Source organism: Lissotriton helveticus, chromosome 12 (assembly GCF_964261635.1).
Source record: "Lissotriton helveticus chromosome 12, aLisHel1.1, whole genome shotgun sequence".
Lineage (NCBI taxonomy): Eukaryota > Metazoa > Chordata > Amphibia > Caudata > Salamandridae > Lissotriton > Lissotriton helveticus.
In genome coordinates, this window is record NC_136073.1 from 243,421,179 (window position 1) to 243,493,267 (window position 72,089).

Sequence of the window (72,089 nt, forward strand, 5' to 3'; positions counted from 1 at the left end):
TTATTGAAGGCCCGACCCAACACTCCAGTTTCAATAGAATCTGTTACTTTTTTGTTAGGTCGGACCTGAGCAAAATCACAATGGAAAAGCGCTGGAAATTGCGACAATTCATAGATCTAAGTGGCCAAACTTTCCTGCAAGCACCAGCTCAGCTAAAAGTATTTAAGAGTGGCCACACATACTTTTTTACAGATGAAAATGAAGGTGAATGATCAGTAGCCAAGTGGCAAGGAGGACTAGAGAGAAGTAGAGAAATAGTCACCTATAATAATCATGGACTATGATTAAACAATATAGGGTGTCTGAAGGGGTTTCAGTGAAATTAAATGAAAGGAAACAACGGGGATGTCAGTGAGCTTCTGTATATTTCACATATTTTATGTTCTTGAGTATGACTAATGTATGTTAGTTTATATTAAGCGTTATTTTTCAAGGTGATATTGAAAAAGGTGTGGGGTAGACCACCACAGCTGCGACTCTGTATGGCTGCCCAGACAACGGCAGCTGGTTAAAGAGAGGAGTCCTCCTCTATGGGACAGGGAGAGTAGGGTGGGGAAGGGTGGGATGGAAGTGGCTGGGGCTGGGTGGTATGGGTGGATCTGCGAGGGAAGAAAAAACTATTAAAAACAACATGAGGATAATGTGCATTAAAAACATTAATGACAAGATGACAAGAAACATTAAGGACAAGATTATTTTGGTTGCAATGAATAAGGAAGGGAGGGGGAAAATCACAGGGATGAATCGATTGAGATGTTTAGACTGGAATATTGAGGAATTCAATAGTAGCAACAAGCGCAGGCTAGTTTTTGAAGAATTAAGGATGTACAATCCGAAACACACATCTCCTATAAAGACCGGAGTTTATTAAGGCTACTAGGCTACGATGTAGTCGTTAGCTCAGAGCTAAATGCCTCAATACGAGGTGTTGCAATCTTAAATCATAAGCAATTTAGAGCCGAGATCAGTAAAATAGCTTCAGATAAAAGTGGCAGATAGGCTATAGGACAAATTATTGTGGAAGGTTGTAAATATACGTTCTGTGTCTTGTACGGCCCAAACATAGATGACTCCACTGTCCTTGATAGGGTAAATATTGAACTGCTGGGTTGGGAGGGAGAACGGGTGGTAATGGGTGATTTTAATTGTGTTATAAATTACGATATTGATACTACTAGACGAGGGGCTTTTCAGAGGATGCGTAAAATACACACTGCAATCAGAGAAATTGGCCGAATACATGCCATAAAGGATGCTTGGCGCTTACTATATCCAGATGTGGCTGGTTATACTTACTATTCAGCTGCGCATAAACTATGCTCAAGTATAGACATGGCCTGGGTATCTGACAGGATTCTAGAAACAAGCAATATGGAGATTTGACCAAGGGTCACCTCGGACCATAATCCCATTCTTTTCCCTTTTAAAATCACAGCAAAGAGGCAGAGACCTCGGCCTTTCTCATTTCCTAGGTATTTATTCTCAAATACGGGTTTTATATTACAACTTAAAGCGAATTTAAAAGAATTTTGGGAAATTAATATAGGTTCAGCCCCATATATTGTGGTATGGGATGCCTGTAAGGCTAGCATAAGGGGGTCCACTCAACAATTTATACTGAGACAAAATTATGAGCGCAAAAGGAAATGGAAAAACTATTGCAAGCATACTGATAGTAGAGAATCAATTGGCCGAGGCACTATTACAGGGCTCTACAGGGGCACAGGACCTGGGATATACTTTGGTTGATCTTAAATCTGCCTTAAAAAATACACTCAGGGAAAAAAGTCTTACCAAACTTAATAAATATCATTTATCTCAGTATGAGAGGGGAGAGAAAATAGGGAGAATTCTAGTATATAAAGTGGCAGACGACAAAGCGAAAACTCTTATTAAGGTTAACAAAGGGCCTAACAATATGGTCTATGAACGTCCCTATCAGATATTGGAACAATTTGTTAATTACTATAGAGAACTTTATACCCAGGAATACCTGCCTATGCCAGAGGACATTCATACATATCTGCAAACTAGTCTACTGAATCATATTGAGGATGAACAATTCGATTAATTAATTGGAGATATCACAGTAGCAGAAATTAAACTGGCAATCTTAGCCTTACCGTCAGGCAAAGCATCGGGAGAGGATTCAATCCCTCTGGAGCTATATAAAGTATTCATGGACGAGCTAGCCCCACTGTTCAGTCAGGTAGCTAGACATATTGGAGCTGAAGGAAAGGCCCCTAACTTGTGGAATATTACACAGATCGTGTTTTTAAAAATAAATAAATAAAAAAACAGCCGATGAATGTGGGTCATATAGACCCATATCACTCATAAACACTGATGCAAAAATATTCTCAAAAATGATGGCGACTCGTCTGGCACCAATAATGCCTGGCCTAGTGTCCCCACAACAACATGGGTTCATCTTAGGAAGGAATACCACGACCCATATAAACACGGCTGTGACAGCATTTGATGTTGCCAAGTTCAAGTTCAAGAATTTATATAGCGCACTACTCACCCATAGGGTCTCAAGGCGCTTGGGGAGGGGGGTCATTATGTATCAAATATCCAGGTTTTAAGTTCTTTTCTGAAGGAGATGTGGTTCTGTGTAAGGCGGAGGTGAGTGGGGAGAGAGTTCCAGGTCTTGGCTGCCAGGTAAGGGAAGGATCTACCTCCCATGGTGGATCTTTGGATACGCGGAACTGCTGCGAGGCCTTGACTGGAGGATCTTAGTTGGCGGGTGGGTGTGTAGAAGGTTAGACGAGTGTTGAGGCATTCGGGCCCTAGTTTGTAGAGGGCCTTGTGTGCGTGGGTGAGGAGACGGAATGTAATTATTTTGTTGACGGGAAGCCAGTGGAGGTCTTTCAGGTGTCCGGTAATGTGATCTTGGCGAGGGATGTTCAAAATGAGTCTCGCTGATGCGTTTTGGATGCGTTGGAGTTTTTTCTGTAATTTGGCTGTCATTCCTGCGTAGAGGGTGTTTCCGTAGTCTAGTCGACTCGTAACCAGTGCGTGGGTGACGGTCTTTCTTGTCTCGGTGGGGATCCAGCGGAAGATTTTTTTGAGCATACGGAGTACGTTGAAGCAGGAGGATGATACGGCGTTGACTTGTCTGGTCATCGAGAGTGAGGAGTCGAGGATAAAGCCAAGGTTGCGTGCGTGGTCTGTGGGTGTGGGTGCTGAGCCCAGATCCGAGGGCCACCATGAGTCGTCCCAGGCAGAGGGGGATGATCCTAGGATGAGCACTTCCGTTTTGTCTCAGTTAAGTTTTAGGCGGCTGTGTTTCATCCATATGGCTACCTCTTTCATGCCTTCGTGAAGATTGGTTTTGGCGGTCTTGGGGTCTTTGGTGAGGGAGAGGATCAACTGTGTGTCGTCAGCGTAGGAGATGATGTTAAGGTTGTGTTGACGCGCGATGGAGGCGAGTGGACTCATGTAAACGTTGAAGAGGGTGGGACTGAGTGATGAACCTTGTGGTACACCGCAGATGACTTCGGTGGCCTCTGATTTGAAAGGGGGAAGTCGGACTCTCTGAGTTCTTCCAGCTAGGAACGAGATGATCGAGTCCAAGGCTTTTCCTTTTATGCCGATGTTGCTGAGTCGTTGTATGAGGGTGTTGTGGCAGACAGTGTCAAAGGCGGCGGAGAGGTCGAGTAGAATGAGGGCCACTGTTTCTCCGTTGTCCAGTAGTGTACGGATGTCGTCTGTTGCTGTGATGAGGGCGGTCTCGGTGCTGTGTTTGGCTTAAAATCCGGACTGTGAGGGATCGAGGGAATTGTTGGATTCGAGGAAGGCGGCGAGTTGGCTATTAACGGCTTTCTCGATGACTTTTTGCCAGGGTTAAGTCAACCCCACTCGGTTTGATATTATTAGATGCTGAGAAAGCCTTCGACCGAGTGGGGTGAGACTTTCTCTGGGCCACATTATTAACATTCGGGATTAAAGGCCAATTCCTACAATGGATACAAGCTTTGTATGATCATCCAAGCACTAAAATTAGTAATGCGGGCTTGCAATCATCTAAGTTTTTAATACTGCATTGTACTCGGCAAGGGTGCCCTCTGTCACCTTTATTATTTGCCCTATAAATGGAGTCATTCTTGGTGGCCCTTTATCTCTGGCTCGACTTCTCTTAAAATTACTGTATATGCAGATGACATCGCAGTATACTCAGCAGATTTGGGGGAAGCGATGAAGGGAATAACTTTGGAGGCAAGGAGATTTGGGGCTATTTCAGGCTACAGATTGAACACCAACAAAACTCAAATAGTGATAAATTATAAGCATCCGGCTTTAATACAAGGAGTTTGTAATGCTGCCACTTACCTAGGGATCAGAATCTCTGCAAGATTAGATGAGATAGTTACGTTAAATTATAAGCTATCACTGAAGGAAACAGTCATCTCTTTAAATAAGTGGCATAAGGTGCCCCTAGGTATAAGCGGGCGGATAATTGTAATAAAAATGAAGATTCTTCCCAAATTTCTTGTTTCGGTCCATCCCCCTGCGTATCAACAATTTGTTTTTTAAACGTCTAGATGGAATATTTATTAGGTTTTTTTGGGGCTATAAAAAAGCGCGATGCACAAGTGAGCTACTAAATCTTCCATTTAATCAGCGGTACCTTGATTTTCCAGATTTCAAATTATATTTCTGGTCAGCTTCTCTTGGACGTATACATAGTTTACTAAGCCCTTGCAATAATTTATTTTACCATGTGTTTATATTGGGAGAAGAATCTGGTATGTTTTTGTACAGAACTAACAACCCAAATCACGATAAACGTGTCAAATTTAAGACTGCACGGGATAGCGTAATTATCTAGCGGGCTATCCTCAATAAATGTAAAACATCATTTTATCACCCCAAACTTCCCTTGTGATATAATGCAGGTCTTCCGGTAATTTTTCATGATGAGTGGGGGAAGCAATGGTTTAACTAAGGCAATTAAAAATGTGAGGGATTCGTATGATTTTAGTGGGTTTCCTGACATTTGATAAACTAAGGATTTCACACAACTTCTCAGAGAATATGCGGTTTAAGTACTATCAAATCCGCGATTATTTTACACGAGTATCAAACTTGCATCTGTATTAGATTCTGACATATGGAATTGCATTATTAAGGCTACTGATAAATCGTTGATTAGCACTGGATATAAAAGATTTAACTCATATAAGGAGGATGACTGTGTGAGATTAGCGGAGTGATGGAGTAAAAAATGGGGACCAATATTACAGCTAATACTATCTCGCTAGCACTCAGTGGTATTTGTAGGTCAGTACACTCTTCTAACCTGAGACTACAGCAGTACAGAACTATATGTACACTATACTATACTCCTGAAAGGATAGCAATGTGGTCTCCAAATACTTCTACTACTGATCGGACTTAGGCCCAGATGTATCAAGCTAATTTTTTGTCAAAAAAATAGAAATGCATGATGTATGTAACTTTTCGCATCTCAAATCAAGAATTCGCACTTTTTGCGTTTTCTTATTTGCGATTTTTACATTTATGCGATTTTTTTATGCGAATCTTTAATTAGCACGTTTCCGAGTTTGCGATTTTCGCTATTTAGAAATCGCAACTTAAGAAGTCGCCTAAAGATGTATTAAAAAATCGCAAATTGCGAATTGTTGAAAATCGCAAAATAAGAAATCGCTAATAACACTAACATCAAGCAGGTGGTAATCAATTTGAAAGTATAAAAGAAAGTTTGAACTATTTTTTACAAAGCATAATGGCTGAACTTTACCTGATAGCTAGGAGGCTGCACATTCAAGCTCTTGCACACAGGAGACAGAGGCAGGAGAGGATTTTCAGACTGAGGATAACTTTGTTCCAACAAACTGAAGAAGACATTTTTGAAAAATATAGACTGCATCCACACACCATTTTGGACCTAATTGATGAATTGAAGCCTTTTTTGGAACATAAAACAGACAGAACCCATTCAATACCTACACATGTACAGGTACTGTGCTCCTTGCATCTTCTGGCATCTGGATCATTTCAAAGGGTCATTGCAGAGGTTGGTGGAGTGTCACAGAGTGCTTTTTCTCGTTTCGTCAGAGTATTTCTTGATGCAATGATGAGTAGGCTGAACCATCTTATTCACCTCTCTAGCAATTCACAAGATATTCATATTTCAAAATTGGATTTTTATCAAACTGCACATTTTCCCCATGTGATTGGATGCATAGATGGAACACATATTGCCATCACTCCTCCTGCTGATACTGAATATGTTTATAGAAATAGGAAATGCTACCATTCTCTGAATATTCAAATGGTGTGTAATGCCAAATACATAATCACTGATATAGTGGCAAAGTACCCTGGAAGCACTACATTTTCAGGCACAGTGGATTGTATGGACGTTTGAGTGCTGACCAATTTGGTGAAGCTTTTTTACTTGGTAAGTGCATATTTCATTTACAATTCCCTCATTATGTAAGGTCAACACTAATATTCCTAAGAGTAACCCCTATTTCATCTTTTGATGCAGGTGACAGTGCATATGCTGTACGTGATTTCATTTTGACCCCTTACTTAAATCCTACAAATGTACATGAAAGGAGATATAATGAGGCACACCGCTCTACACGAGGAGTCATAGAGAGAACTTTTGGAATATTAAAAAGCAGGTTTCGTAGGATTCACAAAAGTGGAGGTTTTTTATAGTACAAACCATCCTTGAGCTGCAAAATTATAACACGCTGTGCAATGTTACATAACATGGCCATGAGAAAAGGAACACAATGTGAAGCAAGTGAGCCTGAATCTTCAGACAATGATGACTTACTTACCAGCACCTAGAAGAGGTGCTGCAGGAGTAGGAGCTGCAGCTGGACGTGCAAGACGTGCAGAAATCACACACAATTACTTTTAGGTATGAATGAGAGGCATGCCAATTGATTATCAATATCCAATGTTTTATTTTATGTAATGAAACACTATGAAGACAGGGTTATTTTGCATAGTAAAACCTGTTACTGCACAGGACATTACAAGTATATAACTGTTAGTGAAAACATTGAAATGAAGAAATCAAAGGCATTTTCTAAAGTTTAACTATTTACTTGCGGCGCTGTCTAATGCTGGAGCGCTGCCCAGCCTCACTGCTCCTACCAGCTGTTTGTGGGGTGGCATGTCTCTCACTCCTGCGTACACTGATGTCAGGAGTTGGAGTGGGGTTGCTGCTGCTTCTACTAGTAGTGTCCTCCGTTTCTAAAGGTTCAAAGAATGCACGTGCCCCTGAGTTAGAGGTCTACATCAAATCAACAGCAGTTGTTAGTTTATCAAGCCCTTTTGCCACATTCCGGGAGCATTCACTAACCATGCGCTGCATGGAAATACTGCTCCTACTGAACTGTGCAGTGACACTAGACAGTCCATTTATTGCAGTGCAGTACCTAAGCATTCTGGTGTTTTGTCTACGTGCTACCCTGACCCTATTTTCCTCTGACTTTTCCATTACCAAACAAAGTCTATCTACAGAGCCTGCTATTTGCCTCAAACCATCCCCCATGCCTGCATTGCTTTTGTTTAACTGAAGGAGCTGTCTATTAATGGATCTCAATGCTTTATGTTGTTTTTTCTGAACTTCCAACATGTTTTGCTCTAAACCTTCAAAAACTGAAGTATTTTCTGATACAACACCCCTGTTGGGCCTGGCACAATCTAGGGTATAGGCTCTTCTTCTGGCAGCATTTGTTGGCTCAACATGTTCAGCATTGATCAATGTCTCATTTGCTCTTTCATTTGCCCCTTCAGGTTCTTCATCATCGTCCAGAAATGGTGGCAAAGGGCACACGTGTCTTCTTTTGGACCTGATGATTGTATTTAAATCCACTTCCTCATTTGTATTTTCTTCATCCAATGAAAAGTCATGGGCATGTGAAGAGTGTTTTTGAATTTTCTCACTTTGCTCTTCTACATGTGCTGTGAATGTAGATAAACATTTGTCAGATTGTTGTGTGCCTATCTGTACATTCTTAATAAATTCTCCATGATTTTGAAACCAAACTGTCCTCCTTTTTTGGTGTATATCACAGTTTCATTTTTAAAAGTTTTAAAAAAACAATTTATTTTTGAGTAACACTAGAAAGTAAAATGTTGTACATGAAGATTTGAAAAATAAACATGTTAAAAGCAACAGCACTACATTGAATAAAGTATGTAAAGCCTTTCCTAACATACAATACATGCATGACCCTGAAAAAAGCTAACAAACATGCATCCCTCTTACCTTCTTCTCCATGTCTTGGCTCCGAACTGTCAAAGTCTGTGACTCCACTGACACTCTCATGCAAGAGTGTTGCCTCAACCAGCCCTTCATGTGGAGTAGGTTGCTCCTTAGTTGAGGTTCCCCCACCAGTCTTACTTGCTTCTTTGATTCTTCAATTTTTTTTTCAAAGAAGTGGCCCTCGGAGGTAACCGCTCTTCACCGTTCTCAGAATCTTGAAACGTGTAGCCGCAGCCGCGGTCTCTTGTTCGGAAGATGCACGCTTAGCGTATATGAAGAAGCGTGCATCTTCCGAACAAGAGACCGCGGCTGCGGCTACACTTTTCAAGATTCTGAGAACGGTGAAGAGCGGTTACCTCCGAGGGCCACTTCTTTGAAAAAAAATTTGAAATCCGTGGCGACCGCTTGATTAATCGGCGGTCTAGAAGAGAGTTACTCCGGCCTTCTACTTGCAGTGACCACCTCCAGTCCCAAAGTAAAAGATTTGTCTCAAATTCAAGTACACCTGACCATTCGGAAGGTGACCCCTCAGTCTCCTGACACTCGGAGCCGGCTGGCCCGAGCAACCATGAATTGCCTTGCCCCATTACTACACTTCCTGTCCTGATGAAGACCCCGTTTAAGGTCTCAAGTAAACCTCCCATGTAGGGGTCGAAACGTCGACGGCTCTACCTATTACATCATCCGGCACTATCCATAACTTAAACATTGATGATTGTGACCGTAGAATGATTTGTGTACTGTTTGCAATTCAGGCTTGAATAGTTTACAGCCCTTTCTTAATTAATAATTAAAGTTTTATATTGAAAATGAAACTTTGTTTTTCCTTTTGAATCACCTTAACCTTTTCTATTTTCACACCCTACACTTTCTTCCCTCCTTATGCTTGGGGCTATAACCTTTTTTAATAAAACAAATTGTATTGATTGAATAGCACATTGTGATTTAATGACAGTGTTGGCTTTATTAAATGTGATAAATTCTACGTGGAGAAGATTGTACCTGGAGCTACCATGACATCTGGCCAACCAGCGATGCATCTTGGGCAGATCGGCAAGCAGGTAGGTTCCAGTCTCCTCTTAGTTATCGGGGTACGTTTTGGCCAAACATTTTCCAAGTTCTAAGTTTTGTATTTGGGCTATATGGGCACCTTTAGCACGACCTTTAAGAGTCCAGGACTGGAGGACCACCATTTAGAGGGCAGGACTCACTCAGGCTGGATCCATGTGCTGGTTCAAGATGGTTGGAGCTTTTTCTGGGCCTGAAGCTCTGATCAGGAGGTCAGCTAACTAGCTCTTGGAGTCACTCTTGAAGTTCTGAGTTCAAGCAGAAGTTCAGGTCTCAAGCAGCAGGCAGTTGGATGGCACTGGGCAGGCTCAGGCAGCAAAGCACACCTCTTGGCGCAGCAGGGCAGTCTTCTGACATCTGCAGCAGGGCACACGCAGCATGACAGTCCTCTGAGAGTCCTTATGCACCCCCTACCTCCCTCCTTGCTATCTCCCACCTAGGTGAGCCCAGATGCTAGGCAAAACTGTCACCCCAACAATTAATCATAGAAGTATGAATAAGTCTCAGGTCCCAAATTCAAATGTGCAATCAGTTCATTCCTTTGGTTGAGTTCTTTCCCTGGTGAAAGTGCTGAATTTACAAAAGTATGGGTGATGGCGCTCAAAGACCTGCTCAGAAACAGCAGCCAGGGCACTTAAAGGTCTGTGGGCTGACTACCATCCTGCGTAGTCCTAAATTCATCCCATGCCATGCTAATACACTACCAGACACTCCTCCCCTTTAACACACTATTGCAGGTTCCTACTTTCTCCCTCAGCGACGTTTTTTATGTTTTTCTCTTTCTCCATCTTTCAGCTTTCTACATTTTTCCCTCTCTTGCACTTGGTAAATATCTGATGAGGACAAATAAGTGCCGGTCACAAACGAGTGCTGGTGACCTCCGCAAGCTCAAATTAGTCACTGCCTGAGGATATAGCGGGTAGGAATTCAGTTTCTTAATCCTTCCGGCTCAATTAGCATGAACTCAGCAGCTTCATCACACTGCCCGCATAGGCCCGCAGTGATCAGGTGCAGTGCCTTGGAGGCTGCTGAGAATGTCAAGTGCGGCCCCTGTCTGTCCCCATGCCATCACCCTGATTGGATGTATGACATTACAACGCATGCTTTTACCACGCATGCTGTTACGACGCAGTTTTTACAACACATGCTGTTACAACGCATAGCGCTTTGGGGTGCTGGATAGTGAATAGTTTAATTTACTATTCCAACTCCAGTACCCGTGGATAGTAGGGAAGGTGTTGGATAGTAAGTTAAATCTATTCCCTATCCTAGAGCGCCCCGCAGCGTAATGCGTTGTAATGGTTGCGTCGTAAAGGCACTTCGTGGTAAAAGTTGCGTTGTAAAGGATGTTTCCCCCCTGATTAGTTCTGTGTCAGTTGGTGGCTCCAGCACCGCCATACAAGGGCTGGTTTAGCAGTGGCTGCCCCATCCCCACTGGTGAACTTGGCAAGGCATATGCGCCACTGACCGGACTGATGCATACACTACAGCAGTTGCAGGCATAACCAGGTAAATGCGAACACAACAGTTGCAGCCCCAACTGGGGTGATGCAAACATAAGGGCAATTGGAGCACAAATAGGGCTGATGTGAACACAAAGGTAGTGACAGCTATTGCTGAGTCAATATGAAAACAAAGGCTGATGTAGCCACCACTGAGCAGGTACAAACATTAAGGGAGTTATAGCTCCAACTGAGTTGATGCAAACATCAAGGCAGTTACAGACCTGACTTGGCTGATGTGCAAGAAGCACACAAACTTTTCACAGTTCTTGCCGGGAACTGAGGAGAGACAGGAAGATTCTCTGCAGCACAGGTCACCGCTGGCTTAACTCTCAGGCAGTCTGCTTTCTCATAGGGCTCTTATAACCAGGAACACACTAGTCTTCTTCTGCTTTGTCAGGCAGAATCATTCCTTCTCTAGGGAATCTGCTATACACTAGGAAGACCCGCATCTCCTCCATCACAAACTGCAGACTTCTGTTGATGTTCCTTTACCTCTGGGAGATCGCCAGTCAGGCTGACAAGAGCCCTGGTTACATGGAAGTTCTTCAAGTAATTCTTCAAGTAATCTATTAAGTATTTCTTTCCTTGGTCATGGAGAACTTGCAACTGGAACAATGTGGGACAACCCCGTCAGTTTGAGAAGTCTTCTTTATTCATCTTTTTTCCAGCCATGATGCAGAGGAGTGACATCCTGGAAAGGAACAAGGAGACATTTAACTCCCTATGATATAATGCTGGGGTGACGCTTTCCCTCTTAGTCAGTCACATTAGACAGACTGGCCCAGGGTCTTTACACTGGGTCTGAAGGTGTTGCCAGACTCTCAACATGCCACTTACAGGAGTCTTATCTAGCTTCATTGAATAGGAGGCCTATCCCCGCCAGCCCACAGGGAGTGCGATGCTCCACTGGTCAGGTCCTTTCCAGCCACATCAGCCTCCAGAGGTGTCCCTGTAAGCCTCACCTCCAGTTAAGCTATGGTCATATATCTCTGTGAATCAGCTCTAACATCCTGTAAGTCAGACTAGATTCAAGGTTCCTATGACTGCCTCCAGCCCTGTCTCACACTTATCAGAAGACTGCCACTGTTGGCTCCATCTGGATTAAAACTAATCGCATCTCCAATAGTAGGCCCAACAAGGAGAGAAGCTGTGTGTGGCATGCCCAGCATTCGTCTTCTGTGTGAAATGCACTCCACAATCAGTTCCCTGTTCCATGGGTACGAGCAGGCCTGGTGGTGCCCCACGGACCGCAGTCTAGGTGAAAAACCAGAATGTATTTGAGAGCCCGACAGATGTAAGGCTATCTTGGTTTACCGCCCCTACATTTGGATAATTTGGAGTTGTGTTTTAAAGTAGTGATGTTCTGAGTAACTGTGGGAGAGTTGTATTGTGAGTGCTGCCAAAGGAAATTTTGTGAGTGGATGTGAGTGAATGGTGTTTCAAGTGAGTGGTGTTTCAAACAGTTGTAGGCTGGGTGACACTACATTTGCACCCAGATGTCTATAGCGAGTGGTGATGCATGTGATAGGTTAGGAGTACAGCAACTGGTGTTTTCAATGAGGAGTGTTGCAAGTGGCTTTAGGTTCATGAATGGCTGTAGTCAAGTGTTTCAGTGCATGAGTAGCTGCGTACTAGTGTTATTGCATGCAAGTGACAGTGGGGAAGAGGTGTATAAAGTAGATGGATCAGGATGACTGGGATTTGTAATAAAAAAGGTACTGTGGTGAATGATGACTAAAGAAGGTGACTGAGGGTGAGTAGTGTTGCGAGGAGTGTTTTAGGCCAGTGTTGCACTTGAATTGTGTTTTGGTTAGAAGAGTGGGCTGGGAGTTCTGGAGGCAAATAGTGTTGCTGGCGAACAGTGTTTTAGTAAATAGTTTAGCAAGCTTGTATCTTTCCTGATGGAAACCTAGACACGATCAACATCGCCCAACACAATGCATGCACAGGTCATCAATGTTAACATCCAAGCTGGGTAGGAGCCCTTAACTTTCTCCACAGGATTAGCAATGGAGAACTGTGGAAAATGTGGTGATGGGACCATAACAGTCTTCTATGATACCACTATTAGGGATCTAAAAATATTGAAATTGCTAACAAAATTCTGTCCTGCATAAACCATGCACGGCTCATAAGAAGCATTCTCCGCAATGTTCCCCTTATGATCTTTCTACAATGTGTGCTTAATGCTGGTGGATGTCTCAAGCAAAAGGCAAGAAATAGCCCTACATTGGTTAGAATAGAATACTCATTGTGCATGCAGTCGCCTAAATATGTAATTGCAACTGTCTTGACCATATGAAAGCTAATTATAGGGGGCTTGGCCAAGGGCATAAAACAAGGTGACTACCTCCTTCCAGGTAATTATGGACACTTTTTTCAGTTGTGAACTTTTGCGTGATCGCCCAGTGCATCATGGATGCTGTAGTCTTGACTTACTTCCATCCAATTAATTAGAATAGCATATTTGAAATTACATTTACAGGTAAAACATCTAGGATGGGAGACAGTGTCTGTAATGACCTGGTGTGAGATGGTCATCCTTCCATGACATGAAGTACATATTCCCACCCCTTTGGACCACAGTAACAATCAAAATAACACCTGCATTTTCCTGTGATTCAAATCACATTTCAATAAATAAGAAAAGATCATTCTTGTTATTGACAGGCTGACTTGTTTTTTCTTTCTGTGGCTCAAGGCGCTCTGGGAGGGTATTTTAGTATCTTTATCAATGCCTGTGCGGGCACCCATACAAAACAAAAACAACTATGCACCACAAATATGCTCACACCAATGGTAGTAACTGTAGAGGTGCAAACAGCAAAAACTGCAGTGAAACAAAACACCTGCTTTATGTTCCATTACTAAAGACCTATTGTGAAGTGTTGAAAACAGAAATTGGAAGGTGCACTCTTTCTCGGAGACAAAAAAGCAGCGGAAAGATTAATTCCATAATTCAGTCCTTTTATTCAGTAATTTTCTTAAAACTGGCACACAGCCATCGCATTTCGTTCCCGAAACTTTGCCAGTGGGAACTTCATCAGGGCTCCTATATTGCAAGTATCCAATCACAAATGGCGTATATTAGACCTCAAGGATTAGAATGTAAAGTAAAAATTTCTCAAAGGCACTTTCATTCGTAATATGCTTTATATAGCACTGCAGTAAACCTCCCTCGTTCTAATATACGCCATTTGTGATTGGATACTTGCAGTATAGGAGCCCTGACGAAGTTCCCACTGGCAAAGTTCCCACGGTCATTCATTTGATACCCCTGGATGGCGGGTGTTGGGAAGAGATTGCACCACCATCTGAATTGGTAGTACTTATGGACTGGATGTGCTTGTCCTGGTTCTGCCGTTTGTGTTTTTCCTAACTATTGTGAAGTGTTGAACACAGCCCATTTTTAAGGGTTATCCTCAAACTTTTTGCTTTCCGCCTGTATTTCTCTGCATTTCGTTTTTGCTGGTGTTATGACTCTGGGCACTTTACCACTGCTGCCAATTCTACAGTGCAAGTGCACCCTGCGGTTATGGAAATTGGTTTGTCCACGATTGTCATATTTAATTCACTAGTAAGTCCCTAGTAAAGTGCACTATCCATGTACAGGGCCTGTACAATTAATGCTAGTAGTGGGCCTGCAGCACTGATTGTGTCACCCACATGAATCTAAACATGTTCTAGGCCTGCCACTGCAGTGTTTGTGGGAGCAGTTTTAAACTGGAATTTCTACCTGGCAAGTGCATCCACATTATAGGCCCAAACCTTCCCTTTTATTACATACTAGCAGCCCGACCCGATGTTGTCCGGGTATGAATTGCTGCTGGCCAGTAGTATATTGTTTTGTAGGATTTCGTTTTGATAGCATTTCTTATCTATGACAGGCCTGTGAAACGCTCCGATTCACAGTGCACTGCTGATGCACTTAAGAGTGCGCGTTCAGTAGTGTGTGAACTCGAGTTTCCCTACTTTATTTTTCCTTGCACTATTATATAGCGCGAACTCGACAACATGGCATGAGCACAATTTACATTACAGAAGAACACATTCATTTGTGGTAGGCACGAGGAGACAAAGCGATTTGCCTGGAATCACAGGATGCTGAGCTGATGTCGAGATTCGAACGTAGCTCCCCAGCTCTAAACTTTGCAATTCTAGAACTTGTGGCGGGAGGTGTGTCTAAAAGTGTATGTTGGTGCTGGCCATCAATGAGAGAGACCTGTGCATTTTTCAAATCGGTGGTGAAAAAATATGAGTATGTTGCTGGAGATGTGGGCCGCCGTGCCACCAATGTACTTACCGGGGGAGGGTAAACACCCATTATTCCGCAACTTTCTTTCCGCATACCATCACTTCGCATACTTTCATTACGAAAGAACCATGACCCCGCAATGCCTTTATAACGCATGGCATTACATTTTATATGCTTTTACCACGCATACATTTACAACGAAATTCGTTGTAAATGCATGAATGGTAAAAGCATGTGTTTTTTTTTAATGTTTGGATAAGGTAAGTATGGGTATAGGTTTGGGTTTTGGGGTATAGGGGTATTTTTAGGGTTCAGGGTAGGTTTGGGTTTTGCGGTACAGGGTTTTTTATGGTCCAGGGCTAGGATTGAGTTTTGGGGTACAGGGGTATTTTTAGGGTTCAGAGGTAGGTTTGGGTTTTGATGTACAGGGGTATTTTAAGGGTTCAGGGCTAGGTTTGGGTTTTGGGGTACAGGGGTATTTTAGGGTTCAGGGGTAGGTTTGGGTTTTGGGGTACAGGGTATTTTTAGGGTTTAGGGATAGGTTTGGGTTTTGGGGTACAGGGTGTATTTATAGGGTTAAGATGGGTTAGTGTTTAAGGGTGTTGGGGTATTTTAAGGAGTAAGGGTGGGTTATGAATATGAATATTATGAATATGGGGTGCAGGGGTATTTAAACGGAGCAGGAATGTACAGAACCTGGGAAGAAAAAACTGTGAAATATTGGGCACAACGCTCGCTTTTTTTTTCCGTAATCCCGTGCCAGGCACACGCCCACGCCCCCAGCACACGCCCACAGCACACGATATGAGACATGGCATGAAGGGCGGAACGTACCACACGCCCCCATCATTTGTCACGCCTCCAGCACATGCCCACAGCACAACGCAGACACGCCCACAAGGGACTACTTTGCTGGCACAGTTCTTTTACCTTTTAAATGTATATGGTGGGCGTCTGCATAGCCTATGTCCTTCTGCTGCAACTGCCCTTTCCAACGCTGTATTGGGTGTTGTTATTGGTGCTGTGGTTCCTGAGATTACCTGCCTCAAAGGTTTGGGCTCTCTCTTTATTATATTAGTATAGATAGGTCACACCTAAGGTAGGCCCAAGACAGCCCCATGGGCAGATTGCAGGTGTATTTAAAAGGTAAGTATGTGTTTAACATGTCCTAATAGTGAAATACTGCTGAATTCATATTTCACTAATGCAAGGCCTAGCTCCCCCATAGGGTACCATGGTGATTACCTTAAAATCTTTCTAAGTGCAATTTCAACTGGGAGCAGATTGAGATATGGAGTTTGAGATCTCTGAATTCACAATTTAAAAATGCATCTTTTTTTTAGTTGGTTTTTAAATTGCCTGTAAGAAAATGTCACTTTTAGAAAGTGACCATTTTCTTTCTCAACCATTCTGTGCCTCTGCCTGTCTGTGGATCCATGTCTGGGTTGGTTGACAATTGAGCTCTTGTGCATTCAATCTAGACAGTCACAGATAGGGAGCTGAGGTGTGTCTTTCATTTCCTTATGGCCCATCACCATCACCAAGCTGATGGGCTTTCCTGACATAAAATGGTGGGAGGAGTTGTCACTGACACCTGAATAGGGCTGTGCCTGTCCTCAGACAAAGCTGTCTCTAACCCTGTAGTGTGTCTGGAGCCAGGTCAAGGAATAGCAGGGTCTTGTGCACTACAAAGTCTGCCCTTTGAAGTTTGCCTACTTCAAAGGCAGAAACTGGAATAAGTACTGGAGATGTGACTCCATAACTTCAGAGCACTTCTGCACTAAAAGACATTCAGCCAGGAAGAAGAGCTGGATGCTGTAAGAGGAACTGACAATGCCTGTTGCTTTGTTGTGCTGGCCTGCTGCTTGCAGCTTCTGTCCTGGGAGTGAAAGGACTGGACTTTGCTTTCTGTATCCGGCTTCCAAGGTTCTCCAAGGGTTTCTGTGTGCTGTCCTCCTGTTAAAGTCTCAGGGCCATCAAAGGCTTCACCTACCAGTGCCTGGACTCTTCTGCTGAGAGTCTTGACTTGCTAAGTGGTGCCAAATCCAGTTCCTGGGCACTTGGAAGTAGAATCTTGTGATCTAAGAAGAAAATCTAACCATCGGCTTACAGCGCTTGTTTTTCATGCACCCCGGCCCAAGATCGATGCATCCCTGCTGTTCGGCAGAAGAATCAATGCTGGGATTGCAGTGTGGCCAAAAAATCTCTGCAATGTGAGTCCTGAGCCCAATGTCATCAACGTCCATGGCACCTGCTCCAACGCATTCCCTTTTTGCGGTTGTGGAAACGACTCAGCGCCTGCTTCACTGCTGCCACATTTATGTAGCGCATCCAGATTTCTGACGCATTTTCACTTGGCGGCGATTCTTCATCGACACCCCACCTCAGTAAGGAATGAAGGCTGCATGTCCGGACCCTGATGCATCACCTCCTCTACCAACAAAGAATTGGCGCATCACCTCCCCTGTCAGCAAGGAATCTACGCATCACTGCCCCTGCCTAGCAGTAAGGAAGCAACACATCACCTTCTCTGCAGTAAGAAACCGATGCATCAGCTCCTCTGCCAGTACGGAATCGACACATCACTTACTATGTATAGTAAGAAACCAACGCACCACTATATTTTCTGGTGCCTCTCCTCTCCCTCGACACGCGTCGGCTTTGTTTTTGATGCATCCTAGGTACTTCGTGTTAAAACACCTGCATCCACTGATTTCTATGGATTAAGACTTATTGAACCTTTCAAAAGTGATTTTAAAAGTCTATGAGTAGGTTTTTTGAGTGTTCAGAAATTTTGGCGCTCAACTTCTCACGGTAAAGTATTGGGTTGTCGTAGTATCAGGGTAGGTGCTACTTGGACAGAGGAAAACCTTAACCTCTGTGAAGAGAAGAGGTACACAAACCTCCTTCTTATTATGATTGGGCAAGGATCCAGAGCACACTATACGTATGTAGTTGATATTCTTATGTTTCAAGCATTCATTCCTTCGGGATAGATCAAACCAAACGTAATTTTCTTTTTCAAGATATTTATTCATCAACAGTGTTCACCCATTAGGAATCACTGTGCTTGTCACTTAAGCCTACACGTGTTTCATCACAGCATGTGGCTGTGACTCTTCAGGGCTGATCCTAATGATCGAGGCGCGTGGTCGGGGAACCGGTGATAATTCCAACCCGGTCCTTATCGGGTGGTTTAGTCTTTAATAAGGTCGCGGCACCAGTCGGTATGTCCGGTTGCCGTCAGCAAATTGTTTGACTGCGGAGTTTGAAACGGAAAGTTTTCATTTAGCGGTAATCAGGCCGTGTTCAGCCCGTGATGAAGCTTGGTACAGCTTCGGTCTCCAAATGCGGGAACGCATTTGGAGACCTTACCTGCAGCAGCATCTCGACTCCGCAGACTCCACAGACTTTGCAGGGGCGGATTCTCCAGCTGGCGGCTTACGCTGGTTTGACGCTGCTGAGCTCCCGCAATCTTCGGAAGATATTCTTGGCGTTTTTGGGACACTTGGTGGTTTCTGCCTCCGAGCCTCGGGGCCAGTCTGGTGGCAGCAGTAGTGGAGGAAGTGGCGAGGCGGTTTTCTGTTTTGCAGCGAGTCCTGCAGATCCAGCGTCGGCAACGCCGGTACAGACGGAACCAGCAAAAGAGGAGGACGAGGCTGCCATCTGCTCGGCAGTGACAGCGGAATCGGAGGCAGTCATTCTGAGTGTGGAAATGCCCCCAAAATCAGCGGCAGTAACAGCAAAGGCAAAAGCAAGACTCGCCCTATGGAACCCTGCTGTGGCGAGATCACCGGTGGCAGTAGAAGAATCACATGTGGCAGTCACACCAACACGGGCACAAAAAGGAGAAGGTACCGGGGCAAGTGCAGGACCCAAGCCATTGTCTGAGAAAAGGAAGGGAGGAGCAACGATAAGGCCAACTGGTCCCACTGTGGTGGACCTCCTGAGAGGTAATGGCAGCAAACCACCGGAGGCAGTAGCAGGAGTAGCCGCTACACAGGTACAAGTACTGGACACACAGGCATGTAAAAGGGTCTCTGAGTCTGATATACACAACGTACATGTGTCCCTTGCTAAAAAGATGAGGGTGGACATGAAATACTACTAAGGTATATTGAGGCTAGGGCTCACCCCTCTGATGCCGTCATAAATGAAAACAACATCAATATGAGAACAGTCGATGCAGTAGATGCTGTAGATAATATTGGCAACACCGTTACTGTTACGGGCCCCCACATCTGATGGAGGAGAGTGGTCTGCGGAGGTTACTGAGAGTTTTAACCCTGAGGCAAGTGACAGTGATCTGGAATTAGCCCCCTAGACGGCAGAAAATCCGGGTCAGTCCAGAGGAGAAGGAAAACACGTGAGAAAGAGCTCTCATGGGACTATACTCCCTCGGTTTAGCTTCCAGGCACCCCAGAGATGGGAGTAAAAGAAGGGGAGACTTCTGCGGCGGCAACGACCTTAGAGACTATCACGCAGGCGATATCTGCTCACCGTGAGGAGACCCAACAGGATGGCCGCAAGACTCAAGCGGCAAAGAGGAAACTACAAGGAGTAGTGTGAAAGCTGTCCAAAACATGTAGCACTTTCGGGGAGCGGATGACTGATTTGGAAACGCGGTTGTGTACTGCAGAGACAGATTTGGTTTGCACACAGGAAATGGCAAAATCACAGGAAGCACAGATAACGGATATCCAGTGGAAACTGGAAGAACATGAGAACCGCCAACAGCGAAATAACTTATGAGTTCTTGGTGTTCCTGAGGAGGTGGAGGGGGAGGATGCCCGCTGATATGTCATTGAGTTATTTAGAGGATTACTTCCTTAACTCACGGACTGGAATTGGTCACTAGAAATCCAGCGGGGCATAGGGCACCCTTGGTACATAAGCAACCAGTCAGTGCAGGGTCACTCCCACAAGTTATTTTGGTATACTTTGGTAGCTTTTTGCTACGACAAGCAGTATTAGAGAAGGCAAGGCCCGAGGCAAAACGTACTAGGAATGGGGTGTCATATTTAGTCCGCCCTGACTTCTGCCATACCACTGTCGAAAGACGGTGGAGGCTGAGGCAGATGATTAAACCATTCCAAGATAAAAAGGCACAGGCTTTTCTGAACAACCCTGCAAAACTGAAAGTTATCTGGAGCGAGCAAACACGTTTTTTCCTGTCTGAGATAAAAGCCAAAGAATACCTGGACAGCCTAACACCCTGAGTAGGGCCGCAAAATATTTAAAATAGAACTAGATGCCTTCTTCTGTACTTTGTTTCTGGGAGGGGTTGTTTGGCGTTTTTCTATTCCGTCGCTCCGCGGCTTCCTTTCTCCTTTTTTCTCTCTGTCTTCAAAGATAATGTAAGGTAGTGAGTTAGACCACTTATTGTAGCTACATAGCATAACTGTAATAAAAATGATGGTTTATTTACGGGCAATCGGGCTGGTGCGTTGCACTCATCAAACACAGACAATGTCTAAGAGTCTCTTGGAGGGGATGTGGGGGTGGGGGAGTGGGGAGGTGGGCAGTAGGGGGCTGGAGGGGGGCAGGGAGTAAAGTTAAGGAAAAACACATACAGAGAAGAATTGGGTAAAGGTGTGCAGTTGAGAGGCAGATATATAATTAACAAAAGTGGCTTAAAAGGGAAAATGTTACAGAAAATTAGTGGGAAAAGAGGACCAGTAAGAGTACTAGAGACAGTTGGAATTGTTAGAACTATTTTAAGATGGGGAGAATAAATATTTGTTCAATAAATGTGGCAGGACTCAACAATGCAGCCAAAAGGAGTAAACTGGGGTAGTTGGGAAAATTAAATACATTCGACGTTATCTCTCTCCAAGAGAACCATCTCCCCTGGGACAAAAGGCATCTTATGGTATTACAGGGGTATAATTTATTGGTTGCCACATCACAAACCTCAAATATTCGAGAGGTAGCCATTCTGGCCAAAACATCGTTGGGCCCAGTCAAACGTAAGGCAGCAGATAAGCTTGGCAGGTGGGCTATAGCCGAGCTAGGACTGGGTCTCACAATATGTTCAATTTATGACTCGAATTATGATGATCCCTAAATTTTCGACTAAATTTAACCAGTACTTCACACCGGCGAAGCTCTTTTCATGAGGGAAAAGAGAGGATGATCGGTGCCCTAGGTGTGGGGTGGGCCCGGCCACAATGATACATATGTTTTCTGAATGTGATGAATTGATCCTTTTAAAATCAGCGATTTCGGGTTTTAGGAGATCCTTATTTGGTAGCAATCTGGAGCTAACTACTACATTGGCAGTTTTGGGGTATGGCAGCACTATCAGCTGCAATAAGGAACAAGAATACTGCGCTTGTAGAAAGGGTCGGGGGTCATGGAGCAAGCATATGGTCAACTTGCAGCAAAGGTAGTCTCTAATCAGATATGAATCACTAAACTACAAAAGAATGAGCAAGAATTAAGAGACAAGATTGAATTTCTTGAAAATAATGCGAGACGCAACAATATCAGAATATTAAATGTTCCTGAAGGGGCAAAAGGGGGCGATATTAAAGCTTTTTTAGTTACGCTCATTTTAGAGCAGAATAGCGATCTTGACCAAGCCTCAGTAGAAGAGGATATACAGAGAGTCCACTGTGACCCCTTTGTTGCTAGTACCGGCAGAAAAACAGCTAGAGGATACTAGTGAACTTTAGAACATACACGCTGAAGGAAATGATACTCTCAGGTGCACTGAAAGCAGGATCGTATAAAAAAACGATTGGTCATACCGTATCAGGTCGGATCTATTGCGCACCACGCTTGATTGTCAATGGGAACTTGGTAAATACATTTCACAATTAAAGGATCTAGGTGCAACAGCAACAATTAGATTTCCTGCATCTTTGAGAGTGATGCTGAATAATAAAATGCACAACTTTCAAGACCCTTGTGAAGTAAGAGCTTTTATAGACGAAGCTAAAGGACAGCCACATTAGAAAGAAAATTGTTCTCAGAAGCCCACTGAGATAGAGAAAAGCTCAAATAGAGGTGTAATATTATACCTCAAGAAGAATGGGTTCCCCAGGGAGGGCGGGGTGGGATCACAGATAAAAAGATAAAATGTGAAAAAAATTATTTGCAGAAGTATAATCCCAAATGGTGGGGGAGCATTTGGGAGAAAAAAAAAGTCCTCAATTGTTATAGCCTTAGTTTAGGTTTTTTAAGCTACCAAGAAAGATGTAGATTGTTTTATTTCACGGAATGGTTCCATAAACAAGATTTAGTGGCCTGAAGATTATGACATGGAATGTCAATGGTTAAAGGGTCTTATCTAGACGACAAAGAATTTTAGAATACCTGAAGCTTTGCGACTCAGATATTATTATTATTCAGGAATCACATCTTGCAAAAGAGGAATGGCCAGAAATACTAAAATATCAGGTATGGTTAGATCATTGTATTTTTACCTCTCAATCGGTTACAACAAAAGGGGTGGCAATATTGATTAAAAAATCCTGCCACAGTGTATTATGGGAAACACAGGTTGACCCTTTAAGGAGGTGGGTCACAGTAAAGGTAAAGGTGCAGGGGTCTTGGATAGCTTTAGTGGGCTACTATGGCCCCAACATAGATGACATAGCACCCTTAAAAACATTCTTTTTACATCTACTGGAGGTGAATGTTCCTATTGTCATGGGAGGCGATTTTAATATTCCTCTGGACCCAATTCAGGATTCTACATCTAAGAGGTCAGCAGGGGCAGTCCCAAAATGAGGGCAGTAGTAAAGCAACTAATGCAAGACTTAGGTCTGATAGATATTTGGATTAAAAAGGGTGTTAGAACTCGACAAGAAACAGGGAAATATACCTTTCATAACAAAAAAAACATGGCCACAGATCGAGAATAGATTTTTTTTTAGTTTCGTCCTCGATTAGCCAACAAATAAGCAAGGTATCGCATATACCAGAACACCTGTCCGACTATTCCGCAGTTTCTCTATATCTCGAGATAAGAACCAACACAGAAGAAAGGAGATGGACGCTGAATAGATCATTACTGTTAGACTTAACAATAATAGTCAAACTGAAGCACTCAATGAGTGAATTCTTCAGTATCAATCTTGGATCTGCACCTCTAGATAAAGTTTGGGATGCGTTTAAGGCATATCTCAGAGGCACATTAACAAGCATCAGCACATTCTATAAGAGAAAGGAAAAGAAAGAACTTCAGGTATTAGAAGAGGCAATTAAACAAGCACAGGGAAATCTAGAAATTTCTCAAAATATAACCAACACAGCAGAACTAACAAAAACAAAGAGCAAGTTAGCAGATTACCTGGAGATCAGAATAAGACAAAAATGGGAGGCAAGCAAATTTGTGAATCATGAGTACGGGGAAGGCTGCGGTAAACTGTTAGCATGGAAAACAAGAGTAGATCAAGCCAGGAATACAATTAAAGAAATTAAATGTCAAGAATCTGGACTAGGAGTGACTGGAGAGGAAGGGATTAAACAAGCATTTTCAACTTTTTTTCAAGACCTTTACACAGAGAACTTAAATCCAGATACGGAACAAATAGCAGCTTTTTTTTACGACATAGATCTCCCTTGTCTTAGTGAAGAACTTAGGGAAGAGTTATCAGCACCTTTTACGATGGAGGAAATTCATAGAGGTATAAAAAGTTTAAAGAAAGGGAAAGCTGCGAGCCCGGATGCCTTACCTAATGAATTATACTCTATATTGAAAGAAGAACCAGCCCCTATTTTATTGAATTTGTTTAATTCTATCTATATTTTAAAACAAGACTTGCCCGTATCATGGTAAGCAGCAACTATAATAGTGTTATTAAAACCCAACAAGGACCCAAGGCTTTGTGAGTCATATCGACCGATCTCCCTACTCAACTCAGATTATAAAATCTTTACACAATTAATTACAAAGAGATTGGAGAGGGTCGTCGGTCTTCTGATTCACGGGGATCAGAAGGGTTTTATTAAGGGTAGATATCTTCATGATCTAACTCAGGAATTAATCGGTACAATTGATCTGGCCACTGTAAATGCTAAACCCTTAACAATCATGACATGCGACGCAGCGAAAGCGTTCGATAGGGTTAATTGGGTGTTTCTTAAGCATGGGCGTAAAATCCGTTCCGCTCGCGTATTTTGTGGATTTTCGGCAAATTCGCAATCCGCGAACTCTCGCGAATTTGCCAAAAATTCGCTAATCCGCACGAAGCGGATTTTTTGCTTGGTCGCACTTACCAACTAGAATACTATACAATTTTGCTGCGCGCAGCGTTCACTTACCGTCATTCAGCGTTTGCAGAGTTGTTTTTCTCCATGTTTGCGTGTGCTGCGCCATTTTGGATCTTGCTGCGGGATCCCGCGGGAGTTTGTGGACGTCATCGCGGCTTGCCACCTTGCACAGCGAGAGTTTGGCAACGCGAGTACGTCATAAGGCCCGTGATCACGCATCGCGGGAGTAAACACTTGCGAACACATAGATGCGGCGGGCAGCGACAATCTCGCAATTGCGAGATTGCAAAATTTGCAATTTCGCACAAGAAATCCACCAACAGGCAGCATAAACCTTGAAAATTATGATTTTTATCAGAATAACTCCTCAGGTTGACATTTGCCTGCACTTTTTTTTTGCAAGGAGTCCATTTGGGGGGGGGAGGTGGGAGGAAGGAAGTGCCCCAAAGTCTCCAACTTCCTGTTCCTGTCCAGCAGGCTCCTCCCAGTGCTTTCTTCATGTGCTGGTCACTTTGATTTGGATCTTGACCTGGAAGGATTACTTTTTGTGGATGCTGCTGGATATTTGGATTTTTGCAAAACTGAAAGCACTCAGCAGGTGCAAAAGTTCAATCTTATCATTAGTAACAATTCCCTGTAGTGCTTCCTGAGGGGCCCCTTCAGAGTTCAGTTGCCTACTTGCAACTATTCTATGACCCTGCTCTGACCCTCACAGCAGGCTCAGAGAATAGCTACAAGTATACAACAAAGGTCCTGTTAAAAAAATTACACTGCAACAGAAAGCAATTACAGATAAGGAAGCAGGTGCCAGCCTGGAAGTTCAAATTCAGTAACACATTAATCAGCCCCTAATTTATTCATGTCAGTTGAGGCAGGGCAGGTGTGCTTTTCCCCCCATAATCTACAGTGATGAACTAGAGGGTGGGATGGGTGAGCCAGAGGGTGGCATGGGTGAGCCAGAGGGTGGCAGTGGTGAAACAGAGGGTGGCAGTGGTGAAACAGAGGGTGCTGTGATGAACCAGACGTAGAAACAACATGGTCGCGACCGTTGCTACCCGACAAGTAAGTTCGCGTTTGCGAACTGGTAAAAAACCCTTGCGAAATGGCAGAAACACTTGCGAACACACAAAAAAAAGAATCCGCAAAATTCGCGATAATTCACGGATTTTGCGGATTGCGAATCCATAAATACGCAATTTCGCGGATTGCCAATTCGCAAAATCCGCCCATGCTTAGTGTTTCTACAGGAAATAATTTGGCGTTTTAATCTAGGAAATACTTTCTCAAAAGTTATTAAATCTTTATACAATAACCCAGTCGCACGAGTTTTGCTAAATGGTACTTTCTCACCTCAGATTAAAATAGGTAGAGGCACCAGGCAAGGGTGCCCCCTCTCCCCATTACTTTTCGACATGTATATTGAGCCGCTAGCTATTAAGTTAAGGGAATGCCAGGAAAGTATTCCTTTTGCATGCAATGGTTGGGAGAAGTAGATAAGTCTTTATGCAGATGACTTAATGATTTTTACGGGTCATCTTTAAGATTCAATAACAGCCATCTGGGACACCTTAAAAAGTTTTGGGGAGATATCAGGCTATGCAGTGAATCGAGATAAAACAGAGATCATGCAATGGAATACACATTATAGTTGTGATCATATCCGGATTAGCATTAGATATCTGGGTATAGAGGTAGTACAGAAAATTGATCTAATAGCAAAGGTAAATTTTGACTAAGTAACAGCAAAAGTCAGGACACAACAACAGAAATGGGATTCACTTCCTCTATCTTTCCTAGGAAAATCTAACCTGCTAAAGATGGTAATTCTCCCAAAGTATACTTTTTTATTTAATTCCATTCCTCTAGAGTTCAAGAAGGAATGGATAATTAAGGCTCAAGGTCTCTTTACTAGTTGTTTATGGGCAAAAAAAGACCTTGGATAGCTTGGTGAAAGCTCAGAGTAAGAAAGGAGAATGGAGGGATTGCGTCTCAGATCCAGTAGCAGAGGACATTCCATTTAAAAATCTTCAGGTAACTTCTGGGGGATACAATTGTTTTTTCACCATTATTTCAGGCTTTAACATCAGTCTTTATGTCTCAAGCTAGGTTTTTCTTGTTTAAATTCGGCGACCCAAAATACTACAAGAAAGTGAAATTAAAAGTTTCATTGGCAGCTTGTAGGGGTTGGCATCAAATAAGAGTTATACTGCGTATTCCCTACTATAGCACATTGGCCCCAATATGGAATTCACCGGGAACTCCAACATGCTTACAAGACTCTCTTGCAAATGTAATTAAAGATAATGGAATTGAAAAGTGGGGAGAGCTGTTGGAAGATTTCGAAGTAATTTCATGGCAAAAACTTCAGGATATAACAAAGGGGGATGTTTCAAAATGTAAATACTTCCAATTAGTAAGTTGGGCTAAATCTCTCAAAAAAACTGGAAATGGAAATGAATTTTTTGAATGGAAGGCAGGTACTTTCCCTGCGGGACGGAAGGAAATTGCTATATATTATTGGCAGCTGATTCAATCTCATGAAGACTCTCAGCAGTGGCCCGAATCTATTTGTAGGAAAGAGCTGCCGAGCTACGATCGGAATACCTTATGGAAAGTATCTCTATCTGTTTTATGGAGAAGTGTTAAAGCTGCACCACTAAGAAAAAAACATTTATTTACTGTTCACAGAGCGTATTGGACCCCTAGAAGATTATCAAAAATCGGTTCTAAAAGAGTGAAGTGCTTAAAGTGTGGGGAAGCAGATGCGGACGAAGCACATATGGTCTGGCGATGCCCTGCTATACAATAGTTTTGGGAAAAAGTAGGTGAGACGATCTCGAGTATTGTGGGGTTCGAAGTCAAGGTGAGTCTCCCACAGGTAATCTTTGGGATAATTCCAGACAATGATATAACAATCAATATCTCGAAAAATCATAAAACTTTAATGTTTTTGTTACTTTTATTGGCACGTAGGGAACTGTGCATCAAGTGGATTTTGCCTATCCCTCCGCTAGAGTGTGATTGGATTAACTCGATACATAGGGTTGCTAAATTAGACAGGGCAATACGTGTAACAAAAAAACCAAGATTTTGGGATATTTGGTATGATTATTGTAAATCTTGGACAGACTGAAGACCGATAAAAATAGCCAGAAGTAATGACTTACATATTTCCGACCTCTATCTTTCTAGCTGGAAGCTATATTGTTTTATGTTTGAATGCTTTGGAAGCAGGGCTTTCTGAGTTTGGGTACTCTTCCTTTAGTTTTCCTATTTGATATGACTGTTAATTTAGACCTATGATTATGTTTAGCCGCACAGGCCCGGAAAAGTCCAAAAGGTTTGGATTGACAATCCTGGAGCAGAGTATTCTGTAGGACCTGTTATAGTGAAGAGGGAGATTGGAAGGGGGAGAAGCAAATTAAGAGGACCAAGGTTTGGAACAGGTGAGGGCCCGAAATGTCAAGAACATGCTTTCTGTAAAAAGGAGTGATCGGTAGCCCTCATTCTGGTAAACCTAAAGCAGACAGACGTTTGGCCTCTTCCTCTGATTGCTTTTTCTCTGCTTCCTTATCTGAACTCTCAAATATACATTGGCTGACTACAAATGAGGACACCCAACAAAAAAAAAGCAGTATTTGAGAAGGTAAGGCCCGAGGCAAAACGTACTAGGAATGAGGTGTCATATTTTGTCCACCCTGACTTCTGCCATACCACCATCGAAAGACGGTGGAGGCTGAGCCAGATGATTAAACCATTCCAAGATAAAAAGGCACAGGCTTTTCTGAACAACCCTGCAAAACTTAAAGTTATCTGAAACGAGCAGACACGTTTGTTCCTGTCCGAGATAAAAGCCAAAGAATACCTGGACAGCCTAACACCCTGAGTAGGGACGCAAAAGATTTAAAATAGAACTAGATGCCTTCTTCTGTACTTTTTTTCTGGGAGGGTTTTTTTTTTTCCTATTCCGTCGCTCCGGGGCTTCCTTTCTTCTTTTTTCTCTCAGGCTTCAAAGATAATGTAAGGTAGAGAGTTAGCCAACTTTTTGTAGCTACATAGCATAACTGTAATAAAAATGATGGTTTATTTACTGGCAATCGGGCTTTTGTGTTGTACTCATCACACGCAGACAATGTCTGAGTGTCTCTCGGAGGGGGTGTAGGGGTGGGGGTGTGGGGAGGTGGGCAGTAGGGGGGCTCGAGGGAGGCAGGGGGTACATTTGAGGAAAAACACACACAGAGAAGAATTGGGTAAAGATGGGCAGTTGAGAGGCAGATATATAATTAACAAAAGTGGCTTAAAAGGGAAAATGTTACAGAAAATGAGTGGGAAAAGAGGATCAGTAAGAGTACTAGAGACGGTTGGAATTATTAGAACTATTTTAAGATGGGGAGAATAAATATCTGTTCAATAAATGTGGCAGGACTCAACGATGCAGCCTAAAGGGGTAAACTGGGGAGTTGGTAAAATGAAATACATTTGACGTTATCTGTCTCCAAGAGACCCATCTCACCTGGGACAAAAGGCATCTTATGGTATTACAGGGGTATAATTTATTGGTTGCCACATAACAAACCTCAAATATTCGAGGGGTAACCATTCTGGCCAAAACATCGTTGGGCCCAGTCAAACGTAAGGCAGCAGATAAGCTTGGCAGGTGGGCTATAGCCGAGCTAGGACTGAGTCTCACAATATGTTCACTTTGTGGCTCGAATTATGATGATCTCCAAATTTTCGAGGATCTCAAGGAAGAATTGGCAGCATGATCTATACCCCTCATCTTATGTGGAGATATGAATATTGCGCTAGATCCATTACCCGATGTCAATAACCAAGGGAGGTATCAAAGGCGGAAACCGAGGGTACGTAGGACATTTACATCACTTATAAACAGTCATGGATTAGTGGAAATATGCAGGCAAAAAAGACACCTCAAAGTTCTGGTAGCACTTATTACTCTTTTCCACACAGGAAATATGTTAGGATAGATTATTTTTTCTGTACAGTAGATATACTTGACAAGGCTAATATAACAATACTACCTAAGGTTATATCAGACCACAATTCGTTAGTTCTAGGGGTTGAAGTTTTAGATGGCATTAAAAGCAGGGGGAAATGGACTTTTGACAAGAAATTGTTAGTTAATAGGGAATATGTTGAGCATATAAGAAAATGGGTAATTGACTATTTTGACATTAACAGGTATAGTGCCTCAAGAATAATAGTTTGGAACGTGTTTAAAGCAGGTCTGAGGTGAGAAACTATTAGCTATGTGGCTAAAATCCGAGCTATCTGTCAGCTGAAAAATCAAGAATTATTGCGAAGGTTGAAGGCAGCAGAAGATGAAAACTCATTTTTCATCAGGCATGGGAGGGAGACAATGCAGAGCCAGGTACAGATACAGACGCTTAAGGCAGAGATTAATGGGTGGCTTGCACAAAAGGCGGCAGAGGAGTTCCAATCCCACCGTAATAGCTCATATGAGAGCGGAGAGTTAGTTGGGAAGAGACTAGCTCTTCGTACTAGGCAAAAGTGAGTACAGAACCAGATCTTGACGATCAATAGAGGGTGTGTGGAATATACTGATCCGGAAGGCATAGTTAAAACTTTCCAGAATTACTATCAAAAGCTGTACTCTGAAGAAACAGGTAGAGAGGAAAGTATTACATTAGACGATATCAGACGATATAAGACAACTGGTGACAAAAGAAGACCTAGGGCAAATTTTAAATGAAGATCTAGAGGACGAATTAGAATCAGAGATCTCCCAAGAAGAAACTGAAACAGCAGTACAGAGTCTGGCTACAGGAAAGGCTACAGGCCCTGATCAAATACCCCTTGAGTTATATAAAGTATTGGGTATGACGATAATGGGAAACATCCTTTACGACGCAACTTTTACCACGCAGTGCCTTTACAACGCAGGTTTTTCAACGCAAGTCATTACAACGAATTGCGCTGGAGGGCGCTCTAGGATAGGTAATAGTTTAATTTACTATCCAACACCTTCCCTACTATCCACGGGGCCTGGAGTTGGAATAGTAAATTAAACTATTCACTATCCAGCACCAGGAGATCCTTATTTGGTAGCAATCTGGACTAGCTACTACATTGGCAGTTTTGGGGTATGACAGCTCTCTCAGCTGCAATAAGGAACAAGAAAACTGCTTATTTTTGGGCACAGCTATATATCGAATAATGGTGGCCGCAAGATGGGAGGATAAGGAACCTCCCACCTTTCAGATGTGGTTAGCTAGACTTCTGGGAGTCTGGAAGCAGGAGGCAGCCCTATACGCATGTAGAGGTAGGAAAGCTAGAACCCGTGGGATAAAAATATGGGCCTGCATTGCAAAATGGAATGGTGAGGTGGGGGGCGTAGTAACAGTAAAAAGAGTTTTAAAAAAAAATTAAGGAGGAAACTAATTATTTTGTGTAGATTAGCCATGTAGTTATCTCTTTTTTTAAGTGGTACACGTTTCTGTGTTCTGATAAGGGTTCTATTTGAACACAGCATTTATTACGCAGCAGATGATGCATGTACCCATCTGTTCTATTTTTTTTTTGTTGCCTTTTAGGTGCTAATTCCCTTATTGTAAAATTGTGTTTTTTTATCTGCTTTATCAACTCTCATATGGCAAAATACTATGATAATATGTATTATATATGTCTTTTTTTTGTTTTTGTTAGAAAAATGTCTTCTCTGGCATGAATAATAATTTTTTTTTAAATAACCTTTCAAAAGTGATGTCTTTACTTGTGTATGTTGGATTTTTGTCATTTTGTTCTTGCTGTTTCAGTTAAATATTGGCTAGTTCTATTTGTAGACTCATTTTGTAGTCTTTACACTGTGTTACTGCATGTGTATGTACAAATGGTTTACAATATTGCCTCTGAGATAAGCCTGACTGCTCATGCCCAGCTACCAACGGGGTGAGCAGGGTTTATCTTAGCTGTGTGTTTCCCATACACTGACTAGAGTGAGGGTTCATACTTGGACAAGGTGCATACCGGATGCCATCTAGAGACCCCATTTCTAATATAAAGTCAAGAGTGAAATGTAAACATTCACAAATGCCTTGAGGTTGACTGGAAGCCCATCTAGCCAATGCCTAATGCAGAAAAAGGCGTGGAAGCCAATCACTGAAGCAGGCTGACCCTAGGCCCACTCTATTTTCAGAATTGTTTTTACCATTTGTTTTCAAAGACCCCTGTTTATGTTCTGCAGCTCCTAGTGTCAGCAATCACATTGGCTTTCTGTATTACAAAAATGAACAAATTACCCCTCAAAAGCCATACTCTACTGAATGAAAGTCATTGGTATACTGCACCTTTCAAAATATAGTAGGATGCTCTCCACAGCCAAGCCTGCTGAAGAAGGACTGAGTGAACTGGGCATGACCTCACAGATGGGAGAGGTGTGAACAAAGGCACACCTGTACTAGAGTGACCACCCCACACCAATTCTGCCTTTTGCCCTGGAAATCATTATTTTCAAATGTGTCAGTCTAATTAGTTCAATGAAAGTAAAGCAGTACTACAACATCCAAAATGCAATAGGTGATCCCACGAACGTTCAGGACTGGAAAACGTGTCTGTAAAGACCAGATAGGAGATGCTCACCCTAACCTGCACGAAGAGTGAGGCTCATGGATTTGACTTAGCAGGAGAGTGTTTTTCGCTTTTCTGCTGAGTTTTGCAAGTGAATTTCCAGGGCATCCGACCTCATACCAGAGAAGGCAATTCCAGAAGCTCACAGGGGGTTTCTGTGTATGTCTGTTGTCTGGGCATCTTTGACCACTGCAATGGAGCCAGCAAATAGTGTCAGTGAACTTAACTCTCCTGTCTTCTCAGAGCACTGCACCTTCTGTAAGCTCTAAGTTTTTGATTTCCTTCCATTACCCAACTTGTCAGAATGAGTACCACTGAAGGGGAAACAACCTTTACAACTCAGTCATTACATCGCATTACATTTACAATGCAGTCATTACATCGCAACATCCTTTACAACGCATGTCACTACAACGCAGCCATTACATCGCATGTAACGATAACGTATGATACTACAAAGCGTGTCACTACAACGCAGGCATTACAACGCATACCATTACAACACATACCATTACAATGCATAGTAGCCCTACACTATCCAACACTTACCCTAGTTGCACCCCCTGGAGTTAGAATGGTAATTTGTATCCCTACACTATCTAACACTTACCCTACTGGTGTACCCCCTAGAGTTAGAATAGTAAGTCTTACCCCTACACTATCCAGCACTCACCTTAAATGCAATGTAATGGTATGCATTGTAATGGTATGCGTTGTAAAGGTATAATGCGATGTAATGGAATGCGTTGCAAATGTAGTTTAAAGAAACTTGTTCTAATGGCATGCAATGTAAATGTATGCGTTGTAAAGGATTTTGCGGTGTAAAAACTGCGTTGTAAAGGCATGCGTTGTAAATGTATCCGTTGTAACATCATACATTCCCACTGAAGAGTGTTTCTTGGTTATGTGCATTGTAATGATCAATATACTGCTAAATGCATGGTTGAAATGTAAGGTTTTGATCCTGCTGGCCAGTTCACGGAGATCTGTGCATGTAAAAGCTCTCAGACCTACTGCTGATTTTTACAACATGGGCTTTCGATATAGTGATCAAACTGCACTCCTTGTCATGCTAAAAGTGTCTGGTGTTCTCAAATATTTATTAAATATCAAGATGGTTGTCTGACACAATTAAGAAAGAAAAAGAGGCTGCTAGGGGTGCTATGCCATGCAAAGTGCACCGTTAGCCAGTCCGGACTTTTTATCTAACAGCACTGTGCATTCTGGAACTTGACGTTTTCATTATACCTCAATATTCTTGCATGGAAAAATCATAGAAGGTAAATTGCTGAGAGATCAAAAGCAGGAACTGCTGTAAAGGTTCCGATTTTCCCCCAATGAAGCTCGGAGTCATGCTGTGTGCTTTATGTGCTTTATTTCCCCAGAGCGCCGGGAAATGCGTGCGCTCTCTAAGCCGGCCGGCGCCACACAAAATGGCCGCCATCCGGTTCCGGTTGTGGACTTCCGGATCCTGCACTCCTGACCAACAACTAGACCGTTACCACATATCTCCCCCCTTTATACAAATGACAATAGGAATGAAGAAACAACACTCTTACTTAATGTCCATTTCAAAGTCTCTGAACCTCTTGGGAGTTCTCACGATTCTTCCTGCTCTCGTTCTCACCACTCCCTCTACCTTCTCATCTCCTTGCGTGTCTTTTATGGCGATCCTTCCTCGGGCTTCTGTTCCTACACCCTCTCCATCGTTCTTCTCTTCACCGTCTCCTTTCCTGTTCGTCCTGCCACCTTCCTCGCTCTCTCTGTTGCTCCCGCTGTACATGGTCTCCTTCTCCTCCACGTGCTGGGCCCCTCCATCTACTTGCTCTTGTCTCCTTCCACTACATTCCACGTTCTCTCTTTCTGCGTCTTCTTCTACTTCTTCGTCCGCTCCCGTCGTCCACTTCAGTATCTTGCTACATTTGGCCATTCTGTCCTGCGACCAAACCTTGCCGTCACTGAGTAATGCTGATCGGGCATATGGTTCTATCAGCTGCAGGGGCGGCGTGAATTTGCTCTCTCCTTTTTCTCTTCAGGGTCGCTACCTTCACTCTCACCCAGTCAACTTTCTCTAGTGCCACTCCTTGCACATTTCGTCTCTTGTTGAACTGTTCCTTGTATGTCTCTTGTGCCTTCTCCAGATTCCTCCTTACTATTGCTGGTGACCATTTGCTCTGCACTACCAATTGCCTCCATGCGATATTGTCCTTGGTGAATGGCTCTCTTCCCCTTAACACCTTAAAGGGGCTGTAGCCTGTGCTGCCCGGTGTGATGCGGTAGGCCCATAGCATCTTGGGAAATTCCTTCTCCCAATCTAGTCCATCATTTATTGCAGCTTGGATAGTTCCCATAATTACTCGATTGAAGCGTTCCACCAGGCCATTTCCCGCTGGGTGGTATATAGGAGTGTGTTTGACTTCTATCCCGTTTCTGGACACGTAGGCCTCCCATTTGGCTGAGATGAACTGTGGCCCATTGTCGCACGTTGGTGTGCAGTCATAATATCGAGTTGTTTATTTCGACTGGACAGAATATCGAGTAAAAAATATAGAATGGACATAATATCGACTAGACATAATATAGACAACAAAAATATCGACTAAAATGGATATAATATCGAATCAAAAATATAGAATGGACATAATATCGACTAGACATAATATAGACAACAAAAATATCTAATTTAAGGTAAGTTAATAATATTTTTCATTTTTTGTGTAATATTATTCTGTAGCGGGTTGTGGGTTTATAGGGGAATAGGGTGGGAAGTAATTTAAATATAATTAATTAAATCTGTAATATAATAGTAATTGTTAATTAATTATTAATTGTTAATTAATTAAAATATAATTGGTAATTAATAATAATTGATTAATTGATCAATAATTATATTTTCGTAAAATATTTTCTGTAGCGGGTTGTGGGTTTATAGGGGAATAGGGTGGGAAGTAATTTAAATATAATTAATTAAATATGTAATATAATAGTAATTGTTAATTAATTATTAATTGTTAATTAATTAAAATATAAATGGTAATTAATAATAATCGATTAATTGATCAATAATTATATTTTCGTAAAATATTTTCTGTACCGGGTTGTGGGTTTATAGGGGAATAGGGTGGGAAGTAATTTAAATATAATTAATTAAATCTGTAATATAATAGTAATTGTTAATTAATTATTAATTGTTAATTAATTAAAATATAATTGGTAATTAATAATAATTGATTAATTGATCAATAATATTTTCGTAAAATATTTTCTGTAGTGGGTTGTGGGTTTATAGGGGAATAGGGTGGGAAGTAATTTAAATATAATTAATTAAATATGTAATATAATAGTAATTGTTAATTAATTATTAATTGTCAATTAATTAAAATATAATTGGTAATTAATAATAATTGATTAATTGATCAATAGTTATATTTTCGTAAAATATTTTCTGTAGCGGGTTGTGGGTTTATAGGGGAATAGGGTGGGAAATAATTTAAATATAATTAATTAAATCTGTAATATAATAGTAATTGTTAATTAATTATTAATTGTTAATTAATTAAAATATAATTGGTAATTAATAATAATTGATTAATTGATCAATAATTATATTTTCGTAAAATATTTTCTGTAGTGGGTTGTGGGTTTATAGGGGAATAGGGTGGGAAGTAATTTAAATTTAATTAATTAAATATGTAAATTAATAATAATTGTTAATTAATTATTATTTGGTAAATAATTAAAATATAATTGGTAATTATTAATATTTTAAGAATAAATAAATAATAATTAGTAAATTAATTTCTGTAGTGGGTTGTGAGTTTATAGGGGGATAGGGTGGGGAGTAATTTAATAATAACTAATTAAATATGTTAATTAATTAAATTTGTTAATTAATTAATAATTTAACATTCAATAAAATTTACTTCGTAAAAAAAAGTAATTGGTTTTGGAAATTAAATTTAAGTTTTGGGTTTTTGGGTAAAGGGGTATTTTTAGGGTTAAGGGTCAGTTTTGGGTTTTTGGGTAAAGGGGTATTTTTAGGGTTCAGGGTCAGTTTGGGGTTTTTGGGTAAAGGGGTATTTTTAGGGTTCAGCGTCAGTTTTTAGTTTTTGAGTAAAGGGGTATTTTTAGTGTTCAGGGTCAGTTTTTAGTTTTTGGGTAAAGGGGTATTTTTAGGGTTCAGGGTCAGTTTTTAGTTTTTGGGTAAAGGGGTATTTTTAGGGTTCAGGGTCAGTTTTTAGTTTTTGGGTAAAGGGGTATTTTTAGGGTTCAGGGTCAGTTTTTAGTTTTTGGGTAAAGGGGTATTTTTAGGGTTCAGGGTCAGTTTTCAGTTTTTGGGTAAAGGGGTATTTTTAGGGTTCAGGGTCAGTTTTTAGTTTTTGGGTAAAGGGGTATTTTTAGGGTTCAGGGTCAGTTTTTAGTTTTTGGGTAAAGGGGTATTTTTAGGGTTCAGGGTCAGTTTTCAGTTTTTGGGTAAAGGGGTATTTTTAGGGTTCAGGGTCAGTTTTTAGTTTTTGGGTAAAGGGGTATTTTTAGGGTTCAGGGTCAGTTTTTAGTTTTTGGATAAAGGGGTATTTTTAGGGTTCAGGGTCAGTTTTTAGTTTTTGGGTAAAGGGGCATTTTTAGGGTTCAGGGTCAGTTTTGGGTTTTTGGGGTACAGGGGTACAGTGTAAAAATAAAGTAAAATTAAATTTAAATTACATTAATTTAATGAAATTAAATATTATATTAATATGTTTATTTAATAATATGTTTTTATATATATATATATGTATTATTTTTGGTGATATAATTTTTTAAGTTATATTAATTATTTATTAATATTACATTTATTTAATAATTATTTCTAAGTTTATATTAAATATATTTATATATATTATTTTTAACTTAATTTTAAGACATTGAAAAAAATCGATATTTTGACAGTCTATATTTTTGTAAGTCGATATTTTGGAGTCGATATTTTAGTACTTACCTGTTTGAAGGTAGGCAGTCGATATTTTGTCCCTCGATATTTTATCCTCGATATTTTGGTATCTCGATATTTTTGACGTCGATATTATGTCAGTGATCCGTCGCACGTTATGATCTTAGGGATACCTTCCTTTATGAATACTGCGTTCAAGAATGTGATCACTGCATCGGAGTCCACGGTGTCCTTCACTTCTACCTCCGGCCACTTGGAGTACCTATCCATCAATACAATAGCATACTTCTATATTCCTTCAATGTTCAGGATCGGTCCTATGATGTCGATGGATATCATTTCCCAAGGTCCTCCCGGCATGGGGAACTTTCCTAACTGTGGTCTCAGCATAACTTGGGATTTGTCCGCTTTGGAGCAGGAGTCACATTGTCTCACGTACCTTTCTACCTGAGCGTCAATCGCAGGCCACCAGTACGCCTGTCGGGCTAGGGCTTTGGTCTTCGTGATCCCCTGGTGTCCTTCATGCAACAACGCCATCAGGTGCTCAATGAGACCCCGGGGGGGGGGGGGATGACCTTGTCTCCTCTGAGTAGGAACAGGGGATCCTCCCCCAGAGACAGCTCTTCTCTCACCTCCCAGTATCTCCTCAAGTCCTCCTTCAGGTGCCTCTTCTCAGGCCACCCATGAACGACGTATCCTTTGATCGCCTCCAAGTCCTTGTCTAGTCTGTAGGCCTCTGCCCACTCCTGCGCACTGATCACTTGCTCCATGTCCTGTACGGTCGTCACCATGTAGCCTTCTCATCCAGGCTTCTCCTGTTCCTCCGCTCCTTCCATGGCTGCCGCCCTGCTCAGGAAGTCTGCTACTTTGTTCTGAGGCCCCGGTATGTACTCCACCTCGTACACAAAGTCTAATAGTCTTAGTGTCATTTTTGCTATTCTCGGGGTGGCGTGCGCATGTCCACTAGACATCAAGACCCTTATCAGGGGGTTATGATCCGTGCGGACCACGAACTTGGCTCCCCACAGGTATTGTCGAAAGCGTTCCATCACCACGACCAGCATCTCTTTTTCGATGACTCTGAACTTCTCTTTGTTTGGCGCCAAGGATCTGGATGCGAAGCTGACTGTTGATAGTTCTCCTTTGTCAGATCTTTGCATTAATACTGCCCCCAGGCCCCGGTCACTGGCATCGGTGGTGAGTATGGAATCTGCTGCCGGGTCAAATCCCTCAAGTGGTATGGCTTCTCCCATTTCCCTCTTTAAAGTCTCAAATTCCTCCTGCTCTTCTTCGGTCCACTTGAACCCGTTTCTCCCCTTCAGTAATTGGCGTAGGCAGTGCGTCTTGGTGTCGAAGTTGGGGATGAATTTGCTATAAAACTCGGCCATACCCAGAAACGATCTGACGTCTTCCTTTTTCCCCGGGGCTGGTGCGTTCTTTATCGCCTCCATGTTGGCTCTCTTTGGCTCAATCCCCTTCTCGCTTACTTCGTGACCCATATAGGTGACAGATGAGACCCCGAATTTGCACTTTGACCATTCCGCCGTGAGACCGTTCTCTTGTAATGTGCGTAGCACGATGTGTAGCTTCTTATTGTGCTCCTGCTTGGTTTTTCCCACTACTAGTATATCATCTTGGAAGAATTGAACTCCCTCCACCTTTTGAAAGAGTCTGTGCATCAGTTTTTGGAATACCGCGGCCGCGGATGCCAGCCCAAACGGCATTCTCACGAATTTGTAACATCCGAAAGGTGTTATGAAGGATGTAAGATGGTTGCTTGATGGATGGAGTTTCACCTGGTGGTATGCCGACGACAGATCCACCGTCGAGAACCACTTAACCCCTTTTGTCATAGCCAGCATCTCATTTATGAGTGGGAGTGGACATTTGTCTATTACAATGTTTTTGTTAAGCTCCCTGAGGTCCACACATAGCCTCACCTTCCCGTTGGGCTTCTGGGCTACCCCTAGGGGTGATAACCATTCCGCGCTCTCTATGGCCTGTATCACCCCGCTTTTCTCCAATCTGTCCAGTTCGTCTTGCACTGCCTCTCTGCATCGGAATGGTATGCTTCGCACCTTGTGGATGACAGGTTTCGCTCCTTCTTTCAACCGTATCATGTGCTTAAACTTGGCCAGCTCACCTATCTGCCCACTGAACACCTTTGGATATTCTCTGTGCCAAGCCTCATCTTCCTGTTCTCTTTCCATGTTCATGAGCAACACTTTTTCTATGCCTCCAGGATTTAACAGGATGCCCAGGGCGCCTTGATCTTTCCAGCTGAGTACCGATGGTCCTTTTTCAGCTACGTACGTTTGCAGTTGGCTTGTCGTCCCTTGAATTCGAACAGTAATGGGCAATACCCTAGCATGGGTATTCTCTGTCCAGTGTAGGTGACCGGCCTCACGTTCATGGGGTGCAGTTCTTCCTTTATTTTAGTCATGAACTTCTCTTCCCACACTTGTCTTTGGACAATCGTGATGGGGCTCCTGAGTCTGCTATCATTTCAATCGGTACTCCTCCCATGTGCATGTTGAGTCTTGGTTTGTCCGTCTCTTTGCCTCTCATTTCTAGGACTTGGACATCGATGTAGAGGAGTTCTTCAAGGTCTTCTTCCTCCTCTTGCGTTTCTTCATGTTCCTGGCTTCCTTGGTCTATGTACTTGACGGTTGTTCCTTTGGTTTTCCGTCGACACACTTTCTCATAATGCCCAAATATGCCGCAGAACGCACACTTCGCCCTGAACGCTGGGCATACCTTGTCGTTGCCCAGGTGTGATGCGCTTCCGCACCTGTAGCAGCTTGGTCTTCCTCCCCTGCCTGTCTTCGGGTTTTCTCCCCCCGTTTGTTGGCTTCTCCTGGTGTCTGGACCTCTTGGTTGTTCTCGTTGCCGGGGTTTGTCTCCCTTGTTGTGCACCATGACTCTGCAGACTGTTTGTGTGCCTCCACTGTCCTTCCTGGCAGCCTGTGCACTTCGTTTGGACATCTCTGCCATCTTCACCAAGGCCCATACCTCCTTCAGGGGAGCGTCTCCGTTCACCCACAGTTTTTCCTGAACGTGCGTGCTCGTCGTGTGCATCATGATTTGATCCCTTACTAATTCGTCTAGTAGGGCACCAAATTTACACGTGAGGGCTAACTTCTGCAGAGCCGCCACGTATTCATCCACCGTTTCTCCACTCCCTTGTTTTATCTGGAAGAAGTTGTATCTGTCGATGGCCACACACACCACCGGTCTGTAGTGCGCGTCCAGGTCCTCTATGGCATGTCTGAACACGTCCGTGTCGGCCGCGTCCCTAGTGCCCTTGACGATGGTGTTGTATACTCTCAGCCCCTCCGGGCCCAGATTGTGCAATAGTATCTTCCTTCTCCTTGGGCTCGTGTAGGCTGCCTCACTTTCGTCCTCTAAGGCCTCCAAATAATTAAGGAAGTATCTCTTCCAATCTTCCCACGGCATCGTGGGTTCCCCCCTTTTCGGTAGGAAAGGCACCATGTGGGTGAGGGAAGTGGATGGTGTCGCCATCTTGCCGCCGCCCCTCGGGACTGCCTGGGCGGGACCCGCGTGGTTGGGCGGGCTGCCTGGAGCCTGTCTGGTTCCGCTGTCTTCTTCGTCATTACCCTGCCGCCTGCACCACCTGTAGCTCCTTCTGAGGTTGGGTTTGTGCGTGGCCTACCTCTATCTGCTCCGCTGGGCCCCTCACCTCTCTCCTGCTGACCCACCAGCGTGCCTCGGTGTGGGGTGGCTACTTGCTGGGTTGCGCCTTCCTCTCTTGGCTGCGTTTGTTGGTGGGCTAATCGCGTTGTCCCAGTACTGCGCGTCGTGGGCCCTTTTTCGCGTGCTTGTTCCCACCAGCCGCCACCTGGATGGGCGGAGTCTTCGTTCTCAAAGACGGCGCGGGGAGTGTGTATCCTGCGTGGTGGTGTGGCTTTAGTACTGACTTCCTGTCGGCTGATGCGCTGTCGTTTGTCCTCTGCCGCGCTCCGGGAACGACGCCTGAGGCTCTGTGCTGGGGTGCTCTGTGGGTTCGGGAACCTACTCGTGTGATCTTTTTATTTATTTATTTATTTTTTTGTTTTTGTTTTGGGACCAACGTTGTCACTTCTGGTTCCAATCCCGCCTCATCGCCATTGTAAAGGTTCCGATTTTCCCCCAATGAAGCTCAGAGTCAGGCTGTGTGCTTTATGTGCTTTATTTCCCCGGAGCGCCGGGAAATGCGTGCGCTCTCTAAGCTGGCCGGCGCCACACAAAATGGCCGCCATCCGGTTCCGGTTGTGGGCTTCCGGATCAGGCACTCCTGACCAACAACTAGACCGTTACCACAACTGCCTGAAGGATGAATCCTCTTTGCAGCTTAGAACACCATACTTGCTGTTGAACTTGGTGCAAACCTGTATTGTGATGGAGGGTTGAAGTGTTGACTACTTCCTTTACTGCATTTTTTCTGTGTGTTAGACTTGCTCTGCTGCTGAAAATACTTTGCCTGTTTTTGTGAAGGAGATCTCTACAGATGTTGTTTATGCCACACTTGAATTTTGACAGAGACTTCCACTGCTGCTTGCTCCCCGTGCTGTACATGTCTCGAGAGGTGTGATGCAGCGGCCATGGCAGCTGACTTTGGAACACAGGGTTCATGGTTCGATGCTCCGGCGGCAGCTCAGCACCATGTGACTATGGGCAATAACTCATTTAATTTCCATGACGGGCCCCAGCACCTTGAGACCTGTAAGAGTGAGTACTTTGCGCTTTACAAATACAGATTTACATTTAAAAAGGCTGCTCCCACAGCTGCTGCACATGGGTGCCATATTTTGTGTAAATGAGGATTGCACAGCTCTTGCCAATCCCGATCCTACTTTGGGCCAGATATACGAACATTTCATTTGGCAATGGTTTACGACTCGCAATAAGAGGCTCACAAAAAGAAATGTAGTAATGTGTCTCAGACACATTAGCAATTCCCAAATGGGTCGCAAGGGACCTGCCTCATCAATATTCATGAGACAGGTCACAATTTGTGACCCATCGGGAAAGGGCACTAACACAGGGATGGTGGCCTGCTGGGGACAGCAGCACACCATGTCTGTGTTTGCTTTTTTAGTAATCAACTTTTTTTTTAATACAGCCAGTTTTCCTTAAAGGAAAACGGGGTGCAGTACAAAAAGAATAATTTTACATTTCTGTTTCATTTTTAAAGGGTAGGCAGTGGTCCTTGGGACCACCGCCTGCATTCAAAAAACGCGTTTTCTAACATTCACAAAGGTGATGGGGGTCCCCTAGGCAGTGGTTAATTTGTAAAAATATAAGTGCCGGGGCTCTCGTCAGGAGGAAACGTCCACCAACCCATTTCTCATGTTAGCGCCACCTAAAATAGAACAACCATGAAAGTGAGGAGGGGATGTGTCATAATGGTCGGAGCTGCTGACTTCGCAGTGGCGGTCCAAGGCTCGGTGTCAGCTCAACATCCTCTTACTGGGCAAATCACTTCATCTCCTCATGCATAAATGTCCTTAACTGGTGCTCATGAAAAGCGCTGGTGCGAAAAATTAAGCAATTACCAAAGTTGCGTCCTCTAAGACTGCACATTGTCAGTGCACACCTTGATGCTGTTCTGCCCACCACTGTAATAATCAGAACACCCCATTCACTGTTCCCTCTGCCAAACTGCCATTGAAGAGCATTGCACACAGAGAATGACACAGTTCTCATTATGTTCTGTATTGCAGGGTCGCCAGCTTTATTCCACCTGTTTCAGGTCATAAATTCAGAGCTTTAAATGCTGCGTTTTCTTCAATCCATTTCATTGTCTGCGCATTTTAGGCTTGACGCTCGTATAAAAAGTTATTTCCTTTCCAAAGAATATGTCTCTGGCTGTACAATCGTGTGTACTGATTTGTTTCATAACTGTGGCTTACTGACTGTCGAATGTATCATTCTCAGAATGATGAAACGCTGAGTTGGCATTCCCAAAAATGAACTCATAAATGTGAGCTGCTAGCTCTTAACTGGCTTATCCCTCATAAAAATGTCTTTGTAGCATTATAGTTCAGACCTTTACGAATAAAGGTGCCTTGTGATGACATCATGGCACTGAGAGTAGACATGCTATGGCAGGGCTGCAGTGTTCAAATAGGCACCGCGGTTACCCTCACATTACATGCTTTCCAGGGCTGACTGCTGCCGGCAGCGGCTACATCGCCGTGTACCGGGTCCAAAATCTGAGGTGTAACATAAGTCCCCCGCAGTCCCTGCGGTGCAGGTTGAGGGGGCCTGCTGGCTCCATGGGGGCCACCCTCCATGTACTTTGCAGGCCCCCCGCAAGTTTCATTACGCCACAGCTCCAAATACCTTATAAGCTGAAATCTTTCAGCAAAAATGTACCCACCAGCGCACACCTTGAAACTCCAGGATCTACGGAGGCTGCACACTCTACCGCCGATGAAAGGCTTGTGCGTGTTCATAAAACAGACTCACACACAGGGCACATGTCCTAAAAAAGAAGTGGGGGGGACGCTGTCACCGGACGTGACGTCACGACAGGAAGTGACGTCACAAAAGGTGGCTCCGATCTCGTCCCAGAGAGGCCAAAAAGGTGAAGTCCAGCTGTTTGGCAGGGGGGACGGCGTCCACCCTGTAAAATAAGTGGGGGGACGCTGTCCATCCGCGTGGTACCCCGACTCGAGCCCTGCTCACACATTGTGCATTTAGGTGTGTGTATTTGTGTGTGTTTATAGATAAACAGACACATATTTTATTATATTCTCTTTAGTGTTGCCAAAGTTGTGTAACGCTCTAGTGCTCCGAGGGTCTCGGCTGAGCCCCGGAAGCACCCACACACATTGTATCACCTTCAGGCCAGGTGTGGCCTGAAGGCTATAAATAAATGGACGGACGTCGCTCGGGACTTCCGGTCCGACCATACTTCTGAGTGCCGTGTGCCCATTCTTTAGCTGCTGTATCCCCATGGCCGTATCCCATGTGGTTACCCTTTCTCCCCACCAGCCATTTGACACCCTAGCGATACTGTGCCACCCAACACTGGCGACATGGGTGGGATCGCATCGATTGAGAAAACGAAACTGCACCTGTGATACCGCGAGGCGCTGATTGGAGCGGAGGCTGGAGCGAGTGATCTCCTGACGTGACGACGAGCACCCCCGGTAAGCAGCGTTCGCCAAAAGCTACGTGAGGCACCAAGGTGTGAAGCGCCAGGAGTGGAAGCTGCAGACCGCGGACAGACCCAGCGCGAGGCCCAACCGGCATCAAATGATGCGCGCGCATGCGCACAAGCAGTGAGGCCCCCCCGGAGCCGACAGCAAGTGCGAGGAGACGCGCAGGAGGCCCAAACAGGGCGTTTGAGTACTGAGGCCCCCAGTTGAGCGGAAGGAAAACGGAGGGCAAGCCACGAGGAGAGTCAAAGAGAGAAAAAAATATAAACCTCCTAAATAAAGAGAGAACCAAGGCCATAAGAGGGTCCAAAGCCACAAAAAGGGTGAAAGAGCAAACAAGCACTGGCAGTGCCAAAAGACACGCAGCAGACCATCATTGGCCAGTCGCACCAACGAAGGCAAGAAAAGGGAAAACCAGGCACCACGACAGTAGGAGAACATACAGAAGGGGGCGGGAGACGCATAGCCCCAAGTCAACAAGCAATATCAAAGGCAAGAGAGCAGAAAGTCACACCGGCACCCAAACAACAAGCAAGCCCCCAGCACAACACGCCTCATAATGTTGGTCCAGGCAGCCCCTGTGGCGGGAAGTCAACAGCCAGGACCACCCCCAGCACAACTGGCGGGGCCGCCGGCATCATCCTCAGCTCACTCACAAATCCAGGCACTACCGCCATTTAGTGAGCTCATCGACCCTGTGACCGAGGTGGGCAACCTGGGTCAGAAGGCTCAACAACTACTTTATAGAAAAGATGAAGAGGTCAAGAGGCTACTACATCTTTTTATCAATGACTCTCCTTTTTGTTTTTAGCAGAAACCTTTTTCATTCTGAAAGCCTTGCTATATTTCTTTTTTTTATCCCATGAAGGCTATTCTTTTTGATTGTTACTATTCAACTGGTCAAGTAGTGGCACCTGCTTACATTCTACTTTGGATATGTCACACCCTGTGCCACTCTGTTGATTTTTGAATGAGCTCATAGAGAAAAAGATGAAGAGGTCAAGAGGTCGCTACTTTTGCATTTCGGCAGAGACGAGATTTAAAAACTCTTAAAACACCTGCCAAATACAGGAGCCGCCAACGACTATGGGGCCGCTGTTCGAGCACTAAACGCCCACTTCAACCCTCAGCTCAATCCACATTTTGAACGTTTCAAGTTCCGACAGTCAAGGCAGAGAGAAGGGGAGACGATGGACGCATTTCATGCACGTTTGAGGGAGCTCGTAAGTACCTGCACAGAAGATGACCAGACAAAGGAGGTCACCGCCCAACTGATCCAAGGATGCCGCAACAAGCCTTTGAGGACACTGATACTGCGTCAACCACGCATCACGCTAGAAGAGATATTAGTCCTCGCCCGGTCACACGAGCTGTCGGACACCCGATCCACAGCAATGGAGGCCGCACTCAACCCCCATGCAGATCCCGGGGCGACCGTGAAGACGGAACGAGTAGACGCTGCCTGCAACCCTGGTCGAGGCGGGCGAGGACGATGGCTGACCCGCACCCCGCGACGGCCGCCATGTGGCTACTGCGGACGTGACGAACACAACCAAGATGGCTGCCCTGCAGGGGGGAAGACCTGTTCCAAATGCGGAGTGCAGAATCACTTCGCGAGTGTATGCAGAGGTGGTTTCCGTGGGAAGAATCAGTCAGGGAAGAAATCGGTGACCGGAGCAGTTAGACACCTAACACTGAATGAAGACCGGCATCAACGAGCGGTGAAGACCTCACAGCACCACCAAGCGCGACTAGATGACTCCTTTACTGAGGACGACGAGGAATGCTATTTCGTATCCTTCACGAACGACCTCAAAAGAAGCAGGAGACCTCAACCGAAATGCCAAATACAGATTGATGGGTCACCATTGACCGGAGTAATAGACACAGGTGCCACCGTAAACGTAATGGGAATCCAGCACTACAAGGCACTCAATCCCAAGCCCAAACTGGTACCTTCCAAAGTCCGGATTCTGACATACGGCAGTCAAGAGCCACTTCCCCTTCGAGGGAAAATGCTAGTGCAATCAAGGCGGAGTATCGAGAGGTGATGACGACTTTCCACGTCGTAGACAAAGTAGCCGACCTACTTGTCGGGAGTCACACTGCGGAGGACCTTAACCTCATCGCATTTGCCAACGCAGTAAAGGCGCTCCAGACAGAAGATATCCTGAATTTATTCTCCTCGCTATTTAAAGGACTAGGCACGATCAAAAGACCACCTGTGAAACTTCACATCGACAAAACTATCCAACCGATTGCACTCAGACATCGTAGGATTCCGTTCCACTTGAGGACAGCAGTCGAACAAGAGCTGGCCCAGTTAGAGGAACAAGGAGTCATCGAGAAGGTGATGGGCCCGACACCATGGGTGTCTCCGATGGTGATAGCGGAGAAGCCCCGCCAACCAGGAAAAATAAGAATCTGTATAGACAGGACGATGCCGAACAAGGCAATAAAGCGTGAACGACACAACACACCAACGGTGGATGATATCCTAGCAGACCTCAACGGAGCGCAGTGGTTCTCCAAATTGGATTTAAATGCAGGGTACCACCAACTGCGACTAGCCGAGGAGAGTAGGTACATCACCACTTTTTCTACGCATCTGGGCCTCAGAAGATATAAGAGACTCAATTTCGGCATCTCCTCAGCTGCCGAGATTTTCCAAAACACCATAAAGGAAATCCTATCAGGGTTGCCGGGGGTTCTGAATGTCAGTGATGACATACTGATTCACTCCAAGACAAGCGCTGAACATCATCAAAGGCTAAAAGCAATGCTCTGAAGACTGGCTTAACACGGAGTGACCCTACAACGCGATAAGTGTAAGTTCTTCCAGGCATCAATAGAATTCTTCGGATATGTATTCAACTCGGACGGCGTTAAAGTGGTATCCCCGAAAATCTCATGCCATCAAACATGCCCCAGCACCTACGACAGCATCGGAAGTGAGAAGTTTCCTAGGCATGGCACAATACTGTGCCAGGTTCCTTCCGAGCCTTGCCACGGTTGCTGAGCCCTTGCGGAATCTGACGAAGAAGGAGATTCCATGGAGGTGGGCCGGTGCAGAGGATGAAGCCTTCAACCAAATCAAAGCAGCACTACTAGATGCAACCACCATGGCTCATTTCGACACCTCGAGGAACAACGACATTTTAGTAGATGCCAGCCCGGTCGGGTTAGGAGCTTTACTTACCCAGGAGACGGAGCCCGGAGTATGGGCTCCATTGGCATTTGCAAGTAAATCGCTGACTGCAACAGAAGCGTGATACTCTCAAATTGAAAGAGAAGCCCTGGTGGTGAAATGGGCTTGCAACCATTTCCATCTCTACATCACAGGACATCCGTTCCGGATGGTGACTGATCATCAACCTCTAATACCCCTGTTTCGAGGTACCGCACCTCATCCGTCACCCCGGATCGAACGATGGGCCATCCAGATACAACAGTATCAAATGGATATGGTGTACAGACCCGGGGACAAAAACCCCGCTGATTTTCTGTCTCGCCACCCGTCCACAGACATGAATCCGGAGCCCGAACAAGACGCCCGTACCGAGGAATTTGTGAATATGATATCGCAGTGGGCATGCCCCCGGGCACTGTCAGCCGACGTGATCATAGCTCAATATGCCAATGACGCGGTCATTCAAAGAGTAACTGAAGCCATAAGAACAGGATCATGGGAAGGCTTCCTACGGAACGTCCAAGGATGGAGTCAGACAGGCCGAGTACGTCTCAGCCAATTCTGGAAGGTCCACAACAAACTCGTGTATCGCAGGAAATGGGCTAATTCTGAGAGGACCTAGAGTAGTGATTCCGCTGACACTACAAGAGCAGGCTACAACACTTGCCCATGAAGGACATCAGGGCCCCCGAATAATGAAAGCACGGATGCGAGGAAAGGTATGGTTTCCCAGACTAGAAGAAAGCGTGGATGCCGTGGTGCAAAACTGCCGCGCCTGCCAACTAACCAGCACCCCTGAGCGGCCAGCGCCGATCATCACCGAAGACCCTGCACCATCCCCATGGTCGTGGGTCAACCTAGACTTTGGGAGCTTCCCAGACGGTAGGATCACCGTGGTACTAATGGACAGTTACACAAAATACCCAATGGTAGATCTAGCACCATCCACTAGCTTTACGAATGTCCAACCAATCCTCAGCAAAGCATTGGCACTGTTTGGAATCCCCCATGTACTCAAAACGGACAATGGCCTTCCGTTCCAAGGGAGCAAATTCAAAGACTTCTTGCAAGCATTGGGAGTAAAACACCACTGGGTCACACCACAATGGCCACAAGCAAATGGTGAAGTAGAACACTTCATGAGGACTATCAACAAGACCCTAAGAATAGCCACAGCGGAAGGCACCGACCCAGAGGTAGCACTCCAACACTTCCTTCGGGAGTACAGGAGCACCCCCCACAGCACGACGCAACGCTCACCCTGGTCGCTGATGTTGGCTGGGCCACGACGCAACCTGTTGCCCATGGCAGAAAACTGGATACCTGAACCATACTCGCCGGAAGGTACCCAAGAGCGTAGACGAAGAAATACCAACAAAGCAAGTCGGAGGAGGAGAGCTCAAGAGAGAACCTTGGCGCCAGGAGACTCAGTACTTATCCGGGCGAGAAGACCAGGTGGGAAATTCCACACCCCGTATGAGTCAGAACCATGGATCATCAAAGAAACAAAGGGCACTGCCGTAACAGTACAGCGGCAGGGAGAAGAAGTAACGTGGAACATCTCGTGGTTCAAACGAATACCACCAACGCCCAGTGGCCTGGAACCAGCCAGCGACACACAATCGGGAGAGGGAGCCGGATGTAGTCCTGACAGGGCTCATCCGGAGTCACCAGCAGCCACCCCAGGGACAGCAACACCGTCACCCCCGAGAGACAATTTGGAGCATACTCCCACACGAGGAAGGCGCTAGTACAACCTCAGGCCTAACCCCAGGCCTAGCCAGAGGCTGGCAGACTTTGCATGCTGGAGACTCTAAAGTGATTTATTTCAAAGACCAATTTGGGAAGGGATGTAACGCTCTAGTGCTCCGAGGGTCTCGGCTGAGCCCCGGAAGCACCCACACACATTGTATCACCTTCAGGCCAGGCGTGGCTAGAAGGCTATAAATAAATGGACGGAGGTCGCTCGGGACTTCCGGTCCAACCATACTTCTGAGTGTTGTGTGCCCATTCTTTAGCTGCTGTATCCCCATAGCCATATCCCTTGTGGTTACCCTTTCTCCCCACCAGCCATTGGACACCCTAGCAATACTGTGCCACCCACCAGTCTGGTCACTAACTTGTGAGTGTATACAGCACTCACAGATGCAGCAGACTTTGCCATTCCGTAGAGTAGTAAAATCAGGCGTTGCTACAATTTAAGTTAGGGACATTCCTTTTGTTGACCTCGAAAGAAAGAATGCTTGAGTCAACCTGATAGAGCCTGAAAGGGTAGCCTTAAGAGTATAACACATATCTTTGAGATGAAGACACCAGCCCCTGACGTATCTTACAGTGGCTGTAAATAAGTGAACACAACTGAAATTCTTTTCTACCCTCAAACCTCCGCAGCCTCCACTGATAAGACACACCATGTAATCGCACTGATAAATATAATAACATGAGTAATCTAATAGAGCTAGCAATGATGGTAATAATAAGCACAAGAACAATGATATGTGTGTATGTAGTTTAACAAGCACTGCGTCACATTTTGAATCTCTTCATGGCACAATTGAGACACCCTCTAGTTTTCCTGCGCTACATGATTACTCACAGTGGTGATGTTGACAACGCCGCCGTCGTCATTGTGGCACTGGCAGTGGAGCAGCATGTCCTCCATGTTGTGGCCCGTGCACTGGAAGAAGTCCCACATGCCTAAGGACTTGCAGTGGAATGATTTGGGGGAGTCGTTCACCAGGCGTGGGTCCTGCAAGTAGCTACTGATCCTTTCCTCGTCTTCTATGTTCAGGAGCTGCCAGCTCACAGCACTTCGTCTTTGGTGATGGCCGACTTGCTGAACCGGTTGTAGTTGCAGATGGTGGGGAAGAAAGGTCATCACACATGAGGCAGCACGCACAGCCCGACCCCCACAGAACCAAATCCAGCCCAGGAATCAGGAATCAGTTTCCTGCCCACCAGCAACACTGAACTAAGGGCCGCCGAGTCACCTAAGGCAAATTTGAGTATAACGGGAATGAATCTTTTCATTTTATTATTGCCTCTCACAGCCACTCTTCATGACTGTGGGAGACTCGGGCGACAAACAACACTGCAGCAGTGAGTCAGTAAGTGAGGTAATTATATTACTGACTTTGCCACAATGACATATGAAGTGCAGACGCATGGTGTAGACCCGGCCCTGAAAAATAAGTGCCGGTGCTAAGCACCGGAAAGCACCAGCACAAATTAAGCTCTGCCCCTAGAGACACCTTCCTGTTTGCGACTGGCTTATCACCTATTGAAGTAGGTGGTAAAGAGCGATTGTTTTGCGACTGCATTCCGGTTGCTAAACAATTGTACATACCTGTGCAACTCGCTATTGTGGAGGCCCTTGACACACCCCTAACTAAAAGAAAATCGCAAATCCTATTTTTTGAGTCGGTAATAGGTTACCGACTCATAAAATAGGGCTTGTAAATACAAAAATGCTTTTTACAGGTCGCAAATAGCCCTATGGGGCATTTCTGATGGTTAAATGAGTCGTACATCTGGCCCTTAGTGAGGGAGGCTTCCAGTGCTACTTGCTTTAACTATGTGAGAGGGGCTTTCACAACTACTTACTCTACTGCACCTGTATTGTTTGAGGGATGTCTGCACAGCTAGTACACATGGTATAGCTGCTTTGTCTGAGGGTGTTTTTCAGTTTTTCAAAATTGCTGACTAAACGGTGTATTTCCTTTCTACATTTGAGGAAGGTGTATAGTAGATATGCTCATTTTGTTGTCTGCCGCGAAGTGAGCTTGCACAACTACTCTTTGTCCTTTACCGCTACTGTTTGTATGAAGAAATTCAAGCACAGCTTCTTAGTTCATCTGGGCAACAAACTAAATTGACAATGCTGAAAGACTATTGGCTGAAGGAGAGCAGAGAACAGGTAGAACTTTAGTTCAATTCTGGGAAGTCAAGCGGAACCTTTGCCAAGGAGAAGAAACCAGAGAAGCTGAAGGAGGATTACTGCCCCTGTGCTGTTTGCTGTCTGGGGTTGGCCTGCATTGGTTACTTGTTTCCAAGGAAAGGAGAAAAGAACTTTACTGTTTGCTTTGTCATCTTGAGGAAGATCTCCAAGGGCTTGAACAGAGCATGCCTCCTGTCTGAAGTCTCAGGGACACAAAGACTTTACCACCAGCTCCCCCTGAATTTCCTTGCTGGGAATTCTAACCAACAGAGAGGTGCCTGCAGCTGTTTAGGACCTCTAGACACTGTTTGTCGCTGGGAGCTGGAAGTGCGACACAATGAGACGCATGCTGCCGCCGCAGCTGTTAGCCGTCGCATCGCAGATAAAGAGTGTCGCATCACCCGAGAAGCGTGCCACCGCCGAAGAGGTTGCCATCTTATCACCGGAGAAACGTGTCGCAGGGCCTGTCGCGGCTCCAAAGATCATCGATTTTGCCGCGCAGCCATTGGGCATGCACACATCGCATCCACTTTGTCGCATCGCATCATAGACGCCATTTTGTCGCATCGCACCGGATCATCGCATCGAGGCGCCATCATGTCGCATCGTATCGGATCACAGTAAGAAACTGATGCATCACCTCCTCTCCAATAAGGAACCAACGCATCACCTCCCCTGCGCTGCAATAAGAAACCGACGCATCACCTCCCCCGAAGCAAGTAACCGATGCACCATCTTTCCTGCAACCCTTTTGTTTGTGTTGCATGACGCATCCAAGGTACTTTGAGATTAACGTGTTGCATTTACCATCTACATTGAACTAAGCTATTTCTACCATTTCAAAGTCATATTTTTAGTACAGTATTGTGGATTTTTGTTGTTTGGTCTTGTGTTAAGTCTAGTAAAGATTACTTATTTTTTTCTAAACTGGTGTGGTGTCCATTTGTAGTGTTTTCACTGTATTACTGTATGTGTTCACAAATGCGTTACAGACTGCCTCTGAGATAAGCCTGTCTGCTCGTGCCAAGCTACCATGGGGGTGAGCAGGGGTTATTGTAGGAGTGGATCCCCCTTACCCTGACTAGAAGCAAGGGTCCCTATTTGGACAAAGGTGTATACCATTGCCAACTAGAGAGCCCCATTTCTAACATTTTCAAATAACGTTGCAACAAATGGTGTTCTAGCTTGCAAAGGATAGAAATATTCCTTCAAGCTCCAGAATACATACATGTGTGGCTGATGAGCAAGGGTCCTGCAAAAAGGTCAGTTCAACAAAAATAGTGTCTCCAAATAGCATTTGTGCAACTAAAAACCATGTTGCTTTCAAATCTGTTCTGAAGCCCTGGGTACATAATGTGTCAAGTCCCCTAAAATGTCAATGTTGTTTTCAGCTCCTGCAAAGGTGATGTTCATTATAAAATACAACATTTGTTACGAATCTCCCCAAAATGTCTTTGAGAAGAATGAGCATATTCTCTATATTGGATGTATTTAAATGTCTATACTAATTATAGCAATTAGCCTGGCCTGATTAGAGAAAGAGACAACCTTGAAAGGGGTACAACAGAGACACAATGCAGACAATATGCCTACTAGTCTGTCATTGTAATGGTGGAACAAGAAGTGAACAAACAAGTGTTTTCATTGTGCAATGACTTTGCATTGGTAACCTTTTATACACAATGTCAGAGTTATGCTGCTTTTGACAGATCCAGGCTTTGACAGTAGAGTAAGGATTTATAAGCATGTTTCTGCCAAACCTCACTTACTTGAAGAGGTAACAATACAACGCTTAAACAAGGGGAGTGTGGGTGTGCTGCCTCTGCATATAGGCCACCCCAGAAAAAAAACAAAGCATTTGTTAAACTATATTCTACATCTGTCTTAAAATACACTCTGAGAAACTGATCACAGAGTATTTGTTTTAGGCAGCGGAGCTCTGGTTAGACATGTTATGTTATGTTACTTTATTTCTTTTATAGCGCACGGCAACTCCAAAGGAGCATCCCGGCGCTTTGGCAAAGAAAGACAGCATAGAAAGCAACCACATAACAAAAGAACAGAAAGAAAGACTATTTCCTAAAAAGCCATGTCTTCAGATCCTTTCTAAAAGTCAGAAGACAGGGAGCCGATCTCAGGGACACTGGTAATTCGTTCCATGCCTTGGGTGTCAGATAGCGGAAAGAACGACCTCCCAATCGTGCACGATGAATTACAGGAACTTTAAGCAAAGACAGACCCGATGACCTGAGATTCCTGCTTGGCACATACCGGAAAACGCGTTTCCCAATATATTTGGGGCCAATACCATTAAGGGCCTTGAAGGCCACAGTCAGGCATTTAAAAAGGACCCGCTTGGAGATAGGTAGCCAATGAAGAGTGTTCAATAAGGCAGTGGCGCCAGCTCTCCTTGGGAGTCCAAAAATGGCACGGGCTGCCGAATTCTGGACTACTTGCAAACGGGTCATGAGATATTTTGGTAGACCCAGAAAGAGAGCGTTTGCGTAGTCCAGACGCGACCCGATTAATGCCTGTACGACTGTTTTCCTATGATTGAGTGACAGTAGAGGGAGAAATTTCCTCAACATCCGTAAGATGCCGAAGCACTTCCCAACAATGGACAAGATGTGGGGTCCAAAGGATAACTCGCAGTCCACTATCACTCCCAAATTCTTCGCCTTCGCAGCAACCTTGTCAGGAGGAAACATATCCTGAGGCCACCAGGATTTCCAGTCATGTTCCGGTGCGCAACCGAAAAAAAGCAACTCTGACTTGTCAGAGTTGCATTTTAAGCCATGACCTCTGAACCACTCAAACACCGCACCAAGGCAATCCCTGATCTTTATGCCATCAAATGACCCCTCCCTGTCACATGTGAACAGGAGTTGGGTGTCATCAGCGTAAGACACGATCCGGGCGCCAAAAGATTCCGCGACTTCCGCCAGAGGGGCCATAAAGATATTAAACAGCATAGGGCTGAGAATGGAGCCCTGCGGGACTCCCACCTCTAGCGGAGCCATGTCAGCGGAAAAAGGAGGCGCCCAGATCGTTTGCCGGCGGTCGGCCAGAAATGATTTTAGCCAATTCCACACCGTTCCTCGAAGGCCACACTCCCAGAGTCTTACAAGGAGGGCATCATGAGGAACGGTGTCGAAAGCCGCCGACAAGTCAAGCATGACTAACACGGCCTTTCCCCCCGAGTCGAGTACTTCCCTGATAGCATCAGTGACCTCCAGCAGAGCCAACTCCGTGCTAAAATTAGCTCGGAAGCCGGACTGCGAGGAGTGCAATAGGTCGTTTCCTTCGATGAAACTGGAAATTGTCCTATGCACATACCGCTCGGCCACTTTTGCCAGAGCAGGGAGAAGGGAGATTGGCCTGTAGTTGGCATGTATCAAGGGGTCCAAGGTGGGTTTTTTGAGCAGTGGTAAAATCATGGCTCGCTTCCAGGCCAGAGGCACCTCCCCTGTCGACAGAGATGTATTCAGTGAGATATTCAGCCTTCACATACCTGGGCTATCTCTCAACCTACCCTTAGGTGAGGCATCAGACACCTGAGCTACCACTTTGGTGACAATGTTCCTTCTTCAAAGGACAAGAGCAACAGACCATCATCATTAGTGTTCTATTTTTTTCATAAAATCTCCCCCAGCTGTGAGTTTAGAGCCTGAGGGTACCCACTAAATGTATTGGAAGCCTATATGTGCAAGATATGAGTTGAGTTGAGTTGAGTTGAGTTGAGCTATTACTTATAAAGTGCGATGAAGGCCCTAAGGTATTTTGATAATGAACCGACTAATAACATTAGAAAGGATATAAAGATAATATATTAAATGCATTTTAAGAGCCTTCCAAAACATAGAATGGTCCTCTATTTTGTTCATACCAACATGGAGTGCATAGTGGAAGCAGCAAAAAAGGACATGTCCCTACTTCTACCCTCTACCTTCAAGCTTTTCTAAATCAGGACTTATAGGAGGGAAGAGCCACAATGAAGCCATGGCTTACACTTGGGAATACACATAATCAGCAGGGGGCACGCTTCATAATAGGCTTCGTGGGCAAAGCAGAGCACCTTATAGTGGATCCTTTAGACACTATCAACCAGTACAGCTTATGGCAAGCCTCAACGATACTTCCCTGAAATTCATGACAAGTCACACTGCCATAGCCTGAAGGCCTTGAAACTTGTAAACGTCTAACTCAGAAAGACCAACTCAGCCAGCATTGACATAGGTCAATTTAGAAATTATGGTAGCATCAGCTACAAGTTTTCAAGTGGCACACCAAAAAATATGTTTTTTCTTCATGATCCTTATTTGGAGGTAACAGGATGACATAGCTGCAACAGCAGGATGAGGCAAGTGGAAATGCCATCTTTGTTATCGTGTCAGACAGCTGAAGGCACTGTCTCAGTTCATTAAACCAGTCCTTAAAGTAATCCAGATAGCATCAGGTAATTGGTGCTCTTCAAGTAGTTTAGAAAGAAGATTGCATTGGCTTCTGACAAATGAAAGATAAGCCCATGGTTAGCTTCTGCCCAGTGGTCCAAGTCTGACTTCCTCAAAAGGAGTTTGATTACCCCTTTCTTCCATCCACTGCTGACAGTGCCAGAGGAAAACAAACGTAAAGGAGGAAGGTAATAGCAGGAGTAAAAATGACAGCTAAAGATTTTAGAGTCTTGACCCGACATCCATCATCTGGGCTATTAGAGGCAACGACGTTACAGCAGGTAGAACAAGCATTGGTAAATGCATTAGGCTTCGCATATGTGATTAATAATTAAAAAAAAATGTAATGTTTAAGTTGGTGAGCAGTTGTGGAATATAAGTTGAGGAAACTCCATAAAAGTGTTATGAAAAAGGCAATATGTTGTGCAGTGCCTGGTGGAACAGAGAGGGGCAAACTAGAATTAGAATGAGAGGTGGTAAGGGACAATTTAGAGATTGAGAGAGCTGGAAAAAAGTGTATGGAAGTTGAGAACAAGTGAGATTGACAGGAAAGCTAACCAATGGTAAGCAATGGGTGGGCTCCAAGGCCCTGTATGTTCATGGTAAACCACAATATGACTGGCAACAGACAGCACACGCGCTGTCTGTAGGCTCAACCCAATAATGTCCCGTCTCTAAAGTTCATTTTCTGCCATTCTCTCACAACTGATAACTTACAAATCAACTTACTTTCTGAGTTTTACTGCAGACCCAAAGTTTATACAGCAGTTTAAAATGATCATGTTTCTATAAATCGTAATGTCATTTACGCTCTTGTGTCACTTTTTACAAGCTTACATGTAACTTAGTTGTACTAAGTGTTTTGTGAAACAGTTACATGGAGAAAGGCTTGGCTACGACCAGGGCCAATGGGATTATGTAACAGGGGAGCTCCAAATTAAGCAGTAGGGCTGACTAAATTATGCAGCAAGAGAAGGCAAATTATACGGCATAATCTGGCACGTATTGTAATAATAATAGTTAGTCATTGTCACACATCCTAACACTGTCTGGGCATGGGTTTCACCTCATTATTACCAGTTTAATACCCATATATAACAATTATCAACAGAAAGGTGACCAGTCAATCTTCGCAGTGGGCCTTCCACTGTGCAGGAACACATGTTGCTTAGTCACTTAGGGTCTTTTGATTGGTTTGAACTAGAAACATTTTATTTAAAAAAGCAAGCGTGTTGGATTATGCAGCAGAATATGCATCTTGTGGTAAACCCATGGCTGTGTGGAAAACGCTGTGGCCACAAAAATCCATAATTCCAGTGGCACAGCCAATGACAAAAAACCTAAGTGCCTGATGTATTTAGGTTGGAACGTGAAGTTAGTAGTGAAATGAACGTTCACTTATTCTATTGGGCATATCCTTGTGTGTCTCTCTTCTAAGGATAAAGTGTGGATAGGAGGGAGGACCTAAGACGAAAGATACAAGGCACTAAAAGCATGATGGACGGGAAGTGTAACTGCTGTTGGTGAAGGTCACATGGCCTTCAATCAGTTAAAGTCAAGAATAAAGCAGTACAGACTTCACATTTTAACAACAGCCTAAGTGCGGTTAATGTGCGCTGAGGGCATTTTAAGGAAAGTCCCTTATGTCTATGTGAATCCAGTACAGCAGGGATGGTATATTTCAACATTGGATGAGAGCAATTTGCTCTCTTCCGGTATTTTATAAGAGGCTGCGAAGTCTGTAGGCAATCAAAAACACACCAGGGTGCTGACTGGAGGAACTGCTCATTGGAAAACCTAAATCTGTCAAGTGCTTGGTTGTTTACTTTTTGCATATGTCTACCATGCAGCAGACAATTTGCATATATATTACAAATCATTTTCAGGTAAGTCCAGGAGTGGTTGCCGGGGGAATTGCGCCTCTGGTAAAGTTATGTGGGGACCAGGAGTACTGCGCAAGAGGGTGGCTGCCGACGGTCAGACGTGGAACGGTAGCCCATTGAGGGTACCTGAGTGTGTAGCTAACTGTTATTCACGGTGGCATGACATCTTACCTTGGAGGCTCACTGTTAGAAGCCGGTGTTCCCGTGCGCACCGTTGTTGCCAAGTCCACGACCCGGGCCCCCCCGCTCCCACGTTAGACCAAGAAAGGACACCGTCCGAGACAGCCCTGCTCACCCCCTTAGTAGCTTGACACAAGCAGCCAGGCTTTTCTCCAAGGCACAAGTGTTCAGTATGTGAAACCACGCCCACAGCAATCCAAATGATGTCACCACAAATGGACTCCACACACGTTTGTATAAAACAAGTATATTTTATATAAAAAGATATACAAAATGACCACACAATACAACTCCCATATATATACACTGGGTAATATTGTTTCCGGTGGGTTGGGCGGTCCTAATCCCCAACCACCGCTTCTAACCAACAGTTACGCTGATTTTTAACCGTTCTCAACAGGTTAGGTACGTCGTATCACTAGATTCACACACGTTGCAAAATACAAGGTATACTGTACTACTTAACGATGGGTTCCTGTACAGTGCCACAGTGAAACAATGCAATGTGCAGTGTCAAGATCATGTACTGAGTCAACACAAGATAATGCAACTCGGTTCGCTACCAGCATGCCCTGCTCAAGGAAGGAATACTGCAATGCGTCAAGCGGCAATAATGTACAGTGCGGTAAGAAAACAATGCAATGAGTATCACCACCAGCATGCCCTGTGCAAGGAAGGAATAAGGTAATGCGTCACAGTGCAATTCAGTACAGTGCAGTCAACAACCAATGCAGTGCGCTACACTATTATCCTGTATCCTGTAAGAGAAACATAATGTAGTGCATAGCGCACTAACCCCTGAGTTCGTTAAGCACCTTTAGTGTCAGAGGTTGTCCAATAGTTCGATAGTTTGTTAGCAGCAAATATGCAAAGTGTTAAATGACTGTTTTTAGAAGTTGTGCAACCGGTTACCCCCAACACGGATCAACAATGACACCCAAGTTCCACTCCGGGCCCTGGCCCCTGTACTGCCCCGTCCGGGACCAGCATGGACCAAGATCTGGGCCGGAGCAACAGGTGCACACAGCTGCCAGCAGCAAGAGGCCAAGAGAGTGTCTCTCTGGGCCCGCACCCCACCCCAGGCAAAGATCCACTTTACCTGGGGGGGGGCACAACCCCCCTCGCCTCTCCTGCCGCAGCGGCTTGGCCTCCTTCATGAATCTTGTCACCACGGGCAAGGTGTGCTAGGACCAGTAGTTCAGCTCCTGCGGGGCTGTCGGTGCAGGCTGCCAACGTTCAGCACAAACTCCTTCCACAAAGCCTTCCACACAACGCTGGTGTTACCTCAGGTTGCCTACGAGGGCCCGATCACTTGGCCCTCCTCTCCAGCGCTGCTGGGACTTCTTCGCTCCCTGGTGCTCACCTCTCCCCGGTACTGCTCACCAGTACCTCCGGTGGCACCTTCGACACGCACCCCCGGAGCGTCCGAGACTCACTCCATCTCCTGGTGCGCACCGTCTTCAGGCACTCTCCACTAACATCCGGGTCACACCATGACACGCACCCTGCCCATCTGAGTCTCACCTCTCCTCCTGGTGCACACGAGTTACCAGGCGCTCTCCACTAACTCCCTGGCTGCACCACCACATGCCGACACGCGTGTCAGAGACTCATTCCTTCTTAGTGCCCACGATGTCCCGGCACTCTCCACTAGTGCCTGGACTGCACTGCGACACGCACCCCCTGCGCTCTCAAATCTCAACTCTCTTCCACAATGCCCACAATCCACAGGCGCTCCAACACCTGTAGCCGCACCAAGACACGCACCCTGTGTGTCAGAGTCTTGATTCGCACCGGATGCCCACGATCACCTTATGCACCCCTTTGGAGGTCTCAGGCTGCCACAACACGGTCCCACCACCACAACACTTTAGACTTCCTGCCAGCTCACCTCGGGCCCTTGGGGTACAGGACAAAGCACACAGCAAAGTCCTGCTCAGGAAGAAGGGGGGACATGACTCACTGCAGCACCTCTTCAGTCTCTCCACAGTCAAGAGCTACAAACTGCCCACAAGCCCCCGATCATGAAGCAAGGGTCAAGTGTCTCCCGCAGCCTATTCAGAAACTCTTCCTGAGGCAGAGGTGAGGTTCTGTGGTTTTCGGGACTGGACTCCATTTTGTTTGCGTTGCTCGAGACACCATTTTATGTTGCCCTCACGTAGGCCTTGGAAGTAAACGAACGAACAAAGTTGCATGGGCTTCGTTGTCCATGTACATATTAACTTGCCCTTTCTGACTTGTGAGTGAACTGCAGGACGCTGACCACTTCACCTGAAACTGACCCTTCACGAAGCCAATTTCCCTTGGTTTGATTCTTGTCTGAGATTACCAATCAATGTTCAGGACCTCATTAACTTTTAGTTTCCTTGCACATATCTTATCCTAATCAGCATCTGAATTGTTTCTTTCCTTACGACTTTTCATTACATGGGTAGTGCTTTCAATTATGGGTTTGTCCGGCTTGTGGAAATTGAATTTGGGACATTCCTAATAATTAACTTTTGGGTTGGGTTACTGTAAATTGGGTTTTTGTTAATGTGATACTCAGTCAGAAAATGTGTCCTATTGGTCAGAATTTTGCGCAGTGGGTGTACATTTATAATGAGAATATTGTGTATAAATACTGATATCTTGCTCTATGAAAATTGAACAGTTTCTTGAGTTGTACACCGTGTTGTATTGCTGGGATTACTGTTACTAGCTGCAGCTAATAAATTTGATCTCTGACGCCACCTAGAAGTATTCCGTGTCTCTGTTTGCCAAGACAGGAGAACCCGAAGACTTTGGGCGTGTCCCTGGCGCCGCTGGGTTCTAAAACCCCGTTCTTCAGTTGGCGCCCATCGGTGGGGCGACTTCAGCGGTACCGGTCCAAGCCCGAGGATCGTGAGGTGCCACGAGAGAAAATTCTGGAGGAAGTACGCCACTTCATTGACCCCTGCATGTCGACGTGGACCGAAGGTCTTTTCTGCGAGGCTTCCCGCTTTCCAAAGGCTACGAAGTACTGCTGCCCTGACTGTCGCCCTGTCTTGGACCCTTGATTGATCCTTTGTAAAGCGAGATGATAGACGGTCTTCTGGTGGCGTGACAGATATTTTGGTTAAGTATAAGTGGGTCGCTCCCACGACTTTGTTTTGGTTCTTGGTTTTGATTTGATTTTTGCAAAAATCGAAGCCGAGGGGCCTGTATATTTACGAGTGTATCAATAGTTGATAACCCCTTGAAGGTTGAAGCTAGATTAGTGAGCTATAAGATGCCTGGTCTTAGCAAAATTAGGAAATGGTTTAGTTGTGGTTGCAACAGGGATTCCCGATTGGAGGATTCGTGTCCGATACCTGCGGTTGGAACTCCGACTTATGAGCTCTCTTCAAAACACGGAGTGGGTCCTATCACTTATAATGAAGTATGGGTCCGCTACACTAGGAAGGATGGTGTTTTACGATGGCCTCAACATGGTAGTTTTGAATTAAATATTTTAGATAATCTGGAAGTTGCGCTAATTAAGAAGAAAGCCCGGCCGGCAATGTTTGACTCTTTCCGCCTCTGGCGAAAGGAAGCCAAACAGCGAGAAATTAAGCAAGCAAAGAGAGATAGGAAAGATAAGAATATGTCAGTACTACAAGCTGCTAGGCAGTTTAAGTCAGATGAGGAAGATCGAGTGTGTGAAGTTTTAGATAGACAGCGTTGCATGGCCATAGATAAATGTTATCCGGCCTTGCCGTCTTCTCCTCCAAAAGTGACTGAAGACCTTGAAAAATATCTTTTGATGTCTCATTTACTGAGATTACCACCCCCTTATGTGCAGGGTGCTACTGCGCCTCCATTACCCCCGGTTGTTCTACCCTTTGTTGTTCAACCTCCTGCTGTTGTTCAGCCACCCGGTGCTCCACAGATGGTTTTGCCTCCTACTGCGCAACCCACTCTAGGGTCGCAAGCTTTGCTTCCAGCTTTGCCTCAAACTCCTTTGCCTTCTACTTCTGCATCTTCGACTCCTACTGCTCTTGTCCCTACACCTCTTTTGCCTCAAAATACTTATTCTCCTGTTCTTATGTCTGCTTCTTCTCCTTCTGCACGAAAACGAATGACGGAAACTGTTGTCAATTGTTGTCTCCATTGTTTGGGCCACTGCGTATGACCCCTGTTTCAGAACGTAAGCAGAGACGTAGTCAGCTTCCTAGTTCCGAAGAAGAGCAGTGTTGGATTGATTGGCTCGTAGATGGATTTTGAATGCTTCTAGGTACAATTTGCCATCAGTTATGGATGTCTTCTTTCAGTGGGAGCCGCCTAAGTATGTTTTTGATGTGATGTGTGCTTTTCTGCGGCAGGAATGGGAAGATAATGAGTTGGGTCCGATGCCGCAGGAGGTGCTTGATGTTCAGTCAGAGTTTGCTACAAGGGCGATAGTGGAATCTGATGTTACAGATGCTGTAGAGACGATACTTGCCTTCAGGTCTAGGTTACCGCCTCAGCCATTGTATGAACCTGATCCATCTGTTAGGAGGAAAGTGAAGCAGTATCCTATGAGAGAGGTTCCCCCTGTCTGGAGAGAGGCAGTTCAGGCTGATGTTAATCGGGGTATTCAGGCTGCAGAAGCCCATTTTCAGCGAGTGTGGGTACATGTTCCTTGGAAGCGAGCAGAGGTCTTGGCTCTTAAGCAGACCGTACCTGACCCCGAAAGAATCCTGCTGGTTATTACAAGGAGTTGTCTCAGACAGTTGAAGCGTGTATTATGAATTTAGCTGACATAGATATGTCGATGGGTAATGTAGTTCCTCAACCTTTGTGGGCGAAGATTCGTCATGAAAATCATGCGGCAGAATTAGGTGATACGTGGGCTAATATTGTTGCTGCAGATGGTCGACAGGTTGGAGGTGCCAAACCTGAGCCCTTAGTTGCAGAATTACCTGGTAGGATTATTACTCTAATGAAAACTATGATGCCTGCTTTACGAGTGAATTGGGACAAGTTAGCAGCATGCAAGCAAAAGAAAGACGAGAGTGTGTCTGATTTCTTCACTAAGTTTGAAGAAACGTTTATCGATCATAGTGGTCAGGACATGAGTACGGAAGGTGGTCAAAGGTTGTTCGTGGACAAATTTGTCTTTAATTTGCTTCCCGAACTTTCTAATAAGTTAAAGGACTCTGAGAGTTCATGGGCTGTTTCTTCGTCGGCCCAGATATTGGCTACTGCACAATATTATGAGAATAGGGATAAAGATGAGAAGGATAAAGCAGAGAAGACTAAAGATCTAAAGACGAAAGTTCTTTTGCAGCAAGCTTATTCGCCTCGTCAGAATCAGTCTCAGTTTCAGCAACCTCCACAGTTTCAGAGATTGTTACAGAAACCTGAGCCTTATGCTCCGCGATTCTTTCCTGGTCCTAATCAGTGTGCTTATCGTAGAAAGGAAGGTCATTTCAAGAATAGTTGCCCGGCTTTGTTACAGCGTGCGAATGGCATATCTGGTCAGAGAGGTCGTGGGGGTTTCCAGCAAGCTCCTAGGGGTAGGGGACGTGGTGGGTTACCCCAGAATGAGCGTTCCTCTTCCCTACAGAATTCTGCGAATTACTTTGACAGACAAAATGTTCCGACTGGTCAGTCTGCACAGTACTATGTTGATGATTATTATGTCGAGAGTGAGAGTGCTGATTATAATGATAGTTAGGACAGCCATGGGCGAAGAGAAGGAGTAGTGTCAGTTCCAGTAGACCAGAGTGGACCTTATGTTGAAGTGACTACATCAGGTGTGACAGAACCTTTTCTTTTGGATACTGGTGCGACGAAGAGTTCTATTATGCACACTAAACTTCCTGGCGCACCTTTGTCTGGCTTGACCAATGTATCCGTAGGATTTTCAGGCGCCCCAGTTTGTAACCCGATTTCTAATCCTTTGCCCCTTTCTATTGGCCCTTGTAAATTGGAAGCTCCTCTTATTTTGACGACTGGTTGTAATGTGAATCTGTTGGGTTTGGACTTGCTGAAAAGATTGTATGCGACATTACATTGTTCTCCTTCGGGAGTACAACTTACCCTAGGTAAGAAAGTGATTTCTCCGATGTATGTGTCTAAAGATTGTCTTCCACTGGAATTGAGTTCTATTCCTGATACACTTTGGGCTACAGGTCCAAATGATGTTGGTCTTTTGCAGATTCCACCTTATGTTGTCACCCTCAAATCGAATGCTAGGCTACCTCGTATTCCCCAATATAAAATCTCTAGCGATGGCGAGAGAGCTCTTCTAGCGATCGTCTATGATTTGGTTGAGAAGGGTGTGGTTGAAGAAACGAGAGGTAACGTGTGTAACAGTCCTGTTTTGCCTGTCCTTAAGCGTACTGATGCTTCTCAGCCACCTGTGTACCGGTTTGTGATCGACCTTCGAGAGGTCAACAAGATTGTGGGGCCACAGTTTCCTGTTGTCCCTGATATCACTGCTTTGTTGACTCTGATTCCTGCTTCGGCAGCCTGGTTTTCTGTTATCGACTTGAAGAATGCTTTCTTTAGCATTCCGATTGCTGAGGAGAGTAGAGATATTTTCGGCTTCTTTTTAGGAGGTCGAAGCTTCCGCTTTCAGAGAGCTCCCCAAGGTTATTGTGAAAGTCCCTCCATCTATAGTCAGGCGTTGAAAACTCAGCTTGATAGCTTTGTGTTGCCTACTGGTGCTACTCTTATCCAGTACGTTGATGATTTGTTGATTACTGCTGATGACGAAAAGATTTGTAAAGAGGCTACTCTTTCTTTGTTACGATATTTGTCTGACCTCCATCATAAAGTGTAGCCTTCAAAGTTACAGTATTGCCGACAAGAAGTAACCTACTTAGGTCATCTCTTGTCGAAGGAGGGAAGAAGGTTGACCCCAGAACGAATTCAAACGATTGCGCAAATGAGTGTGCCATCCACACAGAGAGAAGTGTGTGCTTTCTTAGGTATCACCTCGTATTGTAGACAATGGATCCCTAATTTTTCCCTGTTAGCGAAACCTCTGTTGGCGCTGACTCTTAAAGATACTCCGCATCCTCTCCCTTGGTCTGATGAGTGTCAGAGTTTCTGAATTACGTGATGCATTGTGTTCGGCTCCGGTATTGGGTACTCCGGACTACAGTAAACCTTTCACGTTGTATGTTCACGAGAGAGAAGGTTGTGCATTGTCAGTGTTGACTCAACAGTTCGGAGACAAGCAGTGTCCATGTGCGTATTTTTCAGCTACGTTAGACCCAGTTGCTAAAGCGTTACCGAGTTGTTTGAGAGCTACAGCGGCTACTGCTGTTTCTATCCGACAGTCTGCTGGTTTGGTATTGGATAATACGTTGATTGTGATGGTCCCACATGCAGTGGATACCTTATTGAACAGGACCAAGACTCAGCACCTTACTAGTGCACGTCTGTCAGGTTATGAGCTGACACTTTTGGCTAGCCATGTTCACATTAAAAGATGTAATGTGTTGAATCCAGCTACGTTGTTGCCGATCTCTACGGAGACGGTTGCTCAAGAACAGCATGATTGTTTTCTTCGTACAGAGGAAGAAACGAAAGCTAGAGTTGATCTGAAGGATACTCCTCTTGAGAATGTTGATGGTACCCTATGGGTAGATGGTTCGTGTTTTAAGTTTCAGAATGGTGAAACGACTGCAGCATATGCCGTCACAACTTTACATACAGTTGTTGAGACAGCACGCATAGCACAGAATTCTGCGCAAGCAGCAGAGTTGATTGCATTGACACGAGCGTGTGTATTGTCAGAGGGAAAGCGAGTGAATGTTTATACTGATAGCAGTATGCGTTTGGTGTTGCCCATAGTTTTGGACGTTTGTGGAGAGAGAGAGGATTCCTGACTTCCCATGGTACAAAGATTCAGCATGGGCAGTTAGTGAATGAACTTTTGGAATCTCTTACTCTCCCGAAGCAGATTGCAATTGTGAAGTGTAGTGCGCATAAGAAAGTTGTGGACGATGTAGATCGAGGGAATGTGTTTGCGGATGAAGTTGTGAAGGAAACGGCGAGAGACATGATGAGCCGTATGTATGTTGCAGGTCCTTCAAGATGGGTTGTGGAAAGTGGAATGTGTGAAGACACAATAGAAAGTGTGAAGATGATTCAGGCTGAAGCTACAGAGAAAGAAGTGAGTACGGGTATGTTGGATTCGACAGGTTGTTGGGTTGAGTTGTCAGAACACCAGCAATGGTTGTTGCCAGATACGTATGTGCTCCCAGTGGCTACTATGGCACATGGAATGGCTCTCATTAGTTCGAAGGGAATATGCAAGTTGTTGGCTCCAGTATGGCAGAATGCTGTAATTCCAAAATGTGCTGAGAATGTTGTGAAGCATTGTATGATTTGTCTGAAGTATAATCCTGGTAAGGGAACTCCAACTCCAGCTGGTCATTTTGCTCCTCCGACGTACCCGTTTGAAGTGATACAGCTAGATTACATTCACATGGAGAGATGCAATAACCTGAAGTATGTCTTTGCGGTTGTTTGCGCCTTTTCCAGATGGATAGAGGTCTACTCCCTAAAGGATAATACTGCCTTGTCTACAGCCAAGGTTTTGCTCAAAGAGTATTTCCCCAGATTTGGTTTGCCGAGAATTGTATGGTCGGACAATGGGAGTGAATTTGTGGGCCGAGTCATGAAGAAAGTGTGTGCGGGATTGGGTATCAATCAGAAGTTCCACGCAGCGAATCACCCCCAGTCTGCTGGACTTGTTGAATGTTACAATGGTACCTTGAAGCTGAAATTAGCTAAGGTACAAGTGAGCACTGGTCTTACATGGCCGGATGCCTTGCAGTTGGCTCTTTTGTCAACAAGGACGACAGTGCATTCTCGTGTGGGACTTAGCCCATACGAAATAGTTTTTGGTCGTCCAGCGAATGTTTGGGGTGTGCCTCGTCCTAAAAAATACAGTGACCTTGAGTACCCTATGTTGGTGGATTACTTACATGACTGCTAAATTACGTGTTCTCCACCAACAGGTCTATGACAGTTTACAAGATCCAACCCGGTCACTATGTTCTGCTAAAGAATTTTCAGCGATCCAAGAACTTGGAACTGAGATGGACTGGGCCTTTTCTGGTGTTGTTGGTAACCCGGACTGCTGTTAGAGTAGCTGGTAAAAAGAATTGGGTGCATGCCACCCATAAGAAGAAAGTTCCGTTGCCCTTACCGTATGACAAGTGGGTGAGTAATGGAATAGCTGACTCGGAGTGCGAAAGGGTTCCTAGATTCGTGCCTTTTAGTGATGCTCATTTGACATCGACTCAGTCAGAACGCAAGGATGATGATATTCTGCAAGCTACTGTGCCTCCACATCTGAAGCTCGACACGACAAATCCGGAACTCCTCTTTAACCACTTCAGCGCTAATGACAAGGGTAACTCGTCATGGACTTTCCATTGATTTCAATGGAAAGTCAATGGAAGATCATCAGGTGCCTTAGCAGCCAAGTGGTTAAGGATCAGACTGTGCCTGGCAAAGAGCGCTACAATCTGAGATCGAAAAAGGATGTTTGAAATGGACAAATACATCTAAACATTTTTATGTAGTGAATTACACCTTGTCAGATCAAGAGACTGTTTTACTTTTTCTTTTTCGAGTCACCATACGGACTCAGCTGCAGGGTCACGTTATAAGTTCTTAAGGGGTGAGCCGCGTATTGACACAAGGTCTGTCGTTTAGGGTCGTTAGTACGATCTTGGCGCACACTTAAGTGAAGAGGGAAAATTGCCGTGAGCAGCACGTTAGAGGATGGAGTCTTTGGAGTCCGACAAGGATGTTAAAAGAGTTGATTTCAGAGTGCAAATGTGTGTATCGGTTTGTAGCAAATGTTTTTTAATAATGTGTTTTCTTATGCTTTTGAACATTACGTTGGTTTGTGTTGGTTGGATTTTCTATGCATCGCAACAGACACTTGCATCTACCTCCCAACCTACTCTTTCTTTTCCTACTGTTTCCCCACATGAGTTTCATACGTTGCCTGAACATGAACAGACACGAAGATTAGAATTTGTGAACAATTCGTTTATACAGATGTTACATCAGCATCAGCTAGTTGTAAATACCACGAATTGTTGGGTGTGGTCTTATGCCACATACGACTGATAAGGGAATGCCATATTTGGTTTTGCCTTTTTCGCCTAATGGGTCAGTATGGGCACTTCAGTGAATGTTTATCTATGCGAATGAAGCATCTCCTGTACGTTCCGTCAAAGATAATGCGAATAATAATGCCTTGATACAGGGAGTAGTAGATATGGTCAGAGATATTGATGCATATAACGCTATCCCTAAAGATGAGGTACGAGCATATATTGGTTGGAACAAGACGAGATATAGCATTAGTCTGACAGAGAAGGAGAGACGAAAAAGGTCTCCCCGATTTGGATTGTACCCCACCGAGGTCATTTTTGTTCGCAAGGTAATGGTCAGAATCCGAGAGCTCAGTTTGGTAGGAGTGTGTGCGTTCACACCTATGTCTATACGTCCCAGAAATCTCCACCGTTCGTGCCAGCCAAAGGCACATATTTTGTTTGTTATGATAGAGCATATACATGGTTGCCTTCTGACTTTTCAGGCACATGTTATGTGGCATTTTTGCTTCCCCCTACATACACAGCTGCTTTCAACTACCATAAGACAAGATATGGTAGAGGTGTTATTGATGCGAAAGACACTGCCGCACAAGAAGTTGGAGACTTCTTTAAGGGCTTCCTGCCCTTTTGGGGTCCTATGGCTAATGGTAGGACAATTTGTCAGCTTACGAGAGTAGTTGAGGCCACTATCAATGAGACTGCAGGTGCTCTAAGCAATATTACAGCCGAGCTTCAAGCGGATCGCCTTATGACATTACAGAACCGCTTTGCTTTAGACATTATACTTGCAGATAGAGGTGGAGTATGTAAATTGATCGGGTCTAGTTGCTGCGTTTTCATACCAGATAACGCCGACAGTGTACCAAGCCATCTTGAGGTTACATAAGTCCGCTGAGTCTATACATGTAGACGAAGGGAACTGGTCATTGATAGGATGGTTTTGGGAAATGCTGTCCAAATGGGGATGGAAGATTCTGATGTTCCTTGGGATGGCTTTAGCGGTCCTTTTCTCGTGTTGCTTATGCATCCAGTGTGGTCCCGCCATTTGTAGTCTTTGTGCTACAATCTGTGTGAGAAGACCAGTCCCAAGAGAAGTGAAGGATAATAAGATGATGTTACAGCAACACCTTGATGACCTGATGAGAATAGATATAGACCTGGATTCAGATTGACGTGAGTTTAGGTCATTGCCTACGTAATGGCAAAAGGAGGGTCTGAGTTTCCGTGGTTTTCGGGACCGGACTCCATTTTGTTTGCGTTGCTCGAGACGCCATTTTATGTTGCCCTCACGTAGGCCTTGGAAGTAAACGAACAAACAAAGTTGCATGGGCTTTGTTGTCCATATACATATTAACTTGCCTTTCTGACTTGTGAGTGAACTGCAGGACGCTGACCTCTTCAACTGAAACTGACCCTTCACGAAGCCAATTTCCCTTGGTTTGATTCTTGTCTGAGATTACCAATCAATGTTCAGGACCTCGTTAACTTTTAGTTTCCTTGCACATATCTTATCCTAATCAGCAATTGTTTCTTTCCTTACGACTTTTCATTACATGGGTAGTGCTTTCAATTATGGGTTTGTCCGGCTTGTGGAAATTGAATTTGGGACATTCCTAATAATTAACTTTTGGGTTGGGTTACTGTAAATTGGGTTTTTGTTAATGTGATACTCAATCAGAAAATGTGTCCTATTGGTCAGAATTGTGCGCAGTGGGTGTACATTTATAATGAGAATATTGTGTATAAATACTGATGTCTTGCTCTATGAAAATTGAACAGTTTCTTGAGTTTTACACCGTGTTGTATTGCTAGGATTACTGTTACTAGCTGCAGCTAATAAAGTTGATCTCTGACGCCACCTAGAAGTATTCCGTGTCTCTGTTTGCCAAGACAGGAGAACCCGAAGACTTTGGGCGTGTCCCTGGCACCGCTGGGTTCTAAAACCCGGTTCTTCATAGGTTTTCTTCCCGATCGCGGACAGGTCAAAGCCGCCAGAGACTCAACCAGTCCACGGCGTCTTCAAAGCACTCCCAGCACTTCTGTGAACGATACCGAGACTGTTCTCAACGACATCATCAACATAAACAAAGTCTTGGGGTTAGAGTCTTTCAGTTACACCCATCATTGTCATTGAAGTTTCCTTGTGCTCAATGGTCCCCGACCACTCCCTAAATCAGTCTTGCACATCTCCCCCCCAGTGACTGTCCTCTCTTTGATACTGGGGGCCTGGATATTTAATCACTCAGAGGGAGATGGGTCTATTGTTTTATGGCTCTGACCCAGGCCTCTTCACCTCACAAAGCCTCTCCTTTTCCCCGCTCTAGGTGCAGGGCAGCCTGGCGCCCTCTCTACCCCTTCCCTGGACCACAACCTCCCTCAGCCTCCCTCACCTCTCCCCGATCCAGGCAGGCAATTCACATACTGCTGAGACACACAAGAAGGCCTAAAGCACAAACTCAGCCTTTTTCTCAAACAGCGGTTTCTGGACACACAGCGGCAAAATCCTCTACCCAAAAAGATGCGTTATGACGCTGTTAGTTCAGACATACCAAAATTCACTGTTCCATTTCCAATTCTTGGGAAACTAGGCTAACAATACTACACCCAGCCTCCTCCATTCTGTCCTAAGGGCAGGATAGCCTTTCACAAGGGAAAATGAAATGGAGTATTTTCCACTGTCAGGGCCTAGCACCAACACTGCCACAGGTCCTGCCTTTTACCTACACTGCACCCTGCCTAGGGGTTACCCAGAATGTCCTACATGGTTGCCCCATGTGTATGCAAAAGGGAAAGTAAGGCCTGACAAGTGGTAGCACTTGTCAGGACAACATGCTAATTTGGCATAATGCGCGCAGGCCCTACACACTGAAGACCTGTGTTCCCTCTCTGCACATTTCTTTAGTACTAGCTCTGGCACACACAGTGCACATCACTTAGGGATCTTGCTAGTAAGGCAAACATACCAATCAGAGACAACCAAACACCACTTCAATTTATACAGGGAACATCTGTACTTGCACACTGATTAGCAGTGGCAAGTACCTACAGCATCTAACTTCACAGGAGGCAAAGGCAAAAAGTCAGGGGTAATCGCACCAAGCTATGCCAGGTCTAACACTCACCAAACGCGGCCAAAGGCTATAACTATTGTTTGCAATCTGGTACTTACAGAGACCCCTGTTTTCTTCTCTGTTGAGTTTTCCTTCTGCTTAGACCTCTGTTTGGTCATCAAGTCCTACGTAGGAAGCAGGGGCAGCAGGTCCCTTCAGCAAAAAGTAATCTCACTTTTTGGCAGCAGCAATGTTAAGTCCAAGAACTGCTTGACCACCCTTCGCACTATACAGCATTTATAAAAGCCCGGAGCACATAGCTCCCACATGAGCTTGATGTCTAAGCCCATGCAAGGCACCAATGAAAATCTGTTGAAGCTGGGCTGAGGAATGATAGGCCTGATGAAAAATAAAACAAGCGCCAGCCTCAGACACAAAAGGGAGCACTAGAGTGAGTGCCTGCTTCAGTCCCAGGGGGACAGGTGAGAGCATGTTGCCTCAGGGGATTGGTGAGTGCCTTGCCAGAACTAGATTCATGAAGTCTCCACTGAAACAAGCACAGCGCGCTGAACCCTAGGCACTTGGCAGCACTGTAAATTAAAACTAAGGGTGTAGCTCTTGTGTTTATTTTGTTTTCCGATCGTTGCTGGAGATGCTTAAAAAAGTTCTGCCAAGGCAGATGAACACAGTACTTTGTCAATAGGAAACTGATAAGAGAAACACATGGAAGAACAGGAAATAGAATGCCTACAACCAATAGAAATGAGGAAAAGCAAAGTGACTTTAAAGATATATTTACTGCAATACATTTCACAAGCACAGCGCAAGCACTGTGCTGGCAAAACCTAAAAATGGGCAAACAAGCCAGGCTTGATGACCACAAACTCAGACTTATAGATTTGTGAGCTATGTACCTGTATTGATGTAATTGGGATAGAAACAGAAAGACAGATTTTGGGACATAAGGCCATGGTTCCCAGTTAAGAAGAATGCAGGTGATGATTAGTGCATGTGGCAGTTGCTGCTATCCGCTGTGGGTCATTTGATACTGATGGAGCAAGGATTTGCAAATAAGCAACTTGCTCGAATATAATCCTCTCATATAACCTCGTAATAAATGATTAATAGCATTTGTAATACTAATTTACACAACATTTTAACACTAATTAGAAAAGGGGGAAGCTTGCCTATGTGTTTTACTAACAAGTAACCCGAGTGCAACTAAAGATGGCTGCCAACGCGGGAAAATGGACTGCGCATATGTCAACTGCATGACGTCTTAACGCTTGGAGGGAAAGTTTTGCATCTGCA